General features: G+C 33.0%; 1 protein-coding gene across 1 annotated transcript; it reads right to left on the bottom strand.

Annotated features, from left to right (window-relative positions):
* Positions 1–8,501: 8,501 nt before the first annotated feature.
* LOC127739334 (kanadaptin-like) lies at positions 8,502–29,472 on the bottom strand. The gene is made up of 12 exons (XM_052251011.1): positions 28,770–29,472; positions 26,291–26,468; positions 24,814–24,933; positions 21,917–21,980; positions 19,876–20,018; positions 15,496–15,656; positions 14,885–14,954; positions 13,200–13,389; positions 11,894–11,993; positions 10,267–10,674; positions 9,752–9,815; positions 8,502–8,590 (listed from the first exon to the last, which is right to left on the bottom strand). Exons 1-12 carry the CDS (start codon positions 29,430–29,432, stop codon positions 8,541–8,543), a joined length of 2,211 nt encoding a protein of 736 aa, XP_052106971.1. The 5' UTR covers positions 29,433–29,472; the 3' UTR covers positions 8,502–8,540.
* Between the last annotated feature and the right edge of the window lie 29,351 nt (positions 29,473–58,823).

Below are 58,823 nucleotides of genomic sequence, written 5' to 3'. Positions count from 1 at the left end.
AGGCATTGGTTTTTGCTTTCTAAAAACCTGGCGATGAATGATGCAGAATTGTTCAGTTTTGTTTATTTATTTGATATTGTTTGGTTTTGTCTTGCATCTTTTGTGAAACCCCTCCCCCCCCCCCCCCCTATTTTAATTTTACCTTGATGTTCTATATTTATATTAATACTTTTTTTGTCTTCAGTTGTTTGTTTTCACCTCCAAAGATCTTTTTAAAGGCACTGGCTACTATTACCTGTAAAAAGTAACAATAAGAAATAGTTAGGACTAATTGCCGAAATGTATTTCTGGACAGCAACCAGATTTCATTTGGAAATTGTAGGTAACAATAGTATGTTTTTTTATTCTCGGAAGTAACAATAATTATTTTTGAGGGTAATCAATCATAGCCAGTGCCATTTTTAAAACTAAAAAAATGGTAAAAACTGCTTTTATCATAAGCTTTGTCATAATGTCTGTTTAATATATTTTCTGCACCAAATATATATTTATCTGTATTCCTATCATTTTGCTTGTTTTCACAAAAAATGTTACAATCATTTATATTTTCTGGTCTTTATAACCAATATTTATGTCTATGTATTTGAAAATCTTTATAAGTTTCAAAGATGTGTGCACAGTGACAAATATCATCCCTCTATGATTTAATTTTAGTTGCATATATCTGAATAATAAAAACAAACATTTTCAGTGGGGATGAATTAACAAAACAAAACACAAACAAGAGGCTTCCCAAACAGGTTATATCTCCTCCCCTATTCCTGTGTGTGAGGGAAAAAAATAAAACCCAGCAACAGAACACAGACACAGGATAAAACCATAAAGGTTGAATGGGATATAGATATATGGTCTTGTCTTACTTGAATCTGACGATTTGCCTATGGAGAGTGTGATACTCTTTGTATGAAAAAAGGTAAAATTTCTGCCTTTAGCCAACATACCCTTGTTTTCCAGAGCATACATATTTGAATTGTCACTAGACAGTTTAACATATTTAAGCAAGCAACAATCAATTAATCTGACAAACTGATTTACTTGGCTGAAAAATGTACATTAACAGTAAATAATCAATGTCACAGACTTTGAGCACCTCACTTTAAATTTCTATATTAAGATGCTGCATGTCATTTCATCAGCTGGGTTTTGTAAATGTAACATTTAAGAATGACATTGTGGTAAAAGGTGTCAACTTGATCTTGGTTACATGTATATCTATGCACAGATACACAAATAGTGAAAGTAGACCAGATACTTAATGGCCATTTCAATTTATCTCATATATCCTATTAATTGTCATCAGAGGATATTTTTGTTATTCTTTTTGATTCTAGTTTCATGCTCCAACTTTGTGATATTTATTGGCCTTCCAAGTTCTTTGCATTGACATTACAAGATGAAAAAATTGCAAGAACTTGTGCTGTGCTTATAAAGTATACATGTATTTTATCGACATTTCTTATTGGTACTTGGTCAGCTTTGTTTTGGAGTAATCTCTAAATGTGACTGCTTATAACCGTGGTCACATTGACTTTCCTGTCCAACACTAGGAAGACTTTAGAAGGGAAAAGATGGAAGGTTTGGTTGTGTGAAATGTATAATTACACAGAAATGTCTAGCCAGAAAGGGAACCTTATCATGACGTCATGGAGAAATGATAAATATTTTGAAATCTCCAGCATTTGACCCCTATGACCAAAAGAACCAATTCACTTCAAATATATCTGAGTAGTTAAATACATTTGGTGTCCAGACAATATAATACTTACCAAGCAGGAATCCTGGATAATCATAGGTCTGTTCTATTTTCCTTTGGAATTTCAACCAAAGATGAAGAACTGGATCTTCCTTTACTGTATTGGATACCTAAATGTCCTTACAAACAACGTTATATTGCTGGGTCTTCCAAGTGCGCCACAAAACACTTTCTAAATTATTAACATCAATTTTGTCAGCAATCACAGCCGGGCTTCAAAGTTATTGTGAAAATACCTATTCTAGAGGTGGTGTGAATCAGATGTGGATACTAAAAAATTCCAAAGATCTTTTAGAATACATACATTTTAAGACTCTTTCATCATGCAAATAGTATTAAAACATTTGACTTTTCTACACTTTACACAAGTATTCCCCATTCAAAACTAAAAAAACAAATTGACAGAGTTGGTCCTGCTTTGCTTCATATAAAAGAATAACTAACGTAGATATCTTGTCTTCTTGTCTTAAGGAGGGATAAATCATACTTTGTAAAAGAATCACTCAGATTCAAACAAAAAATTCTCTGAAACTGACATTATTAAGATGCTTGATTTCTTGAATAACAACATATTTGGTATGTTTGGAGGACATGTCCTTCAACAAACAATTGGCATTCCCATGGGAACCAACTGTGTTCCTCTTCTTGTCAATTTGTTTCTTTATTCACATGAGGCTGAAATCATACATGAGCTTCTTAAGAAGAAAGAAAAGAAGTTAGCATTATCCTTTAACTACACTTTCTGCTATATAGATGATGTTCATTCAAAGTTTGGTGACAATGTTGAATGCATCTAACCCATCCAACTTGAAACAAGAAATGATTGTAACAGGATGCTGTTAGGAAGTCTCCCAAACGAAGCTCCCATAATTCGTAATTCCCAGGGTCGCCTGACATTGGGCAAAGTCCATTAAAGTTATATGCATTAGTGATGCCTGGGGACTAACCCTGTATATCATTCAAATCATCTTGGCATGACAAACCAGAATATATATGGTTTAGGGGTGGGGATCTCGACCATTTACAAGATATTAGAACTTTCTCAAATGGCAGGGGGTCGGGATGACCCCTGGGGACTAACCCTGTATATCATTCAAACAATCTTAGCATGACAAACCAGAATATATATGGTTTAGGGGTGGGGATCTTGACCACTTACAAGATATTAGAACTTTCTTAAATGGCATGGGGTGGGGGTGACCCCTGGGGACTAACCCTGTATTTCATTTCATGTGCTTTATCATGACAAACAAGAATATATATGGTTTAGGGGTTGGGATCTCGACCATTTACAAGATATTAGAACTTTCTCAAATGGCAGGGGGTCGGGATGACCCCTGGGGACTAACCCTGTATATCATTCAAACCATCTTAGCATGACAAACCAGAATATATATGGTTTAGGGGTGGGGATCTTGACCACTTACAAGATATTAGAACTTTCTTAAATGGCATGGGGTGGGTTTGACCGCTGGGGACAAACCCTGTATTTCATTTCATGTGCTTTATCATGACAAACCAGAATATATATGGTTTAGGGGTAGGGATCTCGACCATTTACAAGATATTAGAACTTTCTCAAATGGCAGGGGGTCGGGATGACCCCTGGGGACTAACCCTGTATATTATTCAAACCATCTTAGCATGACAAACCAGAATATATATGGTTGAGGGGTGGGGATCTTGACCACTTACAAGATATTAGAACTTTCTTAAATGGCATGGGGTGGGGGTGACCCCTGGGGAGTAACCCTGTATTTCATTTCATGTGCTTTATCACGACAAACCAGAATATATATGGTTTAGGGGTGGGGATCTCGACCATTTACAAGATATTAGAACTTTCTCAAATGGCAGGGGGTTGGGATGACCCCTGGGGACTAACCCTGTATATCATTCAAATTATCTTAGTATGACAAACCAGAATATATATGGTTTAGGGGTGGGGATCTTGACCACTTACAAGGTATTAGAACTTTCTTAAATGGCAGGGGGTGGGGATGACCCCTGGGGACTAACCCTGTATTTCATTTAATGGGTTTTATCATTTGGAACATTTTCAATTAAAAAGATTGTGTCTATCACAAACGGTTTTCAATTTATAATCATTTGAAAATTTTAAAAAATAATATCCCATAGGGTTCTATAGTAAAACCCTCTTTTCTTTTTGCCCCTCAAAGTACCCCTTTATAAACCCCATTGCACAAACAAAACCCTGATTGCACCACTAGACATGTTAGTCTAACATATTGTGAAACCCTAAGTTAATCTGACAAGCGGTTTTGGAGAACGGGTGCGGACAAGTTCAAATTTAAAAGCGGCGGAAGAGGAAGAGGAAGAAGAATAATAATAATAATAAGAACTGAGCAAAAACAATAAGTCTTCCCAAACTTCGTTTGGGAGACTTAATAAAGGACACATCAGATGCAGTTAAGTCTGCCTCATATCTTGACTTGCATCTAGAAATTGACAATGAGGGTTGGTTGAAAACAAAACTTTCAACAAAAGAGATGATTTCAGCTTCCCAATTGTGAACTTTCCATTTCTATGTAGCAACATTCCAGCAGCGACTGCATATGGGGTATATATCTCCCAATTGATACAATATTCCAAGGTTTATATTTCCTTTCATGATTTCCTTGATAGATGGTTGCTGCTCAAAAGGAAGCTATCAACCAAGAATTCCAAGTGGTGAAGTTGAAATCATCCCTTCGTAAATTTTACGGACGCAATTACAAGTTGGTTGACCATTATGGAATATCTGATTCACAGATGATAAGGGATATGTTCCAATTGTCGTAACCACGATCCCGTCCTCTTTTCCTCAAATGTGAAATACTGAATTAAGACTTATCACCTGGTTTGTACTCACGAGAGCAACACCATGGGTACCACGTGGAGCAGGATCTGCTTATCCTTCCGAAGCACCGGAGATCACCTCCAGTTTTTGGTAAGGTTCGTGTTGCTCAGTCTTTAGTTTCCTATGTTGAGTTTTGTGTTCTGTTGTTTGTCTTTTTGTGTGTTTTTTTGTCATGACGTTGTCAGTTTTTTTTTTACTTATGAGTTTGAATGTCCCTTTGGTATCTTTTGCCTCTCTTTTAAAAGTAACATTCTTAAGTAAGAAACTATTTGTTAATTTACAGTTATAAACTTTAAATGTTCTAAATTGTAATAAAAATAATATAACTGATAAATAAACAAAAAAAAATATTTACTCTCAACATTTTTTTAAATCTTAAATAAATTATTAAATAAGTGTTGAGTTTGTAAAGGGAGATAATTCAAATAATTTGCAATAAGACGAAACACAGAATGGTAGCTGTGCGAACATTGGATGGAACTTGAACCTTTGGTATTTTACACAAATGGCTTGAAAGTCATCTTTTCCCAAATCAGGGGAAAACTAGTACTATGAAACAAACAAATAAACAACTCAAAAAAGTGTACAATCAACCAGAGACACATGCTCCCTGAATACACATTCAAGGGTTATCAACACTAGTATGGTTGGAGGGACAAATAAACATGTACTATTACTGCTAATTTTTCATCTTTATTAAAGCCCAACAATTCATAATGGGATACCATCCACAAAACCAACATAAAAAATCTATTGTTGGTAGCAGCTGGGACATAATATATTGTTAGTATAATAGTCCCAGGTAGCAGTATCCTCGACCCCTAAACAAATTTCAAAGGATTCCTCCCTTTCTCTATATCTTCCATCTTTATAAGTTTCATTCCAATCAAACAAGGGAAACTCAAATGACAATTAAAATCAGTTGAAAATGCATCTTTTCCTAATATGTCACAGTTTGACGTTGCTGCGTAAAATGACATTTTATGTTAGAGACGTCATTACCTCCCCTGTAACTGTATCCTATACCCTTAATCAGCTCAAAAATTTCTAAATGTTTATAATAAAGCAGCATTCTTTATTACCTTATACACCTACAACAACTCCATTTCCATACATCACATCTGACATTGAAATTGTCATCAACATCAGCATTCAACCATGTCAGTGTTCTCCCCAGATATTTCATTTAGCATCCTGGTAAACAGGGGAATTTGAAATACCATCTTGTTTCTAAAAATTATAGCATCACATCCATAACACAATCTATAAGACAAGAGTGCACACGCTGAAATGTCTCGCCTTCTTTACTAACCATTGATTTTATGTTGATAGTCCTAAATACAAAGCTTTACTACAAGTAACACATAAACTTAACATGATCCAAGAAAATGAGGTCAAGATCAGATAAACCAAACGAGAAATACATGTACACCTTACAATCATTCAATAAACCAAACATAGTTGACCTATTGCTTATTGTTTCTAAGAAACAGTCTTAAACAAGAAAACTTAACTTTGACCACTGAACCATGAAAATGAGGTCAAGGTAAGATGACACCTACCAGTTGGACATGAAGTTCATGAACACCTTACAATCATTCCATATACCAAATATAGTAGACCTACTGCTTATAGTACCGGTATCTGATATATGGACTTGACCATGAAAACTTAACCTTGTTCACTGATCCATGAAATGAGGTTGAGGTCAAATGAAAATTGTCTGACGGGCATGAGGACCTTGCAAGGTACGCACATACTAAATATAGTTATCCTATTACTCATAATAAGAAAGAAATTAACATTACAAAACATGTTGACTTTTTTTTCAAGTAGTCACTGAACCATGAAAATGAGGTCAAGGACAATGGACATATGACAGACGAAAACTTCGTAACATATGGCATCTATATACACAGTATGAAGCATCCAGGTCTTCTAGCTTCTAAAATATAAAGCTTTTAAGAAGTTAGCTAACGCTGCTGCCGCCGGATCACTATCCCTATGTCGAGCTTTCTGCGACAAAATCGCAGGCTCGACAAAAACCACTTCAGATAGCATCACATTTAAGATTATAGCATCACATTACCATGAAGCTAAAAGGCCCTTGGGAGAACACTGCATGTCTCATTGTTTTACAATAATTTTTTAAAACAGTACACAAAATCTAAACTTGTCATGGTCTGCATACAAAATATGGTGTTTATCCGCAGGACATTTGAATTTTGCCTCCCCCCCCCCCCCCCCCCCCTCCCCTCCCAAAAAAAAATATATATAGTGACAGAGTTGATAAAACTTACTATTTGAGTCAAATTTGTATACTGTCAACTAAAAAATCTGAAATATACCAGTAACATTCTGATAACAATTCCATCAACAAACAATGTGGGCCCCGAAAAAATTGCCACCAAAATAAAAACAAGAGTGCACACGCTGGAATGTCTCGCCTTCTTTACTAATCATTGATATTATGTTGATAGTCCTAAATATAAAGCTTTATTACAACTGTCACATAAACTTAACATTAACCAAGTAAACTAAACATTGACCAATGAACCATGAAAATGAGGTCAAGGTCAGATGAACCATGCTAGGCAGGCATGTACAGCTAACAATTCTTCCATACAACAAATATAGTTGACCTATTGCTTATAGTTTAAGAAAAACAGACCAAAACACAAAAACTTAACACTGAGCAATGAACCTTGAAAATGAGGTCAAGGTCAAATAAAACCTGCGTGACTGACATATAGATCATAAAATATTTCCATACACCAAATATAGTTGAACTATTGCATATAGTATTAGAAAAAAAGACCCAAACTCAAAAACTTAACTTTGACCACTGAACCATGAAAATGAGGTCAAGGTAAGATGACACCTGCCAGCTAGACATGTACACCTTACAATCATTCCATACACCAAATATAGTAGACCTATTGCATACAGTATAAGAAAAACAGACCAAAACACAAAAACTTAACTATAACCACTGAACCATGAAAATGAGGTCAAGGTCAGATGACACCTGCCAGTTGGACATGTACACCTTACAGTCCTTCCATACACCGAATATACTAGACCTATTGCTTATAGTATCTGAGATATGGACTTGACCACGAAAACTTAACCTTGTTCACTGATCCATGAAATGAGGTCGAGGTCAAGTGAAAACTGTCTGACGGGTATGAGGACCTTGCAAGGTACGCACATACCAAATATAGTTATCCTATTACTTATAATAAGAGAGAATTTAACATTACAAAAAATCTGAACTTTTTTTTCAAGTAGTCACTGAACCATGAAAATGAGGTCAAGGACATTGGACATGTGACTGACGGAAACTTTGTAACATGAGGCATCCATATACAAAGTATGAAGCATCCAGGTCTTCCATCTTCTAAAATATAAAGCTTTTAAGAACTTAGCTAACGCCGCCGCCGCCGGATCGCTATCCCTATGTCGAGCTTTCTGCGACAAAAGTCGCAGGCTCGACAAAAAACAACAAACAAAATTGGAAAATTTGGAGCAGCAATTCCTAGGAACAAGATTTAATTTGATGTGACCTTATGGTACAGACCTGAAATTTGACCCAAAATATTTTATCTGGTAACAGAAACATCTTTTTTTTTGTACAATAAGCTCTTTAAAGGTAGATATATTTTTCATATGTTCATTCAATCAGCTACATTTTTAAGACATTAATCAAATTTTTCTGATATGTCTTTAAAAAGCTATATAATTTTACATAACACAAAAAGTATGCAATTCTATGTAATCTGTATATCTATTGCAATGATGTGGCTGAAATAAAGCCAGCTTGTACTAAAATCTTGAGCAAATAAAAGGCTCCACCATAACATTTCTTAAGCAATATAATAAATCATATATTTTACAAAAATATTTATTAATTATTAATAACAAATGTCAGTAACCCAACTTTGCATTTAAGCTTGTTTTTCCGTCTCCTGATTGATCTGAAAAAGAAATAATTGTAAATTTTAAGAATCCTGTTCATCATGTCCCAAATAAATATAATTCATTGGTATCTACAGTTCAGAATAGTCACAGAAAATATAGTAACAAAATCAATCTCTTTTAGGAAACCTAAGAAACAAACATTTTAAACCACTTTCATTTTTATAGAAGTACTTTTATCTCTATTTTACGAATTTTTCCTTTGATCTTGCTGACTGATAATTTCCTTTCTCAGGGGAGTCGAGTGATATGAAAACCGAGTTGATCGAGTGATATGAAAACGGAGTCGAGTGATATGAAAATTACTGCTAGAAACTAAGGGAACACGTGCCATTGTCAATAAAAAATTAACAACGTCTTCATAGGTAAAATAGCGATAAACAGATTATCATTGGTCATCACAACTCAATTGCTTTTCTCGCTTTCGCCATACCGGCTCAAGCGAGAAAATCGATCTCGTTGAGATAACCAACGATAATCTATCAGTACATGTTGTAAGGAATCCACTCTGTTATTACTATAAAGTTAAATTTTTGTGAGTGGTCAATTTTTCATTAATCTTTTGAATTAACAGTTAGAAAAAATATCATCTCTTGTAAAATTGATCTCAAAGGCAGTAAAGAGTCAGCAATAAGAAAAACACCACAATTAAACTTATACCAACATGTTGTGCCTTTGAAACAGCAAAATTTAATCTCTGTGAAAAATTAACCAATTTATAGAATTTGCCTTAAAAAAATATCGATGTAATCAATTGTATGGATCTAATTTTACATAATACAATGTATAAAAAAGACACCGATTCAACAATCATAAGAAGAGTGTCTAAAGGGGGTTCTTATTCAATACAATTTTTGTCAGTTTCTGAAAATTGATTTTAAGGAATGCATCTAATTTTTGATGCTAGTGTTTTCTGCATTGAATCTATTTAAGAAATAGTTCTTCCATGACATGATCTACATGTATGCTCATTTTAACATAGGTATTAGTATATTCAACATATCTTTTATACCAAGTGTAAGCAGGCGTTTAAAATAAAGATTAATCTCTTTCCAAAACAGTAATTTTTTTTATGAAAAATTTACCAAAGAAAGTAAAATGGGTTTCATCAAAATAATTGAGAATAGACAGCCAAAATAACAGTACAATAAAACATTTACCTGATGGAGGCACCCACACAGCATAATCTGGGTCTGTAGAATTATAGTCACCAGTTATCTTCCCCTGTTAATAAAAAAATTAAACATTATTTCTCTAACTAATATTAAAGAACTATTGTAGCTTTCCTAATTTGTAAACATTTAATGCACATGATATGATGTTTGTTCATTTGTGAAACCTCTAAAACAAAGCGTAGTTGGATGATTGAAATATTGTTCATTTTAAAGATATAACTTATTTACTTTTACCCGTTTGGTATAATTTACTTCAGAAAAAAACTGAGCTTGCAAACTATCCAAACTTTTGTTGACTATGCTAATGTAGAAAAGCTATAAACAAACCATAGCCACCAGGTCACTAAAATGACTTTTTTTATACATTATTCTCTGTATAGAAAGTGATGGGATAAGGATTAATATGTTTTTATAATCGTGACAGTTTGAAATAATTGCTAGTATAACACATATTGACTACTGAATATAATTTATCTTCATTTATGAGATTAGCAACTTACTTCAGTATTTATGGGCTGCTGTTTTGGGTATTTTTTCTTCTGTTTATCTTTGGTCTGTTTCTGTTTAGATTGCAATGCATTCATGTCATTATCTCCCATGTTTGTAAATTTTGGATTATCTCCCCCTGAAGATGGATCTTTTAACCTTGATGCGACCTCTTCTCTAGATTCCTGTGAAATTTCCATTGCTTCCTGTTCCCTATCATTTTGTTTTATTTTATTGTCTTTTTGAAAAGAATTATGTGATTTATCCTTAGTAGTTTTGGTGTCGTCTGTATCTTCTTGAAGTCTTGATGTAGGATCTTCATGAGGGACTATAGCACTTGGTTCAACATCTTCATCTTCTTCTTCTTCCTCAACAAAATCTTTTTCCCCTGTTTCCTTGATTTCTTTTACTGGTCTTGATGGCTGTAATATATAAAATGACAAGAACATAACTTCAAGTTGAAATAAGAAAAAGATAACACCATTAATGGATTAAAACTTTAGACCCGACCAGAAACGAGAGTTGAACTAAGGTGCATGAGAAGGTAAGCAGTCCTTCTCCACCAGTGGCACCTTTTATGATGCTCATGGCAGGTAAACTAGTAGTTTTTCGCATTTAGCATTTTGAGGGACATTTTTGCTTTTTATTTTTGCTTTGGCGTTGCAGGTTTCTCTGCGAGTTTATTTGTCCCATCGATATCTCTTTCATCTCTTTTTTTCATTTTTTTTTTCTTTTCAAATGAACAAATTATTTATGTTCATCCTCAATACACTCCTTTTATTATCAAAGATACAATTTACAGACTGATGCATTGATCTAATAATCTATTATTTAGGGGCAATATTTATTTTCAGTCTCAACCAGAACCTGAATAACAATATCAGTTTATAGTGCAGGTTGTTTTTACATGGAATAATTTCAAATCTTAGATACAAGATTTTTTTTTATTAGTTGTTATTGGCTTTGAATTAGCTCTCCGTAAGCGTGAGTACTCTCAGATGTGTACTTTGTGTCTTTTTTGTTGTTAGGAATGTAAAAACACCCTGCTACGTCCGGTCTGTGTTTTTCTTAGATGCTTTTCTGTATCGATCGATTTCAACTGTTGGGCTGTAACACCACTGTCCCAGGTATGGGGAGGGTTGAGCGCTCACAAACATGTTTAACCCTGACACATTGTTTATGTGCCTGTCCCAAGTCAGGAGTCTGTAGTTTAGTTGTTGTCATTGGTTCATGTCTGTCATATTTGTTTTTCCTAAATTGTTTTGTTATAAATTAGGCCATTAGTTTTCTCAGTTGAATTATTTCATATTTTTCATGTTGGGGCCTTTTATAGCCGACTATACGGTATAGGTTTTTCTCATTGTTGACGGCTGTGCGGTTGCCCATAATTGCTTACATCCACTTCATTCAAACTTTGGTGAATAGTTGTCTCATTGGCAAAAGGGAAAAAAATGCTGCTTGGTAACTTTTTGTGTGTGAACAAAACATTGATTGCAATGTCTCATACATGAGCAAATTATAAACAAAAAGTTTGCATTTTACTCATAATGCATTGGCTTTATGTCATGCCAACAACATTCTGAATCTGTTTAACTTCATACTACTGTCTTCTTAAGTTTGTACCACAAAATCAATACTTACAACCAATGGTCTCTTCTGCGTTTTATGTGACTTGATTTTACCAATAACTGGAAGTTTAATCTGTACTCCAGGTACTAGTGCTTTAGGTACAATCTGAGGACTGAAAAAAACCCACAAAATATCAAACTGTTTTCCTAATCCCGGAAAAAAAATTTGCATGTATAATGCAGCTTGAAATAATTATAAACGCTCTATATATATTTTTTTTTATTTTGTTGTTTTTATACTTGTTATATAGTCTTTTTTTCAAATTCATTTCAATGATATTTAACTTTACTGATTAAGATGCCCAGATAATAATACTAGTGTATCTTTCTATGAGCAAATACCAAATTCTGCCACAGACCAGTAGATACATGTAGACTGCATTGTTAGTTTTACAAATGAACAGAGCATCACTCAAACTGTTAAGTGCCAATCTGCCTAAGAATCAGGCAGTAATGAAAACATGACAAACAAAAACCCACTCAAGTTGACATTAATTTATGTTCAAAATATAAAATGGTGAACGAACATAACATTCGTTTCCTTTTCCTGTTATGATAATTCAAGATATAATTTGGTTGAAATGCACTAGAAATTAACAATTAAGTGGAGCTAACTTAGTAACTTGCTATCATTCTAACCAAAAGCTATCTAGAGATTTCTCGAATTACCAGATAAGCAGAAATGAAAGATCTACCATTTCTAACTCAGGATGAGGGTAACTTCAAAATAGAATGGTGAGGTCATTGGGTTCTTTTTCTGCCATGTTTTGATTTTTTTTTAAAATTGCCTGATTCTTACAAAACTTACCTAAACTGTAGTGGTCAATAGACTCAAAAACTTAACATAGTGTTGTTAAACTGTAGTGGTCAAAAGGAGGTCTAATTATCAATGACATGAATTGACTTTTTCACGATAGTTGCTTTCAGAACTAAAATTTAAAATGGATAATCTTGATACAACAACAACAAGCCTTAAAATGTATTGTACTGTGAATTCAGAAATTAAAGCATGCTCTTATTATTGCGAATAACTGATTAAGGTAAAAATACAAGATCTAATTAATGCTACTGCAAACATTGTTTTATGAAAATCACTTCTGAAATTATGAAAGTAAGTATTGATTTTTGCAAACATTTATGAATGCAAGTAATTATTATTGAAAACCTGATACTGATTCATTTTTGGCATTAATAAAAACATTGCAATCATTTCTGAATTTACAGTATTGCATCAATTGAATGCAAAACAAACGTGAATGAAGTTCGTCATTTTACATGTCGATAAATCATTCACAAATTTGATGATCATGTGACCATACCTTTTTAGTTCTGGTAATGATGCAGGTTTAGCAATATTGACAAGTTTTCTGATTTTCATTTCTTCCTGTTTAAGTTCCATCAATTGTCTTTTCAATGCCATTTTAGTTTTTGTATCCATTACTCCAGACTTAATTGCCATCATGTATGCATCTAGTGCATCAAGGTCATCATTGTCCATGGCTGCTGCATCTAAATATAGAATCTCGCATTACAATATATAAACTTAATAAATAAAGAACTAATATAATCAGGTAAATGTGAGAAAATCATACCTCTTTAAATGAGTATTGTTGTTGCAAATTTCAAGTCTTTCTATTAAAAACTCCCAAAATCATTTAGATTCAAAAAAATAAATAAAAGATCAAAATGGCATGCAATATGTAAGAAAGAGTCTGTAAAATTGTCGTTATCCAATTAATGATTGACAGGGAGCTGCAGATCCAAGATGTCACGTCCTTTTGCAGATATGGTCAAGTCCTTGTTTTGGTAGGGGAAATCCTAAAAAAATTTTCAGATAATACATGTAATGTAAAACTGGATTATCATAATGATCAAAGGTGGACATGGTAATGTTAATAATAATGAAAAGGACTACTATCAATTTGTACCCTTCCGGAGCATCTGAATTTACCCCAGGTGTTTTGTTGGGTTGGTCAGTGTTCTCCCCAGGGCCTTAAAGCACTGTGGTACCCTGGTGCTATATTTTCTACCATGGTGCTATCTTGGATGATTTTGTAATAGAATGTATAGGGCCATGGTGCTATATTTTTTGGCAAACCAGTGTAATGTTAATTTCCACGGTGCTATTTGAAAATTCTTGGGAGAACACTGTTGGTGTTGCTCAATCTTTACTTATTTGTGTAATGTTTTGTTATTGTTGATCGTCGTTTCATCGTTTTTATTTTTGACCGTGGTGTTGTCTGATTTTATTGGAACTATGAAATTAGGTTACCCTCTAAACACCTTCCCTCTTTTTTTAAGAAGATATTACGTTTAAATCGTAATTTTGAATTTGAAATATTTTACCATAATTGACAAATACTAAATTCTGAAGAGGGCTGTTCAAAAATTTATCATGGTGGGGATATAGGAGGCAGTCAAATTAATAAATTGTTAGTGATTATTTTCTTAGAATTTTCTACGCATTATAAATAAACCGAAAATTCTATTTTATGGTTGGTTGGGGACTTAAAAATGTGATTCCCATGACCACAGGTGTTTAATTTTGGAATACCCCTGACCATACTGTGTGATCAAGGTGCTGTGTTGTTAATGACTTTCAGTATTGTACATCTACATTACATATACAAAACAGACAGTGATTTTCAGTATTGTACATCTACATTACATATACAAAACAGACAGGTTTTTTTCAAAAACATTACAACAAAAAGAGTGAACATTTTTCCAGAGATTCTAAAATGTAATAAAAAAAACATAAAATCTACCAACAGGAACTCCATTCAGGATTTCAAGAAAATAAAGGTTTTTCTTTATATGGGTTGTGAGTTTTTATTAAAGGTTGTAGGTCCATTTGATTTATGCAAAAGACTCCCACATCAATGTTAATGGAAGAGTTCAAAATAAATAAAAAAATCAGAAGCTCAAATTGACAAAATTACAGGGTAAATATTGAAAATGAAACAACAAATTCAAATTGGATACAATACTTTATTAATGTTACCTGATTTTGCTTTTTCTAGCTTTGCTTCAATTTCTTGTATTTCTTTAGCGATTGCATCATGCTTTTCCACCTAAAGAATATAATATAAAATAACCTTATTCAAATTCAATATGATGAATAGACAAAAAAATTAAAAATAATAAAGAGAAGAACAGAAAACCACTCAGCTTCAGGCTATAAGTCTTATTGCTTCTTTTTTTTATATTTTGAATCATTTATTCAGGCAAAATGGTCAGTGTGCATTTATCTCAAAAGGACCAATTTGAAATTAACACAATCTGATTAAAACACAGATCCAGTGTCCAAGCTTTACTTACAAGGATCTGATAACACTCCACTCTACTTTCTGTTTTAAAGACCTTTCGATATCCTCTGGTTTTGTTGGATTAAAACTCACCATCAAAAATTTGAAGGCTGAAATTTCATTGGCTGATGTAGTATTTACCAGAACAGAAAGTAAACCGGAGTGTTGTCAGATCCATGTAAGCAAAGCTTGAACACAGGAAATGTATTTTAATCAGATTGAAATTAACACTCCCTTTTTTTTATATCTGAAAACATTTACAGTAAAAAACTATTTATAATTGAAGGTAAGGGCAGGAACTACTAACCAAACTTTTATATGTTTCTGTTTTTTGTTCTACTTTTCCTGCTTTTTTCATTCTCTGTTTTCTTTTCTTCTCTATATCTCCTGTTCTGTCTAGGTACAAGTCTTCATCACTATCATAGAAATCATCATCTTCCCAATTCTTCTTTTTTCTCTTCCTGCTTTCTATTAAGAACAATGGATGCATATACTCTTTAAATTATTGATTTGAATTTCATGAACAAACAAATGCAAGTCGTGAGATCTGATTTACTTAACAATAGGGTTAACTTAAGTGTATACAGTACAAATTTCGTGAAAGGCTTCCCAAACTCCGAACACCAAGTTTTTTCTTGGTGTGACACCAGGAAACTCCGACATCCCTCCCTAAATTCTCGGAGAAATTTGGGAGTATTCCCTCCGACTTCCGCGTAAAATCGCTACCTTTTGTTTATTGTATTAGCGACATCCGGTGTGACGCGGTGTCACACCAGGTAATTAATTGCCCTAATCCTTCTGATCTATACCGGCACATGACAGTCAAGGTATGTGAGATTACTTATGTAATTAAACAATTGTATTTCCTGTCTATTGATAATCAGGTTATATTTCTGATTGCTTGAAACAAATAAAAGATTTAAAAGCAAACGTTGTTGTTAATTCTTTCAATTACACTGTACATTTAAAAATAGTTTTATTAAAAAAAACTATATTTGAGTTTTACCTCGTTTTTTTTCTGGTCAGTAAATTAATATTTAATTTACAAAAGAGATATACTTGTGTAAAAATAAACGGAGACTTACGCTGAATAAATGTGGGCAGTTTAAAGGAAAATTACATGTCTCAAAGTTTTGTATACAAGTAAAAAAGAAAATATTATTCACTATTCGTTATGCTAATAAGTCCACGCCATTGTCATTTTACGATTACATAATTGCTTGAAACAAATTAAAGATTTAAAAGCAGAATGTTGTTGTTAATTCTTTCAATTGCATAAAAGTTTTATAACAAAAACTATACTTGATTTTGACCTTGTTTAAGTTCATCGGTAAATTATTTTATTTACGAAAAGAGACATACTTGCGTAAAAATAAACGGAAACTAACGCTGAATATAAAAGTGAGCAGTTTAAAGAAAATTACGTGTCTCAAAATTTGTATATGCAAGTAAAAAAGAAAATATTATTCACCATTTGTTATGCTTAATAAGTCTACGGCATTTTCTCTTTACGATTTGTTGGCATTACTTTAGGATAAATAATTACATTTCGGCTACAACAGGAATACTTCTATAGCTGCATCAACTCGTCGTTGCATAATATTCATTTACGCACAATGAATGTAAACTTGTGTGTTGTATAAATGTGATAGCCTGTTATTTTATGTATTTTGTATATTTTTATTTACTTGCACGATATGTGAGGTAAGCTAAGTGTATTTGTATTCTTGTTTCGCTTAGCTTTAGTTTTTAATATTTGCTTTGCTATATTGTTACTTTTTGTGCTTATTTGCTTTTTGATTTAACCAAGCACGCAGCTTACGTTTTTGTGTAGTTTATGTTACCAACACAAGTAATATTTATAATAGACATTGGTATGAGACAGCATATGAGAACATGTACTATTATATCTAAGTCTAATTGGTATAACTGTAATTGAGACAAGTAATGGCAATTGTATCCACAGTATATATTTTTGTGACTAGATACATAAGTATGCAGCTAAATAAGTTTGCATGATAATTAATTACGAACATTAGTTTTAATTATTACTTAGTAAACAGATTTATCTATCTGTAACTTATAAGTACATTTATATTTTACAGGGCTGTATTTACATATTCATATAGTAACTTCGTTTTCGTCTGAGAAATAAAAGTTACAGAACCCTAGATTGAAGTTAGTTATTTATCACTAAAAGCCTGAGGAAAACAGGCTTTTACATAAAGGACAGTGATTTTAAAAATTTTTAAAAGAAATTAATTGCCGTGGGAAGACGATACACATCTCAGTGATCAACAGTCTGTGGTTGAACTTTGAACTTGACTTCGCTCACAATATTGAATGCTAAAAATAGTGACATCAATTTTGTCCACGAGATTTTTATTTGGCGGGAAATATTATCACGTAACAGTAAACTCAGGTGACCTTTCTGGATGACCGTGGGAAAATTCATTCGGGGCTTAAATTTGCTTTGGAATGATTGACATTTGTATGCCTTAAGATTGAGGCTCTAGAAGGTCCTTTTACAATTGATTAACCGGAATCTAAAATATAATCCTTTTCTGAATAAACGAACACCAGCCTTTTAATTTTACGTTTCTCAGTCAACACAGGTCATAAACCTGGACATTATTTATACGTCCATGGTCAACAATATACATAAATGGTAGATGAAAACAGGATGCATGTCGTTCAGTTCCTGTTGGGCTTTGGTAGAGATCCTCTGTGAAAATGTGTAGATCGTAAAAATCCGATCCACTTTTTTTTCACATATTTCTTTCTTGTAGAACACGATATAATTTCATTTAAATATTCTATAGTATTAATTGTTGAAATACTTCTTTTTTTTATTTCGCCAAGGACTTTTAACGAGCAGTAAAATACGGATTGCGCCCATCCAATTTTATTTTAAATAATAAAGGATCAATAACAGATCATAACAGAGATAAACAACACATGATTTTTTTTCTTCATATAATTAAATTAGGTTGTGATTATTGTGTTGTGTCTGGGCGTGGAATGTCTCTCAGTGTTGTGTTTTTATGAATATAGGGCACATTGCATACAAAACGTTTTCCCTTCGTTCAACAGAGTTGTCACTTTACAGTTTCTTTTCTGAGTTCAAATATTTCAAGTCGGTAATCTACCGAGGTAGTGAAACATAATATTTTACATTGCAAAATAAATTGAAAGTAACAGAGTTCACTTGTTGATCCGATAAATTAACTCTTGGGTTTAGATTGGACAAATTACTGTAAAAACATCATTTTGTTTTAAGCCAGTTGATATTTATATATTGAACAATTAATGAACCGGATATTGCTCACTGAGTAGGTCATAAAAGATTCTAATTGTAGTAAAATCGTCTTTGTTGAAAAAACAAAAAAATATGACCTGACCGGACTATAATAAAAATACAAAATAAGTGTTTTATTCGTATTTTTATACGTTTGTACGTTTTATTTCAAATGACAATGACATGGGGCAAATACATACAAGAATAATTATCTTATTTTGAATGAAAATGTCACATTTTTATCTGTCAAAGAAAGGAAATTTTAATACCGTGTTTTAAAGCACACAGGTGCAATCAAGATCGATTAAATGTACAAAGGTAATAAATCTGGCTAATCCGATTATGTTGTCACGCGTCATTCATTTTCAGTACATCCGATGGGCAATAAACCAATTAACAGCCACGCGGTGTTGGGAGAGAATCTTTGGAGGAAATTGGGAGTATAATCCGTGATTCGCGGTGTGACACCACTACACTCTGAAATCCGTGATTAGAGTTCGCGATTACAAACTCTCTGTGCGTACTGTATCAATTTGACTGGTCACTAGTGATACATGTAGTCTAGTTTTCTTCTGTCAGATGTTTTCATATGTCATGTATGTACCAAATTAGATGGTAAAAATACATAAACTATCAAATTTTAATTACATTGCTGAATTTCAATTACAAAGTATTCTTACTGATTATGGCATTTGATAACTCAGGGCTCTTTTCATGAAAATCTTAGGACTAAATTGATTGTATGTTACACTAAAACATTCATAACTTGTAAATTTTTCCTTCTTGACATATTTTTTTATGAACAGACCCATTGGTACTGATGGAAAATCTGTAATGGTCACTAGTGTAATTAATCTGAAACTTGACAGCCCTCAATTAGATCCACAGCTTGACATATAATAAATTCAGAAATTATTGCGATATTTTTATTAATGCGAATAATGCGACTGGTTGATTATCGCAATAATTAGAACCCACATTATGATATTTGATACATATATCTGTATGCAGCTTTTCCAGACATCGCAATAATTAATCTCGCATTTTTGTTCATAATAATAAGTGCACGCAATAATTTCTGAATTTACAGTATAGCATGGTCACTTATCTATCAAAAACAATATATGTTGACCTCTGCATTATTTTTTCTTCTTGTCATATTTTTTTATGAACAGACCCATTGGTGCTGATAGCAGATCTCTAATGGTCCCTAGTGTTATAATTATGCAACTTAACAAGGCTCATTTAGATTCAGAGCTTGATATAAATAGTATGGAACTTGTCTATCATGAACAATATATTTTGACCTCAACATTATTTTTTTCTTCCAGAATGCGGCTGAATTATTTCCTAGATGAAGTTAACCCCCTATTTTTTAGTTATATTTACCATGCGTAGATGCTCGTAACAAGTTCATTCTATCCAATATCCTACATCCTTCTAAAGCACATTGTAGTACTGCTTCCTTCTTCTTACCAGAGACAATAGCCTCAGCAATTACTGGTTCCCCGTTCGGTCCATCTACTGGTAACCTATGATAAAATAATATAACTAATGAATAATAAGGGCTATTCCAGAAAAATAATTGAAGGGTTGGAAGGCACTTAAATTATTTTTGTATTGGTTGGGGCAGGTCACAAATTTTAAATTGTGTGGTTATGTATGTGAAGTAAAATGCAATTGTATTAGTGATGGCCACCCCCACCCTAATTTTTTTTTCTGGACTAAGTAAATAAAGTCATATTCATTTTGATGCCATTTAATAGGTTAAATAACCAAGGAATCTCAATTGCAGCATTCCAAGAAAATTTACATAGATCTGACAAAACTACGTTCTACTTTAAAAAAAAAATACAGCAATAAAAGCAATTACCAGACGATTTGTTCTTCTACAAAACATAATATCCTTCAGAAAACACTTCAATTCAAAAGTTGCTGCTTTCAAACTATCCATCTCTTCTCAAGGTCACTAAACATTTCAATTACTTTCAGGAGATTGTTAACATGTTCTCATCTTTATTGAAAATGCATAAAATATTTTTAATCAGAAATGAGGCAATAAGCAATCAAGCATTCCATCCCATATACATTATTCCTTAATTTATCAAGGGTTAAGAAATCCACTAGCCCGACGCCCGGGACTAGAGCACTTACACCTCGGGCAATCAAAACTTGTAACCAAATATGCCAGACGGACTAGCAACAAAAAAATTCTTGGCATTTCCAAAATACAAAGTGGAAAATCCCTTCATCTCTATTCTATCTTAGCCAATCAAATTCAATTACGTCATACGGGATTCCAAGAATTCGAACTGATTTTGTATGTTTTAAAAAATAGAACAAATGACTCTGGGTGGACCGGTATCATGTATTGATTGCAATTCCTGTACTATCATTATCGATTTTTTTCGTACTTATCATTAGCGTATTATACATTGTTCAAGCCGAGACTTTCAATTAACGGTACTGGGTGTTTTGATGCATTGATTGATGTGAACTGTTACTTGTTAGAATGATTTAGCCTTTCAGAAATACACATTAACATAAAATTCTAAATTAATGATCAATTACAAAAAAGTCAACAAAAAAATTGAAATGAAAATTCGACGGAACTACGTTGTTGAAACTGATACACGTGTGAGCATTTTGTGCAGGTCGAGATTTAATTTTGCATCCGAATTCTTCAAAAATGAGAACATTATCATAGATACCTTTATCTAAACGTTCATTTCAAGTATTTTCAAGAAGAAATAATGTGGAAAGAATTCATAAACTAAATAGACAAATTTGACAGCGTGCACAGAGTTTTGTGTCCATCTTTGGTCTGTGTTTTACCATTGACAAGTCAACATCCGGTAATAGGAAAAATGCTTTTTGCAAAAAAGAAAGTACAGTTCTGACAGCGTGATGTTGCATTAATAAAGAGTTAAGCCGATTTTAGTTCACTAATTTTTAACATAAAGTCATTACGTATGTGGACTATAAATTTAACAGTTTACATCAGAAAATCAAAATTATATCAAAAGTCTTCTGAAGTTTAATATCGCTTTAATGTCAATTATTCAGACATTGTGATGATGCCAACATTTTAACAATGATTGCCTTTGTGACTAAGTCTTACAGGATTGAAATTTGAATCAGAAGAAAACATCCAGCTGACTCGAACATTTGTTGGAAGTACGGGCTATTGGGTTTGATTTGCTGGGCTGGCAGTTCTATCAACAGGACTAGTAAATCCTGCTACCAATAATCCTGGGCTAGTGAGCTGTAACAAATTTTTTAACCCCTGTTTTTTTATTTAAAAAATTCTTTGTCATGGATGATAGAATTTTACCAGTTTTTCATTTTTCTTATTTACCCCAACATGTACCTTCAATAAGGCAGCAAACAAACAAAATTAAACAGGAAAATAACACATATGTTTACTTACTCTACTGCACATTTGTATTTCCCACTTCCTCCATCTGTTACAATATATTCTGGTTCTTCATAACCTACAAATATAATATACTTTATTATACTTGATGCAAATTTCTTATATCATCCATTCATTTCATTGGACTTGGGCATTTGTTCATTTTCACTAACCTTTCATAAGCCCGCCCACCCATAGCAACATGTGATAATATTAGCAATGGGTGTTAATGCCTAAAGTTAACACCCGCTGAGCCCGAAGTTTGCCGATCCGGAACAATAAACACCCGCTCCGGCCGAGGTTTACTATTCTTATTTCTACAACATTTCCGTCGTTTTGTAGTTGTTATTTGTAAACTATCTTAATTTAGGACTTTATTTTTTTACAATTGTCCTTCTAATAACATAGTGCACACTTAAATCATAAGGTATTCAGTATAATAAAAAACATACTGCCCTTGGATGAAGGTGTTAGGGTGATTAACACAATCGGTGATAAAATTATCACCCGCGACTTTAATAGTCTTGGGTGATAATTTTTTCCCTCTTGTTAATCTACCCTAACATCTTGATCCAAGGGCAGTACAGTACACACAGAGAGGATGTAATCTCATACTCCCAACACTGATTCTGGTGTAACACAGTGTCATACTGTGAAACACAGATTTCTCTCCCAAAAAACACCAAGTAATTACTCCCATCTGGGAGGGTTTTATGACCTGCTGATTGCAGGTAAGAGTAATAAAAATCAACAAAGCACGACTGCATGGTCTGACAGTGACATAATTACAGGTCAACTATTCTCTCACTTCTTCCTATTTCAATCATTTCCTATTTAGTTTTATTTCTGAAAGCACTAAAAAAGGTTAACGAAATTATTTTTAAAATTTTTATACAAATATGTATTTTTAGATTGGAAAATTATTTACATTCTTTCATAATCTCATAATCAAGAATGGCAACTTGATATTTACAATAAGTTGTATTTATAGTCAGTTTAAACATATAGATATTAGTATATACATGGTTTAAAAAATAATAGTAATGATACAAAAAAAAATAATGAATTAAATAAAATAATGTAGATAAATTACATATATATATTATATTTATATAATCTTCCTTTATTTCTTATCATTTAAATTTAGAAAAAAACGATTGAATAAATTCAATTAAAATATATGTCTTTATTTTCTATTAATAATACTCCACTTACAGGTGATGTTTTGTTTGTTTTTGTATGTTTCTTAGGTATGAAAAACCAACACTGTCAGAACAAATGCTGAATTTAATTTTAATAAATAAAGTTGTACAGGATTCTTTAATAAAATCAGATTATAATATGTCTCTGATTAAATTTAACAAATCTCACACTTTTCATCATTTTTGTGACTGTCATTTAATGACAGGAAACACAAGAAATGTTTATTGTAGTCATCAACTACTGGCACACTTCAAAGGTAATCATAGCAATAAAAATCATGTTGTTGGGAGAAACCACACCAAGGTAATAAACAATTAAGGAGTTTTAGGGAGGAATTACTCCAAGTTTCTCCCAATTTCCTCCCAAGATTTGGAGAGAGTTGCTGGAGTTTCTTGGTGTGACACCAAGTTTTTACACAGTGTAGGGAGTATGAGATTACATACTCTCTGTGTGTACTGTATGTATATAATGTTTACAATCAATAATTTATCAATGAAAGGCTTATTTATATTTTGTAACAGAAACTCTGTGTTTCAAACAGTCAGTGTTCTCCCCAGGGCCTTTTAGCGTAATGGTAATAATATTTGTAAAAGGAAAACCTTTTCTTGTAAGAAGATCATTGTTTGAAAGCCTGCACAATGCAATGATCTTTCTTCAAACTGCATACATCTTATTTTTCATGAAATGCAAATTGTAAATAAGTTCTTCATATTAAGAATTTATTATGTACATACAGAACAAACAAGATTATTCATGTAAATAAATGGAGAATGTGTTCATGGGACACAGATGATGCCCCTGCTTGCATTAAGGTTATAAAGGGACATAACTCAAGAACGGTAAAAGTGCCGCAACACAAATTCGAAATTGATCTGTGTTTTGTGGTAATAAGTATTGTGTAAAAGTTAGAGAACGGAAACTAATTTTGGGATGTACGGACAGACAAGAGTAACACTTAATACCCCCTCCGGCCCAGCAGGCGCATAAAAATCACTGTTGAGGTGATTTTTTGCAATAAATCCTTCTTATTTGGGGTAATTCTGAAATATCTGTGTATAATGTAAACCCAGAACTTATGTGTAAGTATGATATCATAAACAATTTTAGGTCATGCTGCATTCAAATACTGTGAACAGAATATTTAGAGTGATTTCTACTTAATGTGATACTAATTCTGTAATATCTTTAAAATTAGTAAATTCAATTTCAACATTTCAAAAAGTTCTTAATTTACAACAATCATCAGAGGTTTTATGACAAAGTTCTAAATCAGTTTCACCTCTTATCAAATCTGCTCACCATGATTTTACTCAACACCATCAAGAGGGATTTTAAACTGAATAAACTGTTGAAACAAAGATTGTCTCGCAAATATGTAATTTTGATTACTAAAATGTTGAAATCAAAATGGCAATACTTTAACATGTAAACTATGCAAAACATTCAAAGTCAATGAACCATGACTGAAGGTACAAGGCATAATAATCTCTGTGGGAATGACTTGTGCCAATGCTAATACAACAGCATACCAAGTATTATTGACTACAATTAGTGTTTCCCCTGAAATTGACCTAATCACATATTATCATATATATACCAAATTGTTGGAGCTGCCACAGTGGGAAAAAGTATGCCTATAGCTGGCTAAGTTTTGCCTCCATAACTTCATCAAAGAGAACAAAACCCTGAGTCTGTAGTGTGAACCTTACCCTCTCTTTCATAAAATCCTTTCAGAGCCTTCTTAGGATCATCAATATAAAGTTCTTCATTTTCTAACTTGATTTCTTCAGAGGGTGTATTTGTACTGTCATCTTCAATAGCATCATCAGCTGTAAACATACCATAATAAATATAATGTAAATTCACAAATTAATATGCGCATTATTCATACGTTTTTTTTACAACTGGAATTATTGTCATGATTGTAAGCTTAATTTGGTTAATTCCAGTTTGTGCATTGCGACAATATACATGATATATGGACACTTAAGATTAAAAAGACCATTTTACTTCAAAGAAAACTTGACCATTGGCTCTAACCTTTTCTAAAACAATCAAAATCAGGCAATAAAAGACTAGAATCAAAAGTGCTGATACCTGAAATTTGATATAGTTTTTCTTCATGTTTCACTTAAAGGGGCATTAGCTACGAGATTTAAAAAAAAATCAAAATATAATTTGTTTTGTTCAATCATTAATGAAAGTGAAATAGTGAAATAATAATTCACTTTTAGCAGCCAGTTTGGTTCAATGTTGTCAAATAAGGCTAAGAAACATCCCTGATGAATTATTCACTTGCAAGTGAATAATTCCACCTAATTGAATCCCTATTCATGTGACCTTCAATTAAACCCCTTAGCTATAGATGGATTATGCATGAATTAAGCGTTTTCAGTTATTAAAAGGAAAAGAATATCAACATTGAAAGTGAAACAAGGGTAAACCATTTGATTGACTGATTCAATCCACAAAAACTCATTCTTATACAGGTAAAAATGGTGATTAACATATATTTTTATCCTATTATATGAAATCAAACAGACCATAGAAAAATCCAATTGCACGAGTTCGCGATCTATCTATATCTATATTTATGTTTATATCAGGTTATATGACCGTCGGCAGTCTTCGGAGGTCACCTTGGTGGTTAATTAGATGGCGCACAGACTAAAATACACACAAAATGCTGATACATATTATCGAGCCCATGCATTGTAAATTGTTTATTTTAGACTTTTTATAATTTGGATATACGTTTTAGTATGTTATAAATCAAATATGAGAATTTGACTCAAATCCGTGAACATGAATTTGACAGCTAATGCACCTTTAACAAATAAGCAATTAGATTTATGTACACGTACTAAGTACACCTTCTAATGAAAACCTAAATCTGATTAAAAAAATCCAGATCCTATATCCACACTTACAAGGATCTGACAAGACTCCTGTTTTATTTTCTGTACTGGTAATTACATTATATTTCATCTGCCAATTAAATTTCTACATGTATCTCCAAATTTTTTAAGGTGTGTATCATTAAGACAAAACCAGAGGATCAGAAAAGATCCTTAAACCAGGAAGTATAACTGAGTATTTAAAGATATTTAAGCAAAGCGTGGACACAGGATCTGTTTTTTTATCAGATTATAAAAACTTCTAAATGTAGACTTTTTAAAAATTTACCCATTCCCCAAGAACAACCACCATCATCTTCTTTCTTCCTGATTGCATCTAACTTTTTTTCTTGTGCTGCCATGTCTGCATGTCTTAAAACTTCAGCTTCTTTCGTTTGTTTTTCTCGTTGTTCTTTAAGTGCAGTGACTGACATTTCTGACTCTTCTTCTTGGTCTTCACCTGGTCCCTAAAATATTTCCATTTGTAAATTTTGATGGTTATGATAAAATATTCAAAACCTTGAGCTTTACATAATGAAAATAAAATGCTCCGCTGGGCACAGCTTGATACAACCGCAGAGGTCGAACCCTGAACAGTTGGGGCAAGTATGGACACAACATTCAAGCTTGACACAGCACTGAATTTGGATTGTAATTAAATATTTGACACAGCATAGGTTTCTGACACAGAATGAATGTGGTCTGAGAACTTAAATTTTTTTAAATTTACCTATTCAAACCATATCATTGTTATTTGCTTTTATATATAAATCAGATATTTTTTGAACCCCCTTATGATTCATCACCCCAAACTCAATCCCAGCCTTCCCTTTGTGGTATGGTACCTTGTAGTACAATTTCAGAGAGATCCATACACTTGAACACAAGTTTTTGTCTGGAAACTAGAAAAATGCTTGTTTTTTGGCCCCAAATTCCTTAACGTTTAGGGCAATTAACCCCAAACTCAAACACAGCTTTCCCTTTGTGATATGGAACCTTGTAGTACAATTTCAGAAAGATCCATACACTTACACACAAGTTATTGTCCTGAAACTAGAAAAATGCTTGTTTTTTTGCCCCTTTTTTGCCCCCAATTCCTAAAATTTTGAGGCAATTACCCCCAAAATCAATCCCAGCCTTCCCTTTGTCGTATGGTACCTTGCAGTACAATTTCAGAGAGATCCATACACTTGAACACAAGTTATTGTCTGGAAACTAGAAAAATGCTTATTTTTGGCCCCTTATTCCTAAACGTTTTGGGCAATTACCCCCAAACTCAATTCCAGCTTTCCCTTTGTGATATGGAACCTTGTAGTACAATTTCAGAAAGATCCATACACTTACACACGAGTTATTGTCATGAAACTAGAAAAATGCTTGTTTTTTGCCCCTTTTTTGGCCCCTAATTCCAAAAATTCTGAGGCAATTACCCCCAAAATCAATCCCAGCATTCCCTTTGTGATATGGAACCTTGTGGTACAATGTCAGAGAGATCCATACACTAACACACAAGTTATGTCTGGAAGTTACAAAAATGCTTATTTTTGGCCCCTAATTCCTTAACTGTTGGTACCATATAACCCCCAAAATCAATCCCAACCTTCCTTTTGTGGTATTGAACCTTATGGTAAAATTTCATAGAGATCCATTCACTTAAACTAAAGTTAGAGTGCGAAAACCAATGTGTCTTCGGACAACGACGACTACGACGACGCCAACGTCATACCAATATACGACTGCAAAATTTTTTATAATTACTTAATTGGACTGTTACAACTGGAAATCAAAAATGAGGGGCAGTTGAGAACTAAACTTTAAAACAAACTAGAGCCTGAATTGTTCACCATGATTTTTTTTGAAGATCTTGCATCAGTGATCCTACTTGCTGTTTACAGTTTATCTATTATTGCTTTCAAATTTATTGGCAAAAACATGATTAAGTAGAAATATGTCAATTAAAGGGCAATAAGTACATTTGTACTTTAGCAATTATCAAATGGCTATTTTAATGTAGCCAGTTTTTATTGGTTGAGGAATCTCAATACAAGGAGAAAACCACCTGTTTTGAAGAGCATAGAAGAAAGACATAAACACTTCGGAGTTGATAACAAAGTTTGCAAAGAACAGAATATCCATTTCCCTATGCATCATAAAGGGTTTACTAAATTACTGAAATATTGAATCTCACATGGCACCCTGAAAGTTCAATAAGGTTGGCCAGTAAACACTGCTCAGGAAAATACTCTATTAACCAGAATGACCAGTGCATTACATAATGTAAAATTTTATCAATTTAAATACATGGGTTTGCAATCTTTGACAACTTTATTGCCGGTAGAACATGTGCATAAAAAGGTAAATAAATTTTGATTTCACTTGGGTTACATGTACATATAAAAATAAGAAGATGTGGTATAATTGCCAATGAAACAAGTCTCCAAATGACATAGAAGTTAACAACTATAGGTCACCGTATATGTTTATCACATTTAGCTTAAGACAACTATGTGATCAAGTACATCATTTAATTTCACTTCTCTTAGATTTTATGGTTATTAAAAGCAATTAATCAAAATGGAAGTCAATTTCCATTTAAAATATATACAAGAAGTTTTCAAATACTTTAAACAGCGAAAAGATAATCTTGATGATGACAGGGCTCATCTTATGAAAATGTAACAAGGATGTGACAGCAGACACATGTTTGATATGGCGTGTCTAAGACGTGTGTATGACCCTGTTGGAGATCAAGTTATGTATATAATTACCTGTAAAATATAAAGCCGTGAGCTGCCTCCAAATTTCAGTACATGACCAACATGTACACGATAGTATCTGTTTGCGTATACTCTATTTTTATTTATCCATGTTCCATGAGTACTGTCAAGATCATACAGATACCAACCAATGTTCTGCTTTTCTGATTTTATTTTTGAAAATTGAAGAACTGCATGGTGTCTTGACAATGAAGGGTGTTCCATTGTAACATCACAACTTTGCAATCTGCCAAAAACATAAAACGATTTGCTTAAATCTAATTTGTCAATAATGACACCATTTTTCAAAACTTCAAGACTGTACTTGTCGTTACTTATTCCTCCCCAAGACGGTTCCTTGTAAGGAATAGGTGTCGATGTCTCTTTCAATTTTTCCGCTGGGGATAATAGGTTCAGTTTGCTTGTGATAGTTTCTTTGTCATTTGTTTTATCTATTGCTTCTCTATTGGGTTCTTCGCTAGTGGCGGGTTTTTCATTCTGTTTAGATGTTACTATGCCAGGGACTTTGAATGTGTGTATTTCTGCCATTTCGACAGGGACAGGGTTATTGTCTGGCTGTTTTCCATCGCAAGAAGATTCAAACTGTGTACCATGTTCACCATTAGGAGTCTTAAACATTTCATCTACGTTGCCTGTATTCTTTTCTTCTGCCATGTTTCTTTGAATTATCTCCCTTTTGAGTTTCAAGTCCCTTGTTTACTTAGATAAAAACTTCCGTGTTCATCATTTGGCATTTTGTACGTATCTAAAATATCAAAATTGGCAAAAAAATGTAAATGGAATCATTGTTAAGTATCAATATAACAAAAATTTGTAACATACAAATATTTTGTTTATGTTATAAGCGGCAAAGAAATGGTGCGTTCTCTAAATCTTTTTGAGACACTTTCCATTTTACACATTAAAACGTTTAACACGTATAAAATAACTTTTGGAATAATAAGATTGCCCAAAGTCAAATGCATTTATACATTTAAAACTAGCATAGAGTTGCATGAATAACAGTCTGAGTGTTTGATTTGACTTTGGGAAATGGTGCACTGGTAAATATGTAAACATCAAAATGAGAATTCGCAAATAAAAGTGTTCTCATTATATCCATGATCATCCATGAGACATAAATTGTTCGTAACCACTAACCAAAGTATGGTAGCCTTTCGAAAATACGACTTCTATAAACATCATCATTAAATCAACTATTGGTTCAAAATAGCTCTGCAGTGTCGCATTAACTATGAGATATATGAAAATGGAAAATTCACAATGGGAATATATAGCTGTATCTGCGATATCCTTTATTTCAAGTGATATTGATAGATAAATGCAATCAGCACAGTCATCAAAATTTGCACACTTTTAGTAACATGACTTCGTCTAGAGTGTAAAACAACACTAGAATTCTATATTGTTGCAGCATATATGAAAATGGAAAGCTTGCAATGGGAATATTTAAGACATTTCTTTTATCGATTTCTAGGTCAAGTTATAAACTGCGGAGACATGGCTGTATCAGCAGTGTCATTTCTTTCAAGTACAATGGATATATACAATCAATAAAGTCACAAACTTTGATATACTCAAGACATCATATTACGAGTACTAGTTGCAGAACATGAATTAAGCGATAGCTGAATAATTGTTACTTCTTTCAAGTCGTCTTTAGAGACGTGCCGTCTATACGAAGTCTGCAACCACACAAATAAAGGCTCATGTTGGAAAGAAGAGGAACACAGTTCAGTCCAATAAATAAATAACGTCTGTCTGTTAAAAAAAATATATCGGTCTGATTCCTTGTCCGACTTTGTCTAAACTTTTTGTCCTTTTTTTTTGTTTTGTTTTATCAGCTCTATAATTTTTCAATAAGTTTTTGGATTTTCAAATATTTTGTCCTTGAGCATCCCTAGAGAGACAATTCTTGTCAAAATGCACAACTGGTGCAGTAAAGTACTTTTTGTTATGAGTTGGAGGTTTAATTGCAAAGTGAGAACTGTCCCTTCTCAATATATACTCTTGCCACTCTTTTTATTGTAAACAAAGATGGACAATTTTTTTTTAAATATACCTACAGTTTAAAAATGGGGAATATTTGTATAACGAGTTGATGGTAAAATGTTTAACACTTTTGCATGTATTAAAGGAGATGGACTCCGATTGTTTACACACACAAAAAAACAGCACAAAAGATTCTAGGCGCATAGTTTGATTCGCCAGACGCGCATTTCGTCTATACAACACTTATCAGTAGCGTCAAAATTCCAAATAGTCGTTTTAATCGCTGATATTCTATTTGTTATTATTCGGGTTTCCTGCAATATTTAACGAATTCAGCAATATAATGTTGTGTGTAAGGACGCTTGCGTAAATTGAAATTAGAGAAGAGTGAAGAATGATCTGTTTGAATTTTAAAAGAATACAAAACAGTTCTTTGATTGTCCAGTATTAGATTTACTATTTAGTCAGTGTTGTTGGTGTATATGTTAGATTTCCTTATGAATTTAAGAATAATAGAGTAAACGATTGTTACTTTAGTAAGCACTTTTTATAATGTGATTTGGTGCCATTAGTGAACAAAATCTAATTATCCTTCCTGAACACCCATGTTCAATCCATCTGTTTTAGTGGGGTGCATGTCAACTGGTCATTGAATACTTTTCGATTTAGTGTTTTGTAGGCTGTTGTTTGACTTGTAGTTTTCGGCAATGGTGTTGTTTAGGGGGGGGGGGGTCCATTTGTCGTGTATATCAGACAGATATCTATCTATATAAAAAGAAAATGTGGTATGATTGCCAATGAGACAACTCTCCACAAGAGACCAAATGACACAGAAATTAACAACTAGCATATTTGGAACTGTAATAGTAGATGTACATAGACCAGTCTAATTTGTATAAAATAATCCACATTTTAAACCCATTTTGATATGGTATCTCTGTTTTCCTTTCATATTCTTGTCTGACATAATTTTAAAGTAATGTTTGAAGTTTATAAATAGAAAGCTAACTGCATTTCGGCCTTTAATAAAAGAAGTGTTATTCACAAGGTTTAACGTTTTTTTTTCGTACCAAGTATTGATGACGTACTTGTCTGAAACAAGGTAACGTGTGCAAGGCATTTATAGAAATACCATTGAGTCGTCAATAATCGATACGGAACCTTTCCCCACAATCAAAGAAAGATAAATTGAATCCAAACAGCCATATTATTACTGAATAAGAGGAGAAGTTTGATTAAAACGACACCAGATGTCCATTTCAACAATTAATTTTATAAAGTGTTTATTTCATTTAGCGTTTTCTTTTTTGGTGATAAAGTAATGGTATAACAAGGACAAACATGGGTTTAAAAACAAACAGAAAAGCACAAATCCAAAATGAGTTAGACAAGTAGGTTCGATAGCCGAGAGTAAGCATTCCTCTCTCTCTCTCTCTCTCTTTCTCTCTTATGTAACTTACTTGATCAATTCGTCAGACATTCTAATACAAGATAATATTGTATAAACTATATCAGACAGAAAAATTTTGAATAGCAAAAACAATTAGCAAAACAAGATCTACAACTAAGTCATTTTGCCGTAATCGTCAGTTGACTCCTTATAGGAGTTATTGTCCTTTAATGATGGTTTTTTTATCATTTTTTGTGTTATTTCCCTTCATTTTCAAACTATGTAATATATATATAGCACGCCTTTTACGAATTAACGTATGATTTGTAATATTAATGGGCACATATCAAAAATTAATTCGATCTATGAATTTGACTGTCCCTCTGGTATCTTTCGTCCCTCTTTTAAACTGCTGACCAATAAAACTTTATTGTGCTTTTCATGAATTAAATATGTCAATCAAATATCTCTCATTTTCAATAAATTAACACATGCAGCAGATGTCAGTAGGATTTGCATTTCAGATACATGTACATTTAAATCAATTGTTGGATTTACATATAAGTTTACAGATTAGTGAATAGTTTTTTTTCAGCCCAAATATTCTTGAGAGGGGATGCGAAATTTAATTCGATGTTCAAATCTCGAGTAGGATGTTTACTTTCAAAAGACCTAACCGTTCTGATAAGAAGGAAACATTTTAAAAACCAATTATGAACGTATATACTACTCTTCCATTAACAACAACTGGAAAATGATCAGTTAATTGATTGATTGTTAATTGGGTAAGGTCCAGGGACAAATATTTGAAGCGTGCTCAATTTACGGTGACAAATTTGCCTTGTGTAAAATGGCGAAAATGACAAAACATCCAGTGACATATATATGTCTAGTATATTAATTCCGACACCACAAAAACAGGTATCCAACCAAAATGACAGTAGGAAAAAATAAGGTCATTTTATAAATTTTTATTTTATTCTTTCGTCATTTACTAGTCCAAGGAGGCGGAGCCAGACAGTGTATTAACTACTTCTGAGATGGAAGTTAGAGCACTGGTTTAAGCTCCATCCATTCTTTGTTATTCCTAAGAGAAGTGGTCAACGGCGGGATTCGAAAACGCTCTAACTAAAAACCTTTCAGTTAATCTTCTAAAAATAACAGAAGTTATAAATCACTCGAAGAACAAAGGAAAGATTACCATTCATGTTACATGACAAATAGAGAGGAAGTTTAAATAGCAAAAACTGCTCATAAGGCAAGATCTACAAATAATCGTTAAAATCGTTACAGAACATGTGCAAGAATATGTCACATTTCCAAGCGAGATAACCCAATCTGTTTAAATTGGACAGTAGATAATTAACGATAACTCTTAACTCCTTCCAATAGACGTCGTTGCATTTACTAATCTTGTTAAATACAACAGAGACATGTCTCTGATAAAAATTAATTCGCGTCTGCACGGGAGTTATAAATTACGATACTTGAGTTAGTGGTCTTTCAAAGGGCTATGATATTGAGATCAAAACCGCTACGAGATTATAAATCAATGTACGAAGGGGAAATTATTTTGAAAAATTAGGGAAAAAATCCATAGTTTTTGTTAATTGATCTTGAATGACATTTTTTAACAAACACTCATAAAACGTATCTCATGAGTTTTGATGTTCATATATCTTTTAAAATACCATCTAGGAGGTTATATGACATCCTTGTTACCAAGAAATTTAATATTTTCATTAGCACTGACGACGAAATTGGTACCGAACCGTAGATTACGCATTTTAATCACTATTAGTAATGAAATTATATGGCATAATACCAGCTGTGTTTTTATAATCATATAAACACCAGCAAACAAAAGTTTGTCCAGCTTTCTAACAATGGGCTATATATATTCATTCATTTCAGTACAATCATTCATTTATGCCGTGGACAAATAAGTTTGCTTTAAAATGATGGTATATATGTCTTTGAAGAAATAACTTATAAGCTAGATGTTTTTAATTTTTTAAATGTTTTATGTAAAAACGGCTTAACATATCTAAATCATCTTTAGTTAGGTAAGGCGTAAGCAGACAAAAAGGTTCAATAAATCAAATTTAGACAATTGGTGAAAATTAAAGATACAAATTCTAAGACTAAATAATTGAAGAATAAGTCATTCAACAGTTAAAATATATTTTTATTGGTATTGATAAGTAGAGCTCTCTCTCTGATTGATAAGTGAAGATTTATCAATTGCAACAACTAAAGACATCATCATTAAGTGAGTTAGGTCGCAAGCGCTTTTATAGTGGGTCTCCCTTTTTATGTGTGTTTAGGAGTTATACTTATTTGAAAGTTTTCTTTCATATTTCAACTTATTTTCACTTATCTATAATTTTGTAACTGCTATCAGTGCGATTTAATACTAACAGTATTCATATCTGATGTCCCTCTGTCCTTATTTTTAACAGTGCAAGAAAGGCAAAAAATTTGCCTGAATTAAGTCATGGATAAAAATTCACAGGACAATAAGGGACGACATCAAAAGTTCAATGTAGGATAAACAAACTTAATTCACATGGTTTTTTCACTGACCCCAACCCCCTCTTAACTTAATTTGGGAAAAATCAAGTTGATTGACCAATACAGATATATGTAAAATCGATGTCAAATAAACAAAACTTGCAGCACTTTTTACCCCACCCCCAAATATTTGAATTAAGTTTTTTTTTTATCTTACATTGAACTTTTGATGTCGTCCCTAAATCAAAGCTCATTTATACGATTCATAGTTTGTCTTTGATAAATAAATCGCCTTTAAAAAAAGCATTTTACATTGTTCATGAACAATAGATTATAAAAAATTTGGAACAATTTTTCTTGTTTGAGATTTTTTTTCCACACAGCAAGAAAGAACGAAAACTTACGCCGGAAGATGGACAGACGGACGCCGGACATTTGTATACCATAATACGTCCCGTCAAAATTTTGACGGGCGTATAAAAAGAAGATGTGGTATGATTGCCAATGAGACAACTCTTCACAAGAGATGACACAAAAATTAACAGCTATAGGTCACCGTACGGCCTTCAACAATGAGCAAAGCCCATACCGCATAGTCAGCTATGAAAGGTCCCGAAATGACAAATGTTAAAACAATTCAAACGAGAAAACTAAAGGCCTAATTTATGTACAAAAAAATGAACGAAAAACAAATATGTAACACACCAACAAGCGACAACCACTGAATTACAGGCCCCTGACTTTGGACAGGGACATACATACAGAATGTGGCTAGGTTAAACATGTTAACGAGATCCCAACCCTCCCCTAACCTGGAACAGTGGTGTAACAGTACAACATAAGAACGAACTATAAAAATCAGTTGAAAAAGGTTTAGCTCATCAGATGGATACAAATAAAAATACATCTAACAAAAACACAGGGTGGAAGTGGCCGTACTTGTATATTCTAACAACATAAGGAAACTAAGTACAGATCTTAGAGTACTCGCAGTTACTGACAGGTAGTTAAAAGCCACTAACAACCTATTAAAACAAGAGTGCACACGCTGAAATGTCTCGCCTTCTTTACTAATCATTGATATTATGTTGATAGTCCTAAATATAAAGCTTTATTACAACTATCACATAAACTTAACATTAACCAAGAAAACTAAACATTGACCAATGAACCATGAAAATCAGGTCAAGGTCAGATGAACCATGCCAGGCAGACATGTACAGCTAACAATTCTTCCATACAACAAATATAGTTGACCTATTGCTTATAGTTTAAGAAAAACAGACCAAAACACAAAAACTTAACACTGAGCAATGAACTGTGAAAATGAGGTCAAGGTCAAATAAAAGCTGCGCGACTGACATATAGATCATAAAATATTTCCATACACCAAATATAGTTGACCTATTGCATATAGTATTAGAAAAGAAGACCAAAACTCAAAATTTTAACCTTGACCACTGAACCATGAAAATGAGGTCAAGGTCAAATAAAACCTGCGCGACTGACATGTAGATCATAAAATATTTCCATACACCAAATATAGTTGACTTATAGCATATAGTATTAGAAAAACAGACCAAAACTTAAAAACTTAACTTTGACCACTGAACCATGAAAATGAGGTCAAGGTCAGATGACACCTGCCAGCTAGACATGTACACCTTACAGTCCTTCCATACACCGAATATACTAGACCTATTGCTTATAGTATCTGAGATATGGACGGGTATTAGGACCTTGCAAGGTACGCACATACCAAATATAGTTATCCTATTACTTATAATAAGAGAGAATTTAACATTACAAAAAATCTTAACATTTTTTTCAAGTAGTCACTGAACCATGAAAATGAGGTCAAGGACATTGGACATGTGACTGACGAAAACTTCGTAACATAAGGCATCTATATACAAAGAATGAAGCATCCAGGTCTTCCCCCTTCTAAAATATAAAGCTAAAAGAAGTTAGCTAACGCCGCCGCCGCCGGATCACTATCCCTATGTCGAGCTTTCTGCGACAAAAGTCGCAGGCTCGACAATAAACTTAAGAAGATATGGTTTGTAAAGGTATAATTACCTTTGATATTTCTTTTACTTTATAAGATATCTATTCAATATTTTAAAATATTTTGAAAGTTGAACGAATATAACAACAACTTACTAGTACCATAACTATTTTATTTACAATTAACTTTTCCATATCTCAGAACTTAACATTATTGAACGAGAGTACAGAAGTGTTGGATGATTCAGACGTAAGCCCGTCACCCCAAAAGGCCAAACAACCAACTTCCGATGGGAAAAAGATTAAAGTTAAGCTTGAAGACCAATTGATGTTCCAAGCCATTGAAAGCTTAAGGGCATACGATACAGTTTTGATCCCGTAATGAAATTTTGATGAAAATTTGCAGTCTTTATAACCCACAGTTTCAGTACCAACGACAGTACCAATCTCCCAGTTGCTCCATGAGTGGTGAACCGAATGACACCAGTGGACCAAACGTATATACGGAACTTTAAATATTTGCTTATGAAATTCATGTTTTTTGTCTTTTTTGTTTTCTTAAATTTTGCCTTTTGCTGAAATATCAAGACTTTAGTCTTCGAAATCAACATGAAGTTTAGTAAAAGGTGTGAAATTATTGCATGGTTAAGGATTAGCTGTCAAGAGATATTTTTCTAGTAAATGATCATTTCCAATATTGTATTAAGTAGTAGTACCAAAAAAATGTAAGACCAAAACTGACCATAAAATTAAAATTGTTCTTATTTTAAATTATTTTAAATTACAAAATATTAGTACAAATCTATTATAATACATAAAACCAATACCAACACAACCTAATTGCAGACCTGGGAATAAAAGTGTAATAAAATATTTCGGTGCAGTTTTTAAATATCTTTATTACGGAAGCAATTATAGTCCGCAATATAAAAGAAAGGATATCCAAACCGTTACATTTGACAAAAACCAAGGACCAAGAATTGATTGTAGTTCTTCATCTCAAAAGCTAATGATGTATTCATGATAGAGCTAAGAATCTTGTCTTCTAGTCAGTGTAAGTGATCATTTTACATTTCAAACTGTTATTGTGAAAAGTGGGGAAAACAAACTGTCACAAGTCAGGAGCCTCTTATTCAGTGGTTGTCGTTTGTTGATGTATTTCATCTTTTAGTACTGTGAATTTTTGATGTTATAAAGTCAACCTGTAGCCTTGATATAGCGAGATGATGTATCAAATACTCTTGTTTTATACGTTTTCAAGACAAAATATTCAACTCAAACACGCCCTAACATAAAAAGGTGCACTCGATTTTTTCTTTTCGATACAATTGTTACCCATTTTTGGGAATTTTTTCTTTAGTCACATAATGGAAGGGCAGACACGAAAATTACTGAACGAATAGATTGATATTTTCTCCGTCCGTGGTAAAAAAAATTTCAAAATCGGAGGTTATGCATTTTCTACATCCAACTTGATAGATACCCATGTCGTCGACTTGATATCTAATTGTTCTGCTAAACTATGTAACAGACAAATTGAAAACTTATGCAAATGGTGTTTTTAAAATAAAATACTTCGCAATTGAGCAGAAAATTGTCATTTTATTTGTTTTTAATAACTTTTAAAAATTGTGTTACTATTGTAAACATTACAGTAAGCATTTATCGCCTTCTCTAACAATGAGCTTCGATTCTTTTGTTATATTTCAAACGGGTTTCCGCCTGCATAATCGGGCCGTTACTTATCGTTTGATTTTTTTTACATTCGTCATTCAGGGGCCTTTAGTAGCTGACAATGCGGTATGTGTTTAGGCCATTGTTGAAGGCTGTGTGGTGATCTTTATTTGTTAAATTGTATGTCATTTTGGTCTGTGGTGGAGAGTTGTCTCTTTTGCCATCATACCACATCTTCTTTTTAGCTCACCGGGGCCCGAAGGGCGCCATGTGAGCTTATGCCATCACTTGGCGTCCGTCGTCGTCCGTCGTCTGTCGTCGTAAACTATTTCAAAAATCTTCTCCTCTGAAACTACTGGGCCAATTACCTTCAAACTTTAACTAAATGTTCCTTAGGGTGTTTAGTTTATAAATTGTATCCGAAGTTTTGATCCATCGACAAAAATGGCCGCCATGGCTAATAATAGAACATAGGGGTCAAATGCAGTTTTTGGCTTATATCTTAAAAACTAAAGCTTTTAGAGCAAATCTGACATGGGGTAAAATTGTTCAATTGGTCATGATCTATCAGCTCTGAAATTTTCAGACGAATCGAACAACCCATTGTTGGGTTGCTGCCACCGAATTGGTAGTTTTAACAAAATTTTGCAGTTTTTTGTTATTATTTTGAATATTATTATAGATATATATAAACTGTAAGCAGCAATAATGTTCAGCAAAGTAAGATCTACAAAAACGTTAATATGACCATAATTGTCAATTGACCCCTTAAGGAGTAATTGCCCTTTAAAGACAATTTTACACAATTTGTTCATCAAGTTTGCTAACATTTAAAAATCTTCTCCTCTGAAATACAGGTGAGCGATTCAGGCTCTTGAGAGCCTCTTGTTTTAAATACAATTGGTACCATGTATTATGTTAATGCTCTAACAAGTTTTTATGACAAATATTGCTAACTATACAAACCTTCGAATAATTGTCTTTAAGGGACAAATACAACGCCTCGCATACTTCTGGTACAATTTTACTGATGGTGGACAGGGAAATTCTAAACGAATAATTGAGGCTACGAAAACTTTCACCTATAAGATAAATACAACGAAATATTATTAAGATAGATTCAACATAAGATAATATATATTTATAATAATGCAAGAAAAAAAGTTTTTACAATTCATATATTACCAACAAAACACTTATTGTTTAAATGGAAACAGAAGAATGACGGTCTATGCAATGTATGTAACGAAGAAGAAGATTATAACCACTTTTTCATTTCTTGTAGATTTTTAGAAAAATTTTGGAAAAGTATTTATGAGTTAATGATAAAATCAAATTTAAATTTTAGAGTATCGTTAAAACAATTAATCTTTGGATATAAAATTTGTGACAAAAATTATTTTGGTCTGAATTATAATAATTTCCTAACAATTTTAGGTTTTTCTATATACAAATCATATTATGTATCTAATCAGAAATTGACAAATGTAAATGTTTATCAAATTTTTGTTCAAGAATACATTAAAAGATATAACGAAAACAGAACAATGAAATTTAATCCAATACTGAAGTCACTAAAAAGAAGTTTAGACGATTGAATAGAATAAAACATAATGCATTAAAATGTTGTACAATTGTATTTCAAGAAATTTATACATATTATTATAATATATACATATATACCAGCAGCTGATTATTAACCTGGGTAATCAGTGGAATATAACAGGATACATCAAGAATAGCTTGGTTTCTTGGTGTAACAATGTAACAAGCATATTTGGTGAATAAATATATAATGTCGTTAAAAAAAAAAAAAAAAAAAAAAGTATATTGGCCAATATTTTGTTTTATTCGATTTTCTTCTAATGCTTTACCCTTATTGTCCTAAAAGCTTGATAACGAGCCGTGTGACAGAACTGTTAACATTTCTATAAATAGAATGGTATAATCATCATATAAAGAATCTAAACTACATGTTCATAAAGTATGATAAATTTGGACGATTAAACTTTGTTAACAATTTTACTTATATTGTTTTTTTTAATGTATTTTGTTAACTGTTTTATTATAACAGGCAAATTGCAGCATGGAAATAAACAATGTTCTTCGATTTTTTAAAAATACTTGCCAGTAGCTAGGTATCTAAGAGTTACTGCAAGTCTTTCCTCTGGTTGAATTGGGGATCTCATATTTGTCGCCTTGCTTGCAATTTTGTCTGTGATCAAATTCAACAATGTTAAAAATTGTTGAGGACTGCATCTTAGAAAATTTCTAAAAGAATCACTATCTTCATTCTTTAGCTCTTGTAGCAGGGTCCTACACACGCCAAGCTGATTTCTCCTGCCTAGCCAGGGTTTTGTCCAAAAATCCTTTTGTTTTTTGTAGAGGCCTTCTTAAAGGCAAGTGCTGCCACCAAACATCTGATTGCTCTTTTTTTCTTGCTGTTCATGTTGCTGTTTGCAATCTTGAACGAAATGACGTCATTGCAAATATTGAACGTTATGACGTCATGTGTAGTGCAAAGACAATAAGTGACAAAGGGGTTCTGGACAAACAGTTTATTGGGAGTAAATAGATATTTTTCAATTGCATACAAAAGTCGGTGCCTCATGTAAACGATAAATTTCTCATTTTCGCATCCACTGCGTAAACAGATAAAAGCAGCGACAGCCTTACATCATTATGTCTACGTCTCAATTTATCTAAAACACAATCTATAATGAATAAAATGCAGGTAACTTGACATATATTGTACAGACAAATTTCAATTGTTGAAACCCAGTCTATGGAAGAAGCGAATCGATAAAAACGTTTCTTATATCAAATAGCGATATTGTCTAATATGAATTGTAAATATGCAGACATTCCATGCGGAAAAAGTAGTTTTTGGCAACGAAAAATTAAGAAAATATGAATTTTAAAACAAATTGTTATAGGATTAAACGCCTTTTTAAAAGAATTTATTGGTGTATAAACTCGACCAATTCACTCACAAACAAATACAAGTCCGAAGGACTTTTATGATATGTTTTGTGAGTGACTTGGTCCAGTTTATACATCAATAAATTCCTTTAAAAGGGCGTTTAATCCTTATAATTCTTTAAAATTGGAGATAAGGAATATATGTTTCCACACTCGTAACCTCTATCACACGTAAATTGTATATTTGTGTCATTGAATAGGCCTTGCGCATGAATATATTTGTTGGTTATTGCAAAAATATGTACTCAATGAAATTTGCAATCTGATAAAAAAAATAAACTACAAAAACTCTTATTATCATTCAAACGAATGTTTTTGTGTTGATTATTTAATTTAACGCGATCAACGTGCAGTGAAAATAAATTTTGTCAACGTCGGTGTTTTTATCGCCGCCATCTTATTTACATTGGTTACGAAAAGAAGTTCGGTCAACGTTAGACTGATACCCGGCCGTTATTGAAATTCTTGGTTTATATCTCTGACTCTAAAGCATTTAGAGCAAATCTGACAGGTGGCAAAAATGTTCATCAGATTTAGATTTATCTGCCCTGAAATTTTCAGACGAATCCGACAACCTGCTGTTGGGTTGCTGCCCCTGAGTTAGTAATTTTACAAAAAAATTGCTGTTTTTTGTTATTATCTTAGATATCCATGATTATAATATCTAATATCTTATACTATTAATTATGATTTTAACCTTATTTTATATGATTTCCAAAGCATCAGTAGATACAGGTGAGCGACACAGGCTCTTGAGAGCCTCTAGTTATATAGATTAGACCGTTGGTTTTCCAATTTGAATGGTTTTACACTAGTAATTTTTGGGGCCCTTTATAGCTTGCTGTTCGGTGTGAGCCAAGGCTACGTGTTGAAGACCGTACTTTGACCTATAATGGTTAACTTTTATAAATTTTGACTTGGATGGAGAGTTGTCTCATTGGCACTCATACCACATCTTCTTATATCTATATATATATGTCTCATTTTTATTTTAAATAATGCTAGTATATTAGTACATACACAACTAGCAATATTCTTTTTCATGAGGATCTTTTTAACCTCAGGATGAACAATATGCTCAGGATGAGATATGATATAGTTAATTCCTGCATCACCGTCAGTTGATCTTTGCACAATAAGTGCAGTCTGAAATATTTAGAAGAAGTACATGTTGAATTGTACAGTTATTAAAATTTATTTCAAAATGTGCTTATGTTCATTGATTGTTTATTACCATTTTCAAATGTACTTTTACTAGTTTTAGTCATGTGAATTGAAATAATGAAGATGTAATAATAATGTATTGATAGAGATATTGTTCAATATATTTAATGCAGTGGCGTAGCTAGACTTTTAATGATCTGCACGCAGAAGTTGCCGAGCGTAGCGAGGCAAAAAAAGTTCGCCGAGCGGAGCGAGGCGAAAAAAAATTTTGGATCCTTTTTTACAGAAAATGAATCTTTTTTCGATCTAAGATGGTTAATTTTGAAGTGAAGTATGCACAGTTGAGTGTTTTGCTATACTAGTATATCAAATCTAAGACCTAAAACTGACTAAAAAATTCTAAAAACTTTGCAATGCTCGCCAATTTAATATGCTTCAAAGAAAGAAAGGGCTAGAGAACTGGATCCTCTCATGACATATATGTTAACATACGAAAACAAAGCAATTCAAACAATCAATTTTTAATTTGGTGATATATGAATGTGACGTTCGTATGAAAGACCGTATGTAAGACTGAAGTTAACAACCGAGGTCCTTTAGGAGAGTAACATTTTCATTTGCCTAGCATTGTTAAACTTGTCAATAACTTCTTTAGTGTCAATGTCAAAATCAGAATGAACGTGCAGCAGTGCAAGTGAAGAAAGTCTTTCTTGTCCCATGGTCGATCTCAGATACGTTTTTACGCGTTTCAGAGCGCTGAAAGAGCGTTCAGAAGTAGAGGTTGAGGGTGGCATGGTGAGAAGTATTTGCAGAATACAGAATATATTTGGGCAAAGTTCTTTCGGCGTCATCTTCAATGTTCAATGTCTGGTTTCTCAGATGGATAAATATCCCATCGCGCAACCCACCTTGTAATTTTGAGAAGAAACTGATCTTCTGATTGAAGATCGGACTCGTAGGCGCGAAATATGCGAGTTTGATGGTCCCGATTCAAACTTTTCAGATTGTTTGAAAGAAGCATCTGGGCAAGAAAACGTTCTTCCGAATTGACAAGATGATCTCGTAGTTCGTTTTAAATTAGTGGATGGTCTAAAAATTGTATATACCGATGTACGCACAACAAAACTGAACTGATAGAAAACACGGAAACCTTTCTGACAAGTTGAAACATCTATATATACAAAGTGACAGTCAATCGCACTCTTTCTTTTTTTGACTGCTATGATTTTTTAATTATGATTTTTTTGGGGGGCCATTTCGTTTGTGCACGCAAGTGCGTCGTTGCGTCAATGGTAGCTACGCCACTGTAATGTAAATGTAATAAATGAAGTATATAAGAAGATAGATATTAACCCATCAATTGTAGTAATTCCATTTTATGTAGTACAAATGTAATTAATTCACTGCCAAAAAGCAAGGTTAATAAATTGATACCACACATATATATATATAGTGATTTGTATTGAATGATAACTGAGTTCATTCTATTTAAAATCACAGAAACGTCGTCTACAGACGCAGACGACATTTTTAACTGGTACCGTTTATCGACGTTGACAAACCAGGAACCGAAACGTTCAAGTTCAGGGTCATCATTAGCTCATACCGACCGTTAATATTTGTATATACCGAAGTCATACTGAATATTTTACGGAGGGAACCAACCTAGGTCAACGTCGTCTATCGAAAAATAAACAACGTCAAGATCAACTACCGGAAGTCGTCTCGACCAAGCATATCATCGTATTCCCTAATATGCAAATCATATAAGAATTATTCAAATATAAACAGCAATTAAGTCTAAATATACATTCAGAAGTTAGTTAAAAGCAAAGGTTTAAGTCCGTGTAAAATTTGAAGTGCTGTGTTTTTCTTATGTACATAAATAAACAAATGCTATAAATTCTAATATCAATGCGATACTTTTAAAATATGGTAGCAGTGTTTTTCTTATGTCAATATTCAATGAGTAGTATTGTACTGATGTTAATAATGTTCCATTCTCAATTTTAATAAGCAGTTTTAAGGCCATTCTTAAATTCAAATTGTTTTTGGTAACATCTTTCAAGTTTCTTAATTAGTTTTGGAAGCAAAAGTAACCAAATAAGGGTTTCATAAACAATGTCGTAATTAAATAGCTAAGTATCAAAATTATTGTTCACGTATATAACATCTATTAAATTTCTTAATGAACGCATCGAAACAATATATATTCGATATTCTCCCAACACACGCATGGAAGACTTCCTTTATTGGTAACAATGAAACTAACTTGTGCCAAAGATGAATCATACTGTACTCGTTCAGAATGATTCGACAAAATCTGACCTGTACTTTTGAATCTCGTTTTTTATACAAATTAGACCGTTGGCTTTCCTGTTTGAATGGTTTAACACTAGTATTTTGGGGGGTTCTGTATAGCGTGTTGTTCGGTGTGAGCCAAGGCTCCGTGTTTAAGGCCGTACTTTGATCTATAATGGTTTACTTTTAACAAATTGTTACTTTGATTGAAAGTTGTCTCATTCGAACTCATAGCCCATCTTCTTATATCTATAAATCTTTAAAATTTCCCCTTAAATAACTGCTTTCCAGTCCTCCAAAACCGTCTGACTACTTCATTGTTTCGCATTGCACATCCATTTTCAGTAGTGAACCTGCAGGTAACTACATCAAGAAATAACTGATACGATATGTTGTTAAAAGGAAGAAGTTTATTGGCAAGGCTTCTGAAAATTGAAGTACTGAAGTACTGAACACCGGATGACCGCAAGTTCTTGTGGATGGTCACAAGCACTTGTCTCAGAAAAAAATCATACCGCTATACCTGAAAGTGAGGTTAATGTACCGAGATATATTTTTTTCTGAGACAAGTTCGAGCGTAAATGGTGAATAAATGACAGGCAATTCAACCTCGCCGTAATAACTATTATATTGTAGTGATGCAAATCAGTATACTCTGGTTTGTTGTTATATATTAATTTATATTAATATTCGTATATAACAGTTACATGTATATATAATTTTCATCCATTTGTATATCATTCTATTCTACTATTTTAATAATAGTGCAGTGCAAGTGCATGGTAGACACTTTTCTGTTATAATTCGATTTATCTAATCGATTGGATTTTAGTAGGCACTCATATTTTCCCGCAAAACGTTCTTGAGATATTCTTCCGTGTGTTTACATAATTTTTCTGTACGTGTGCATAGATATTAATGATTTTTTTTCATTACATATATATATATATATATATTTCTAACGTCAAAACATTTACATATTATTAATTTGTGTTCTAAAAAAAATATTTTTATGAGTATTCATTGAATAAATGAATTTATAACAAGCGATAAGAATTGTTATTTTGCACTAAAAAATGTCCTCACATTTATACGATCGGTTACCAGTCAAAAACGAAAGTAAAATCTCTGTAGCAACAATGCATTGGATGCCCTCACGGTCATCGCGATGTAAAAGAGCGTCCAAGCGGCAAGCTGATTATGTGCATAGAGATATCGAATTGCGAATGGGAAAAGTCTTTGATATCCAACAAGAACTGTTCTCCTTCTCAATATTTTTTTCTATGTTAATAATAAATACCTCTTCTGTTTGATAAGATTTTTCATTCGTGGTATCTGAAGTTGTTTAATTTATAGTCTAAGGCTGCTCAATTGGTATCTTCAAAGTTCGGGACATCATTATGTGTACAATTTTCTTTGTTTGGAATATTTATTTTTCCATTTGAATATTCATTACGATCGTGTAATTGGGAACCGTATTGAATTGGATTGTTTGAATGAATGTTTTGTTCTTCTTTTAAGTACTGATATTTTTTTTGTCTATTTCGATATTAACCATGTGAATAGCAGTGTGACCTATATATTAGAATCTAATAGGTCGGTAGACTATTTACAGTAGCCGCATTTAAATTCCGCCATTGCACGATCAATTCAAATAGAATTAGTCGGTAAAAGCATATGATCGAAAACAATGGACTAAACTGGTTTTTACACTGTCAACTATCCAGGGGTGTAGCTGCCGCTAGGCACTTAAGGCACGTGCCTACAAATAATTTTTTCACAAATAAAAGAAAAACTAATGATATACAATTACTGTCTTTTGATGAGGTAAATATGTGGTTTTATTGACTTTTGAAAAAATGATATTCACTGAGGCCAACGGCCGAAGTGAATTTCTGTTTTCAAAAGTCAATTAAACCACATATTTACCGAAACAAAAGACAGTAATTGTTTTATTCCGTATTCAGAGAGAGAAACTGTATGTTTTGACATTTATCTACCAAACCATATGTACATCAAACGAGTTTATCTGAACTTTACATGTAAAAGCACGCTACGTTTTGCGCGGTGAATATACTTTTTTTGCGTGTGAATCATGTAGTTTTATTCAAAATCCAATTCATATTGAAAATTTACTAAAATAAAACCGATATGGAAAATAAACAACGTTACTGTAGATGCACGCCAGTGAAGTCATCAAAACTCTTTGATAATTATAGATTAAACTGGTAATACTTTATCTTTTCGTAATATGTGCACTTTGGCAGGTCAATTAGCATTGTCCCTTGGTGCCTCTTGCAGTTGTGTCACTTTAAATAGTGCTGACTCCTCTGCACCAGGCACGAGGATGACATGCCAGTTATGTGCAACTTCTTACAATATCTTACCATATCATTAATCATATTAATGTCAGGCCCGATACACATTTTAATATGCACCCACCATGCCATATAGCACCGTCCCTTGGTGCCTCCTGCAGTTAAGCTAGATATATTTAGCCTACTCACAGAATTCTTTTTTTTTGTTTCTCTCTAGAGGTGTGCCTGAGACGAAGGTTTTTTATATATACTCCTATATATATACGAATATGTGAAAACTGTTGTTTCTTATTTGTGTTTGTAACTATGTATACTGTATTGTTCATTATATTTGTAAAAATAATATTATCATGATATTATATTATGCTCCTTGTGAGCCCATTTGATGGAAATAAAGCATCTTCTTCTTCTTCTTTTATAGAATGCCATGTGTACACTATAAAATTGAGAATGGAAATGGGGAATATGTCAAAGAGACAACAACCCGACCAAACAGCAGACAACAGCCGAAGGCTACCAATGGGTCTTCAACGCAGCGAGAAAATACCGTCCCCGGAGGTGGTCCTCAGCTGGCCCCTAAATAAAATTGTGTACTAGTTCAGTGAAAATGGACGTCACACTAAACTCCAATTCATATAAATGAACTAAAATTAAAAAAACATACAAGACTATATATATATATATATATATAACAAAGGCCAGAGGCTCCTGACTTGGGACAGGCGCAAAAATGCGGCGGAGTTAAACATGTTTTGTGAGTTCTCAACCCTCCCCCTATACCTCTAGCCAATGTAGAATAAGGAAACACATAGCAATATGCACAGTATTCAATACGCACAGTATTCAAAACTCAGTTCAAAAGAAGTCCGAGTCCGATGTCAGAATAGATAACAAAAGAAACAAAGCAAAATGACAATGATACATAAATTAATAAAGGACTACTAGCAGTTACTGACATGCCAGCTCCAGACCTCAATTAAACTGATTGAAAGATTATGTCTTCACCACATGGAAATCAAGTACAATCCCTCTCGTAAGGGGTTTAGTATCATACCATCATAAGATATACGAGAAGAACATAACCCGTATCATGCCAATAACTGGTTTTAGAATAAATGTGTTTATTTCCGATGCAAAGACCTTATGAGTAAATCAAAATTAATACCAAAATATGCAATATCCTTAATGACTTGACAACAGTATCGTAACTATATCCTTTCCGAATAAGTCTGTTTTCAGGTTTGGTTAGCTTTTGAGGTGAATGCCGATATCTTTGTGCTTTGTAAAGAATATTACCATACAATATTGGATGTGAAATACCCGAACGTATAAGATGTCTGCATGTTGATTTATATTTACAAACCTGGTCTATCATCCTTAGTGAATGGAGTATTGGATATAATTGAATGTTATTATATTTCACCTTATACAGAAACTATAAACTAGAACTTTGGTTCAGATCATTTCACTTCTATCAACAAATACTTGAATGAACCCCAACTTAGACACATGATTTTTTTAATTAGTTGTTGTTAGTTTTCAACTAGCTTTCCACTTGGTCTTCATCCGACCTACAATAAAACCCGTGCCAAAGTTGGGCGTCCGTTTGGCTGTGCAAGATGTATGAATACGCAGTCACGTCTGGTCGGCATTGGGAGAGTAAACCCCAGTCTAGAGAGAATTCCACTCTTTGAGGGGTTCGTAGGTGGTCTACTGAAAGGCAAAATTTCTGATCCTATCCAATAAACCCTCATTTTCCAATGCATGGCTTTTCCAAATTTCCAGACCTTGTCCTGGACGACCCCTATTGCAGGACCTAGCTACCTGTTGTATTTATTGTAAATTTGTTTCTGTCCTAAACATGCATAAATATTTGCCACTGGACTTTTAGCAATCAATCACTCACTAGCTTCCAATAATTTCGAGTACTCTCAGATCTACGTGTAATGACCACAATTATTTAAATTACTAAGCAGGTAGGGATTTTACAGTCGAGGATATCAGAAAATATGAATTTCTTGAATTTTGTTACGATAGTGGGAACAGAACAGAACTTCTGAATTAGGCATCGACTGTGTGTGTATGTGTTTGTATTGCTGGGTTGAAAGTTTAAGAATCAAAAGATTGGTGGTTGATGTCTAGCCAAAGGATAGTATTATTATATAGGGATCATGTTTACGTGCCTATTTTATTTAATGAATGATCGTCAATGTACTATCAATTACAGCTAATTTCCTAATACTTGTAGAGTAAAACTTTGGTTGGCTTGCTTGCTTTGTTTGTATAAACGTTTACTCAAGCTTTGTAATTAAGATTGACATCTTCAAACAATATATATAGGCATAATTAAACCTGTATATTTTATATTTTAATTTGATTGAACGTTAAACCAGTTACAATTGTACAATATACAAACAAAGCAAGCAAGCTAACTAAAGTCTTGCTCTACATGCATTAGGAAATTAGCTGTAACGTATATATCAACTATCCTCAATCAGAAAGGAATTGATATGAAAATACCAAACAGAATGCACTGCTTAATTAAAGGGCTACGCTGGTCTACACTGAGAAATGCATATATATATATTGTAAATATATATATTTTTTTATTTCCGATTGTACTGCGTGATTTATTTCACTAGTCAGATGTTATTGTAAAATTGTTCATATTTCTTTGAATTTTCTTCATGTATATTATCATGATAAAATAACTAGTAAATTTAATATTTTTGTACACAAAATGTTGCTACTAAAATGCTGAAAACCGTTTTCCGTAGGGTGGCTTTGCCCCCTGAACCCCTTACGAGGGCTCTGCCCTGGACCTGTAGGGGGCATTAAGCGGCCCCAGACCCCCTGCCGATTTGTGCCTACAGTTGACTGAATACATAGCTACGCCCCTGCTATCAATAGGGTCAAGCAACATTTTCGAAATGATTAATTCATGTATACTAAGCTTTAATTTTGTTACAGGTACTAAATTTTAGTGAATGTCTGCGGTTTTCTTGACATGCATTGTGACGTGTTATGATCTGTTATCGTATTCATTTTATATGAGAAAACTATCGCAGTTATATTAGAAAAACATTGCATTCATAAATTTTTGATATTAAAATGACAACGCTATTTACTATATATATATAAAAATATTAATTTTCGCGAACCATTTAGGTCACGGAAATTCCATTTTTTGCCATCAGTAAGGAGAGTTGTACAAATAATTTGAATACACAGAACCCCGATCCAATTCATCTTTTGCTAAAAATATTTATCATTTTCTGTTTTATATCTCCTCACATCATTCCATTTTTCTCTAATTTCGATTAAAATATGCCAAAACCTGCAGTAAAAATAGATGTATGCCCCAAATAAACATTCCCCGATTGGTTGAACTACTATGGCGTCGATGTAATGCAACGAAAGCCTCGATGTAAAGCAACGCAAGCCTCGATGTAAAGCACACGCTTCCCAAGAGTAAGGAGAGTTGTACAAATAATGTGAATTCACAGACCCCCGATCTATCTTTTGCTGAAAGTGTTCATCATTTTCTGTTCTGTATCTACCAACAACATTCCAATTTTCTATAATCCCGATTTAAACATGTCGAAACCTGCAGTAAAAATAGATGTATGCCCCAAGTAAACATTCCCCGATTGGTTGAAAAGCTGTGGCCTTGATCTAAAGCAACGCAAGTACACGCAAAAATTTCCGTTGAAATGTTGAACTTCGACCCCGAGCCAATTCACATAGAGATTTTCTTGCGCTCAAATGTAATTCTAAGTGAAGTATACTGGTAAAGTAAAATTTTGTTCTTTTACAGAAATATTTACAAATTTTATTATTAATGTATTGTCATGCTTTTGCATATTTACGCTGAACTTTAGTTAAATATAATTCTATACAAATTTTGTTACGTCAAGCATTAAGAGTAAGAATATATTTCGCGCCAAAACAAGAAAATAATCTGTGTCACCAAATAAGTTTATCAGCATCTTTCTGAAATTTTCCAACAGAAAATAGCGTTAATTATAGAGAAATTTTGGTGAGTATTACTTATTAATGTTAAGGTTCTCCAGAGGTGGCTCTCTACACCTTCTTGGCGGTCAATTTAATCCCATTTATCAATTATCCCCGATGTCGATGACACCCAGTCGATTTGTATCATGAGTGAAAATCTTTATCTATTTGATGAAATAACTTCTTCATTAACTGTACATGCAATATTTTTGTAGCTTTTGATAACCGTGCACATTCCCATTGCATGTCCGCAAGATAAATGGGTTATGCATTTGTGAATTGTGTAAGTACAGTAATATTGTGTGATAAAAATTTGTGACGGTCAGTGCGTGATCACGTGACATTATTATTTGTAAACAAACGGGCTCCCCATATAACACGTGTCGGAACTATCCATACAAGTGCAATCAATCTTTTATTTCACTATTTGATGATATTTCTGTGTCTGTTTGTAGGTTTTGCATATCAGATCATCGACAGATGTCATAGTATAGTTTCATAGGTAAAAAAGTACCATATGATTGTTCCTGTTCAGTAGTTGTGAATTTTTCAAAAAAATGACTCAACTCTGTGTAATTTTCCCCCAATTTTTGATACATGCATAATTTAATGAGCATTTGCTTTCCTTGAACCCTCCCCCCCCCCCCCCTCCCCCTTACAAATTGCCCAAAACTCATACTCATAGTCCGAGATTACTCTAGTGTCCAACATCTGTTTTTGCGATTCCGGCATTTTAACTCTTTATTTTCAAATTGAACACACACAGCCATTCAGCTTATTTGCATCATAAATGAACGAGGTGTTAGATTATGTTTTCCTATTGAATAAGGGTCATTTTCATAAATCAGCTCTCATACATGTAATGCATTGTAAATTACTTTTTCTGTTGGTCATGTCACAATCTTTTAAAGTTAAAGTAAAAATGCCAGTATTGATGTGTCGATGTGAAAACTGTCCAAATATGAGAAAATAGCGGGTGGCAGGTCGATTAAACTTACTTTAATGAAGAGAAAAATGAACTAATTGAGGCTCGATTTATATAGATTATGTTTTCTATGGAATATGGGTCATTTGCATAAATCAGTTCCCATAATGTTGGTCATGTGACATTCTTATAAAGTGAAAGTTAAAATGAGGGTGGTAATGGGGGTACCTTCATGACGAATAACGGTAAAAAATCATGCTAAACGACGTCAACGGTAATTTTTGGTGCATGAGGATAAAATACTTTCTTCAAGATGATAAAAAAATAGATTTTGACGAATCACATTAATTTTTCCACAAAAATAACGGTAACGATAATTATTTGAGACCTCTGACGAATCACGATAAGGATATGTTGACGAACCACGGTAAAATGTTAACCAATTTTATGCTAACGGTAACCGAAAATGACTGTTTGACGCCTGACGGTAAAGGGCATTCATACCCTCTAAAATGCCAGTATTGATGGGTCAATGTGAAAACTGTCCAAATATGAGAAGATAACGGGTGGCAGGTTGATCAAACTTACTTAAATGAAGAGAAAAATGAATAAATTGAGGCTTGATTTATATGAATCCAGTCGCCTCCACTTCGGACAGGCAAATATCATCTATCTGATATGGGACCAGCTGAAGTCCCACTGCCCTAGCTGGTGCGCAAAACAGTCGTTCTAAGTTAGAGTAATCTCTGACTACAAAACTCAATTCCAATGACAAAAATGCCCTTATCTTAAATTGAAAGCATTGGAAAAGTAAACTAAACTATAATTTTTACAATGACCACAATTTGTTTTAGTTCAATGTACATGTAATAATATGCGGGATAATACATGAACTTAATACTGCTTCAAGGTTATACAGGTTTGTCAATGTAAAAATAAAATAATTTGTTTGCTAACTTAGGGAGCTATCATTTGATTTTTTTTTGGGGGGGGGGGGGGGGAGGAGGGGGGGGTCTAGGATGAAATTTGAAAAAAAGGCAGGATGAGACAATATGAAAAAAAAGGCAGGATGACAATTTATGTAAACAAGTCGGGATAAACTAATAGAAAAAAAGGCAGGACAAAAAAAGTGTGAAAAATCAAAAGGCAGGAAAAAATTTTTTCATCGTAGCCCCCCCCCCCCCTTTTTTCCCCATAAAAATGGAAAGGAAGCTCCCTTATAGTGTTTCCTTCAGAGGGTGTTGGCCTGGAATGGTACCCTGCAGTTTTCATACACCTGTTCATGAGAAGTATTATGGTATGCCTTTGTCCGTCTGTCTGCCCTGATCTGTCTGTTTCTAGCATGTTGTTCACTTACTCCGTAATATTATCACCAATTTGCATGAAACTCTGGTGAATTGATTATATCTACTGACGTGAGCTCCCTTTTAGATTTTTAGGAATTTATAATATACATTTTCAAAATGTGAGGTTTTATTCATAAAAAAAGGGGGATTTTCATGTTAATGCCCATTAACTCTAAAAATGCTTTGTTCACCAACTCTTCAACGCTTTCACCAATTTGCATGAAACTGTTGTGAATTGATTATTTTATAAATTTTAGGTTTCCCGTTTCAGAGTTATATGGGATTGTATTTATGTATTGATGTGAGCTCCCTTTAGATTGTTTTGGAATTTTAGAATTTACATTATCCAGTTACAATATAAGGGGTTTTATTCATTCAAAAAGGGGGATTTCCATGTTTTCGGACATTAACTTGAAAATGCTTTAAGCAGTTGTTATTTGTCATGAAACTTTGGTTAATTGTTTATATATATCTATTGATGCAAGCTCCCTTTCAATTTAATAAATTGTGGGATTTTATTCGTAAAAAAGGATGGCTTTCCCAGTTTGCAGATTAAATTCAAAAGTTTGTACATGCACTTCTCTGGCATGTTTCAGTAAATGTGTAAATTATAACTGACATAACTAACTTTGACAATGACCACATATTTTTAAGTTCAATGTACATGAAATATACAAGGTAATGCATGTAGACTCGATACTGCTGCAAGGTTATACAGGGTTGTCAATGAAAAAAATAATAAATTTGTTTGCCAACTTTAGTGTTTCTTTCAGAAGGTTTTGGTGTGGTATGACACCCTGTCATTTTTATACGCCCGTTTACGGGACGTACTATGGTATACCGTTGTCTGTCTGTCCGTCGTCAACATGTCGGACATTTACTCAAAACCGCTTTAACCAATTTGCATAAAACTTTGGTGAATTGTTTATATCTATTGACATGAGCTCCCTTTCGTTTTTTATAAATTTTAGATTTTACGTTTTTGAGTTATGGGGTTTTATTCATTAAAAAAACGGGGATTTTCCAGTTTTCGGACAATAAAAGCTTTCACCAACTTGCAAGAAATTGTGGTGAATTGTTTATATCTATTGACATGAGTTCCCTTTCAATTTTTATATATTTTAGATTTTACATTTAACTTTTCTGAGTTGCAGGGTTTTATTCATGAAATAAGGGGGGATTTTCCAGTTACGATCAAAAATGCTTTCAGCAGTTCGTATGAAACTTTGGTGAATTGTTTATATCTATATTGATGTAAGCTCCGTTTAAAATTTTATAAATTTTACATTTTACATTTCTGAGTTATGAGGTTTTATTCATTAAAAAAGGGGTGATTTTCCAGTTTTCGGACAATAGCTCAAAAATGCTGTCAGCAATTCTCATGAAACTTAAGTGAATTGTTTATATCTATTGTTGCACGCTCCCTTTACAGTTTCATAAATTTCTAATATGACTGGGAATTAATTGAACTTTATTTGTTTATAGTCTGACGACAGATTTATTAAGTATTGCGCAACAGCACAGTGTATTGCACAACAGCAAGAAATCTTTATTTTCATCACGTTCTAATGAAGTAACAAGCTTATTTTGCTGAAAGTTAGAATGATATGATCTGCAATTGAGTAACAAATACCAGAAGTGATAAAAAAATTGTCTTTATGAAAATAACATGCAACCAACTTTAAAATCAATGCTTAAACCTCTTAAAGAAAATAAATTGTTTACGTCTTTGAATTTCTTTACTTTGAGTTTCAAATGAAAAATTGCTGTTTCATCGACTTGGTAAATGTTGAATATTGCCGATGACGAAAGCGACTGAAAGCGAGTATTGTAAACAACAGGGCGACTAGATTTCACTTTTGAAGGTCGGTCAAAGCGAAGTGGCGACCGGGGAAAGCGACTTTGTTGCCCCAGTAGCATGGTAACGTGAGCCCTGCACAATGCTTATTACTTTAAAACACAGTCCTGTAATATTTTTTATTCTACTTTGAATATTGCCTGCTTATTTCAGCAACTATTCTTGCAAAACAATCCTCTATTTATCCTAGGTGTTGCACTCAGTATTGTTGATTATATTTATATGTATATGTAGTAAAGTGAATGCAACCCCCTTTTTGAAGGGAAGTAACAGTTAACAAACTTTATCACTTATCAGTAGCTTAGAATGGTTTAAAAAAAGATCTAATAGATGTTACATGCATTTTGCCTTCCTCTCAAAAAGTTTGCATGTGTTTTAAAGTGGTTATTTAGCAATGTAATTTTTTCCCTCAGTATTAACATTAATTTGGAAGTAAGTTAAATGATTTCAGTTAACCAAATAATTTGGAAGTCAGTTGAAGGATTTCAGTTAACCAAAATTATTTCACGCCTAATTTATATAAACAAATCCCACGTCGATATATAACATGTACAACAATCAAACATCAACCCACGCCAAACTGGATGTAATTGAAAGACATCTAGAGGTCAATATACAGTCTCGAACAAAAGACAAAATGAGGAAAAATATAGCGAATTTTTGAGAAGTATTATTGCATGTATATTTGCAATATTTAAAATGCATAGTTTAAAATCTTTTGAGTTTTAGGTACCATTTTAGGAAACTGGGATTTCATTGCAGCTAGTCTATTAGATAACATTTTATAGTTTTGAATGTTTCTTCATCAGTTGACTAAAATTAGGTGGAGGTATGTTCTTATTTCTGACAGAGGGGTACTCAACCTATATCAATTTGTGCATGAAGCGATTGATAGTTGCTTGATACTGAATAATTTTACCACAAATTTGTGAAAGTTTTAACCGGTGTATATACTTAAAATATGTTAATAAAGTTCATGTCTATTTCAGGACTTCTGATCCAACCATGTAGTATGGCATGTTTGTGAGATATGGTTTTGGCCAGTAGGATGTTCATGAAGGACCTGTAGTACAAAGTATATCACTGGATTGAGCTCATTGTCTAAGTGTATTATTAAAGTGCTTTGCTTTGAGCTCAGTTCATTGTTATGCAATTCATTCTATGTGAAATAAAGATTTGACAGACAACTCTCATGTACAAGGAATTGTCAAAGTAGTATCCATTCTATGAACAATGTAAGTAATAGGGAGATAAAAGCATTTTATTTAGATTTGAACCAAACATTTTTTGTCCATTAGCCAAACTAAAAAAAAGAAGCACAAATTCACCAAACAATGCTACTGGCGCTACTAGCAATATGATGCTAAGTTCTTTTGTTACACTTTATTATGCCCCAGCCGTATCGGAGGGGGCATTAAGTTTTACCCTTGTCCGTCTGTACGTACGTACGTCCCAAAATTGGTTTCCGTTCTCTAACTTTAGTTTGCCTCAACCAAATGTTATGAAAATTGTACACAATGCTTATTACCACAAAACACAGAGCAAGTTTGAATTTTGGTGGCGTCACTTTTACCATTCTAGAGTTATGCCCCTTTACAAATGGAAAATTGCTGAATTTATCATTTCCGTTCTCTAACTTTAGTTTGCCTCAACCAAATGTTATGAAACTTATACACAATGCTTATTACCACAAAACACAGATCAAGTATGAATTTTAGTGGCGTCACTTTTACCGGTCTAGAGTTATGCCTTTTACAAATGGAAAAATTGCTGAATTTTTCATTTCCGTTCTCTAATTTTAGTTTGCCTCAACCAAATGTTATGAAACTTATACAAAATGCTTATTACCACAAAACACAGATCAAGTTTGAATTTTGGTGGCGTCACTTCAACCATTCTAGAGTTATGCCCCTTAAGAAATGGAAAAATTTCAAAATTTTTATTTTCTTCTAAATATCAAGTAATTTTTTAATTGGAGTTATCTTCCTTTGTCCATGATTATAGTTGAATCAGCTACAATCAATGCTTTATACAATGCAATGTTTAATTTTGACTTTCACTGATAAAACACAAATCAAGTTGAATTTGGGTAGTGTCACTTTAATCATTATTGAGTTATGCCCCTTTATAAATTGAAAGATTGCAAAATTTTTAGTTTCCATTCTGTAACTTAAGTCTGCCCTAACCAAACATTTTGAAACCTATACACAATATTCATTACCACAAAACTTAGATCAAGTACAAATTTTTTGTTTCCGTTTTCTAACTTTAGTTTGCCTCAACCAAATGTTATGAAACTTATACACAATGCTTATTATTACATAATACAGATTAAGTACGAAATTTGGTGGCAACACTTTTAACATTCTTGAGTTATGTCCCTTTGTAAACATAAAAATTGCTGATTTTTTCGTTTCCGTTCTCTAACTTCCAAATGTTATAAAACTTATACACAACCGTTCTAGAGTTATAATTATTTATTGCGTGTTTACAAATAGAAATTGCTGAAATTTTAGTTTCTGTTCTCTACTTAAGTTGGCATCAACCAAATGTTATGAGACTTGCACACAATGCTTATTACCACAAAACTAGGATCAAGTTCAAATTTGGGTAGCGTCACTTTTACCACTTCAGTTATGTCCCTTTATAACTATATGATATGCAAGTGGGGGCATCATCTGTGTCCACATGTGGACACTATCCACATTTATTTTTTTTTTACATCTGTACTGCCTACTGGTGAATCAGTTCTGAGTATAAATATGGTCATTCAGTATGTTAAGAAAAAGATTAGAATTTATAAGGCCTATCTGGCCTAATTGATTTCTAAAATATATTTCATTGTACATGTTCAACATTTATCATTCATTTGTTTATTTCTTTATTTGTGTGAATTAATTTACTACACTTTCATACCATAACAAAACTGCCTTACTGTATTGGTATCACTTATATTTGTATCCATATAACAAAAAAACTGAAAAGAGGTTACTTTTGCAATAGCTTTTTCATATTGAATACTAAAACTTTTTAGATATTTAGACATATTAAGTAGATGCTCATAATATCCACTTGACATTTTATCATATGACTTCTGTAGTTAGTTATGAGTCTTTGAAGCATGCTCACAAAGGTTCTTTTGTTGATATCATTTTCATACTGGTCAAAACTTTTTTTTTGTTTTGACCAGCTTTGGAGGAGATATTTTCAAAGAATTGATAAAAAATAACACAGAAATTCACTTTCTAGCTCATCTAGCCCCAATCATCATGTCAGGCATTGTCATTACTAAAAAACATTAAATGTCTTCTAAACTGAGAAACAATTTCCACATTTAACCGAAATCTTTTACTTATGATACTGACAATCCCCCACAAAGTAATATAAATAGAACCATACAAATAGTAAGCAAATACATGTTCTCAGATTCCATCTCCCATATAAAAAAAAATCACATTAAGAAAAAAATGAACCTATTATATGTTCCTCTCCTAGCTTCAAAATGTATCCAAAATCAAAGATGTGGAACATATATATTTTATCATAATCATTTGGTAATT

The sequence above is a fragment of the Mytilus californianus genome, unplaced genomic scaffold (genome assembly GCF_021869535.1).
Source record: "Mytilus californianus isolate M0D057914Y unplaced genomic scaffold, xbMytCali1.0.p SCAF_4, whole genome shotgun sequence".
Taxonomy (NCBI): Eukaryota; Metazoa; Mollusca; class Bivalvia; order Mytilida; family Mytilidae; genus Mytilus; species Mytilus californianus.
This window is presented reverse-complemented; position numbering and strand designations above follow the sequence as displayed.

What these genes read in the sequence shown, in the direction of transcription:
- LOC127739334 (XM_052251011.1), bottom strand. Translation starts at nt 29,432, where the DNA reads ATGGCAGAAGAAAAGAATACAGGCAACGTAGATGAAATGTTTAAGACT. An exon ending in TGGTTGTTCTTGGGGAATGG is followed by an intron (nt 24,934 to 26,290) that starts GTAAATTTTTAA and finishes GTATGTTTACAG; the next exon opens with CTGATGATGCTATTGAAGAT. An exon ending in TGTGTGGGTGCCTCCATCAG is followed by an intron (nt 8,591 to 9,751) that starts GTAAATGTTTTA and finishes TTTCTTTTTCAG; the next exon opens with ATCAATCAGGAGACGGAAAA.